This window comes from Hirundo rustica, chromosome 1, assembly GCF_015227805.2.
Source record: "Hirundo rustica isolate bHirRus1 chromosome 1, bHirRus1.pri.v3, whole genome shotgun sequence".
Lineage (NCBI taxonomy): Eukaryota > Metazoa > Chordata > Aves > Passeriformes > Hirundinidae > Hirundo > Hirundo rustica.
Window position 1 is genome coordinate 17594127 of NC_053450.1, and position 72089 is coordinate 17666215.

Below are 72089 nucleotides of genomic sequence, written 5' to 3' on the forward strand. Positions count from 1 at the left end.
CACACGCACACCATTGCCTCTGCAGAACCACGGCTTCTCTCATGCTGCTCCAACACTCCCATAAGAAGCAACAGAATAAGATGCCATTTTACCACTTAGAACATTTCAAATGCATTTATAATTATTACAAAGACAATTATATTTGCTAAGATTCAGAACCTGCAGAACGATGATTAAAAAAAAAAAAAAAAATCTGTCATTTGAAACACTAAAATTCCATGCAAACTTCCTAATTACTCTGAGGAGTAACATACCATTTAACTTCTTCACTCCACAGGATAGAATTCAGGTTTATTTAGTATTGCCATTATTTCAAATATTGAATGAGGTTGAACTCTTAATCTAAAAGCATTTTCTGAGTGGGAACAATTCCAATTATGACCTCATACTGTTTGCAGTTTTTCTAGTCCTATTTGGAACTAAATAGTGGCTTCTAACAAGAAGCTGGAGAAAATCCACAGTGTCTTCAATAAAAGCAGACATAAGTGATCATCACGAAAAATTAGAAAAGACATCCCTAAGAACTCTAAGAACTTTGGAAAAGCCAGGAGTATGAACAGTATTTGTGACATATTACTATACAAAACCAGTAAGAGATGTAATTACTCTCCCTGTGTCTACAGAATGTGAGATTCTAATTAAAGAAGGTAGAAGTAACACCACCTCTGCTGATGAATGTTATTAGTTGCCTGTCATTGAAAGAGGGCATCAGTGAATGTTTCCACCTTGCAAAGCACCAAAAAAAAAAAAAAAAAAAAAAAAAAATCTACTAACTTCTGAAATCCCTAAATATTCTTATCTTAGATTAAAAAAAAAAAAAACAAAACAAAACAAAACAAAACAAAAAAAAAAAAAAAAAAAAAAAAAAAAAAAAACACACCACTTCAGACTTCTGAATTTATATTTCTTACATATTGAAGTAGACAGAAGATGGAAGGAGAACTTGTACAGTTCTTGGAAGAAGAAGAATTAGGGGACCCAGAAAATGTACTGAATGATTTGTTGAAGGACACAAAAAATATAGCCAAATACAGCAATTTTGGTGAGATTAGACTCTGGAGGATTAGAAATATGTAGATAACTTTTGATTTGTGATAGACTGTGAAAAGGAAGTTTTCTGAGGTCCAAGGGGAAGGTGCCTTCCACTTCCAATACATATTTGGGGCAACAAATAAAGCAATATACAAACTTACGGAAAAATATAGATACAAAACCTAGAAATACCTGTATGTCTGTTGAATGCTAAGCCTATTTGTGAAGCTTCCCAGCTGGCAAAAACAAGGGATTCTTAAAAAAAAAAAAAAAAAAAAAAAAGTTGATCTCAGCTCTGAAATCAGAATTGTTGTCAGTGTGTTCCGGCAACCTCTAAAGATAAAATGCCCCCTCATTACGAAGCCCTGCATTCTACAGCCACATCCAGCTTCATCTGCTGCCGTGGAGAAGGGAGTTTGTCTGGAGGTCGAGGTCAGGTCACAGATACAGAATGTTTGCAAAAGCACTGGTGTATCTGATGAGAAATTGCATCAGGTCCCTAAGGTAGGAGCATGAGATCCCACCAATCAACAGCATGAAAAACTTGGTATGTTTGGGCAAGAGTACACCACAAGTTGTTGGGTTTGGCACAAGTCCCCCACCTGATGTTTTAAGTAGATATAACCTCACCACTTCAGTAGTGTCCACTGAAATCCATTTATAAACTCAAAAATGTTGTCGTGTACCAGGCACGTACTGAACACTAATCCCCTATTTGCTGCTTTGTTGCAAAGAGCAGATGTTACACCGTAACTTCTCACAGTCAAAAGCAAAAAAATTAGTCTGTATGTATATCAGATCAGAGAAGCCAACCTGTATTTAAACTGCAATGACGACTAAATTCTTTAATAACAACAGTGTTTCTAATATTCCTAAACGGTGTTAGAAAGCAGTTCTGATACTTGAATCCATTTCTTCCTTATTAAAAAACAAGTCTTTAAAACTCATTTCTGTATTGGATCTTTATATAAACAGTTTATGGTTTAATGGCCTTTTTTGACAGAGGATTGCTAGCCTTATTCATGGGTGTACCACTTAAAAACAGTGGTGACATGAATATGCAAGCCCTCTCTTTCTATTTGATATTACTTTTAATGTGAAACTAACAATTGTTTGGCACAGCTTGTGGAATTTGCTTACAGTAGGTTTCAGCAGGCTATATTTCATTTTGTCACAAGTTCTCTTGAGTCCAGGCTCAAAGTATGTTTCTTTTAACTCTACTGATACCATAAAAAGTACCACTGGGTGTTATTTAAATATTATTTATGTAGATTTTAAGTTCTCTTACAGCAGTGATGCAATTTTAATACTGATCTGGGAGCAGATCCTGCAGACTTGGCATGAGCAGAAGGGCAGTCCTTGCATCAAAGTCCTGCATTTGTGGCATTGTGAGGTGATGTGGCTTAAACATGCCTTCCATGAAAATTCAAGAATAAAGTTTTGAGTGGGTGCTCTTGACTGCTTAAACTTAATTCAAACCCACAGTAAACAGTCATGATAGTCTCTCATAATGACTTATAAAATACCCATATTAAAATTAAAATTACAAGAAAAAATAAGAGATATACGGAATAATAAAGGGAATCTACCATTTACCATACTTAAATACATTCTGCACACTTCTCAAAGGAAAAATTAACAGTTTTGAAAGTCTGAAGCTGCACTGGTTATGCCCCAAATAATTTAAAAGGCCCATTGACCACCTGACATCTAGATAAGGATAGCAAAGTACATGGAAAACAGGAAAACTAATGTGTAGAATAGGTGATTTTTAGTAATGTATGATTTTACTAACAAGGATTTTGAATCCTCTGAAATTCCTATCACCAGTGTGTGTGCAATACCTGTATTAATTCAAGTCCCTCTTAGTGTCTATAGCAATTCCTCAGTAGGTGATTTCAAAGCTTAGCCCTTACTTTTGGTAGGACCTACAGGGCAGAACATAACCTCCTAGCTGCGCTGGTAATTAGGAGTATACAGGGACTGTGGGTTTGAATCACATTTCAGAAATATTTGAGGCCAATTCCTTAGTCTTTCCTGAACTAAAGCTTGCCCAACACCATTTTGTGCTGCAGCAGGGAATGCTGAAATCCATCAGTGCCAGGTGGCACTGTACCCAGGGCAGCTCCCAGGGGGAATGGGATACGAAATCAGCTCTGACGGGATTCCTTCCTGTCCCTACACTTACACAGATGCCCCTGCACTCCAATTCTAGGAGGCATTTGTTGCAATTAGCAATTAAATTGAGCCGAGGGACTGGGTGTCAGACATGTGCAGCTGGGGATTACTGGCTGGGCGCCTCCAGCCGGTTTGGAACAACACAGAGAGAGCCAACACATATCTCAGCAGGAGCTCTGCCATCGCACCGACTACAGCCAAAGGGCCTCGCCCAAAGAGAAGGGCACTGCCTGCAAAACACAGCTCGGTCTCAATAAACAGTTAAGGGGGGCTGATGTAGTCTTGCACTCTTACCCATAATCCATGGCTCAAACTGCATTCAGCTCTTTCAGCTTAATAACCACGCTATAAATCAACAGTATATTTGACACAGTCAACAATTCACTATCAGTAGGAAATATTTTCATGTTTATCTTGTCTTCTTTTAGAGAAAAAATGAAATAAAATTACAAATTTAGAGTGTAAATAAAATTAGCAAAACAGATGCAAAATTAAGATTAAAATTCTCATTTCTTCTTGACATTTATAAACACTAAAAATCTTCAGCTGCCCTACAAATATACAAATTTTCTTTAAAGTGAGGCACTCTTATTTATGCCATTCATGTATTCAATATTCAGTCTCACTGTTTTTTATTGATAATTGTGGAAAATGTGATACTGCCATTGTCTAAAGTAGATGCCTAGATTTAAAAAAAAAAAAAAAAAAAAAAAAAAAGAGGCAGCATTTGCCTTTTAATTGTCCCAGATGGCACACTTATCTCATTGAAAGGGAATGAGAGGATGGTAACAACATACCTTATTCACATCCTATGTGGGTGGATGTTATCAAACAGAAATTACCTGTCAGGAACCATACACAGGTCAGTGTAACTTGTGAACTATAGACACACTGCTCCAAAACCCTTACCCCAATGATTTTGAATCCATTTAGTAATCATTCCATTTGATTATTTAAGAATTTGTAGCCCAACTGGCATCCCAATAATCTTTCTGATGTTGAAGTCATTAAGCTTAACCATTTACTCCTATTAATATTACTGTCTATTGTTCATATGAAGTAGCATTTCAGGGCCCTGTTCAAGATCACATTGAAATAGATACTGAAAAATAGTTAAAAAGACCTTGTCCCTGTCCACAATTCAACCTCCAGGCCTTCTCAGAGAGTGCCATGTGGGCAACACTGCTGGGTAAGTGTCTAGCCAAGAATGTCAGTAAAGACAGAAAGGAACAAGGGCAGGAGGAGAAGACTAACTGTGTTATGCTCCTTGGCTTATATACATCAATGCTATGAAGTTGATAGAAGCAAGACCAGGCTCTAGGAATAAGATCAAAATATAAATACTATAACATCAGTTGAATAAAAAACCCCTGTATTTCTGGTTCCTCTTCTGAGCTATTCAAGTTTTCATGAACTAGTTTACAGATGAATACAGATATATAAATTCCTACTTGTTCAATACTGAACCTCAGTACTGAAAAATTCACACATATCCCAAATCTTATTATTAAAGCAACCCCAGAAGGATTAATAGAGTGCTTAACAAGAAGATTAGGATAAAACACTTTACAAGATTCTTAGTTTTTAAAGTCTGCTTGGTGGTGGTGGGTGTTCATATTTTTGCAATTTAAAAGGACCACGATAAAAAAGCTTCTGCTTTGACCATTCTTCTGCTGTTACTTTTGAAATATAGTTAAATTTAATTTAGTTATCCTGAGTTCAAATTACAGTGTTCTGCTAATACAGTTTCTGCTCTTCCCTGAAGCTGGACAGCTATTGACATTGGCAATTATGTACAGTTTATACTGGTTTTCTTACTTCAGTTGCAATTGAAATGGATTCCCGCTTCATTTATGGAGAATGGGAAATGATATTATTATTTGACCAGCAGTGCCTCAGATCACGTGCACCCTTGACATCCTTTCCCCTTTGCCTTGTGTGTGCCTCCCAGGGACTTAGAACTGATTGTCACCTCCTGTATCACATCTCACTTGGCTGCAGCACGTGCAGTGTTTTCTGGCTCATACCGAGGAGCCTGTGGGGACATTCTAGATGCCACCTCCTTCTACACCATCAGGGTATCACATGTTGCCTTTCACTCCTGGGTGAGTTTTATAAACTGACAAAATTTGTACTGGTTCCAATCATTACATTTTGACAGAAGCATGTGGTAATTGGCAAGGCATTACTTTGATTCAAAGGAGAGAGCTCTTAAGAACCGTGTTAGACACCAGGTCAGTGAGAGTTCATACTTTTAAACATATTAAATTTCTTTGACTAATTTTGAGCTCACCTTAAGAGCTCTAAGAGTGTTCTTCAGTTCCTGGGACATTTCTGACATACATATTTCACTGCATCCTTTGCCTTTCCCACAGTGAAGAGGATTCAAAATCAGACTCTTCTCTATCTGCATGATAAGAACAGAAGGAAAGTAGATCAGAAATAATTTTTTTACTCAATGGAACATAGAAATCCAATTAGGTCTGGAAGTTAAATGGCATACACTTCTCAGACATCTGTTTTGGGGTCATAAAAATCCTTTTGCAAATGACATTTGTTTCCAGATAGAAATAAAAATATCCAAGTTGCACTTCAGATTCCAAATCAAATGAGAATCTTTTTCTGTCCACTCTGTGATGCAAGTGCTATATACTATAAGCCTCTCTATATCTCATAATTTCACACATAAGGTGCTGAGGAAAATAAAGCGAGATACTAAAATAATTTCCTTGATAACCCCAGGAGATGCAGCAGGGATAAATAATTAACTGCTGAATACCACCACTACTTACTTTCCCACTTATTCTGACTTAATATAAAAAATGTCTCTCAGATCCACCATGTCTGTATCCTCTAGCCTAAATAATGCTTGGCTGATACCACTGAGCCAAGATAAAAGTGAACACTTGCCCCAAAGCAAAAAAGCTTTCAAAATGAGGTAAGAGCCATTGTGTGTGTGTCTGTCTCTGACCAGTCTGTTTCCCCTGAATATTCAGGTTTCAGCAATATCATACCAAAACCTAAACCAGTTAAGGCTGAAGATTACACCAGGAGACATCTACCAGAAATAGCTGCACACCATCATCTTTCAGGACCTCACTGTAGCTGCATCCCAAGCTCTACTGCAAATCTCTATAGAATTTACATTATATTAAAAAAAGCCAAATGTTGCAGTAGAATACTACTATTGAGCTTAGATGGTTGGATTTCAGGAATCATAACAAAGCCACTCCTAATCTTTTACCCTGGACCATGCAGTAATCTTCTCAGAGATTATCAAAATACATGTCCTGCTATGTACAACCATTTCATGAATTAGAAAAATTGGACCTGTATAGCAATACCAGATTTTGTTCTGTTACAGCTCAGGCACAGCTGAAGTCTAAAACACAGAATATTTCTGCGCCACTTAGACCGCACATCTACAAACTAACAGACTTTGTTACTGTGACAATAAGTAATGGTAATCATTTCTAGATAGATTTTTAATGGGTTTACACTATTTCAAAAGCAGATCAAGTCTGCACTTTAATCCAAATTTCACATATTTACCAAACTGTTCGGATGCAGAGCTGAGTCATGAGTTTTGGCAGAGCTCTGGGACCCCTGGGGAGAGAAGCTTAAATAAGCTTAAATCCAGGCAGTTGCTGACCACAGATCCTTCCCTGCACCTCCATCTCCAGCGTGGGCACAGGCACAGATATGGCTGCTTGCCATGACTCTGCCACTCTGTATCCCATAATTTCACACAGTAACTTCACATGCCTGAAGTCATACAAGTCAGCCCAAGTCCCTTCTACATATATAGGCTGCTTCACAAACATCTGAGAGTGCACAGTGCCTTAGGTTGCTTTCTGGCTTGCATTTCACGGAGTAGTACTGACAGAGATCTGTCTAGTACAAACAGATCACACGACTCTTATCAGAAGTCAGATTAAATGAATGTCTTGCAGAAAGTAGTATATCCCTTGAACTCTTTCCCAATAGCACTGAACACACTGTTCCAGTAGACACTGTGTACACAGGCAAGATCCCTCCCCTATTTCAGCTAAATATTCCACTTCTTCTGCATTAGTTCTCTTAACCACAGGCTAAGAACTCATATTGAGATATTGGCTACTAAGGGCTCAAAGTATTTTTCTCAAATTTGCTTTCCAGAACAGTTTCCCCTCCTCTTGGCAGAGCTTTATTATTTGTCCCAGATGTTTTTTCTTTGAATTTGGCTGTAAGTTTTAAAATGTCACTATTCACTCCAAAGAGCCTTTCTTACAAGATTTTCCTATAAAGATGTCCTGATACCAATTATTTATATTTTTAACCTATGATTTGTGTTGTCAGAGTCCCAAATTAATTTTTTCTATTATTTTGCCCAAGATCAATGTGAAGCAATCCTTCCCTTTTCCTGTTTTCTCTGTCTTATAATGTTATTCATAGTCTTCTCATCTTTTTCTCATTTTCTAGTATTACTGAAAGAGAATGAGAGAATTTTTCCAGGTAATTCTCTGCTGACCTCTAATGTAAACTATTGCTATGAAAATGGTTAGCTCCAGCTGCTCTTTTTAGCATCTCTGAAGCGTTTAAGTGAGATCTGCTGATATTATACAACCCATCTGAATAGAAAAACAGGATCGACACATTTGATAAGCAAACTTGTCTCAGCTGGCAAAGTACAAACGCTTTCTAAGTCACCAACAGAAGCATTAGCAGCCATGTGCCTGCATTAATGAAATCATATAGTCTTGGGATTACAGGGCCCAGCTCTGCCCTCTGCCTCATTCATCATTGACCTCACAGGGTGATGTAATTCAAAACGAAAACATGGCCTATGGCCAGTACAGGTATTGCCTGCACTTTGTCAACCCGTGAAAGCCCAGTGCAAATCATAAAGAAAAACTCAGACCCATGAAATTGAATCTAGAGATTTAGGCACCAAAACTCTCCAGTTCAAAATATCTTTGGAAGAAAACCATCTCATTAATGAGCATAAGATCACAAAATGTGTCTTTGGTTTCCATCACAAAATGTGTCTTTGGTTTCCATCCCAAATGTCCACAGGTACTTTCAGTATTAAAAAATTTGAAACAGTCCCAGTCTGAGCAATGAGCCAGCCTGATTTCAGACCAGCATTCTTTGGGTGATAATCTAATCTTTGGGGGTGTGTGGAAGCTTTCACTTCTCCACAAAGTCAAATTTTGCAAGTATATGCAACTGCCAAATGATGACAGCCTGTAAATAGCAAAGGTGCATGAGGTGACTCTCGAGTAAGAATTCACATAAGGCAGGAATCCTCTTTCAGCCTTTTAATTATTTTAATTATTACACACACACCAAAAAAAACCCCAAACACACAACAACAAAAACAAAAACAAAACAAAACACACACACACACAACCCCCCCACACAAAAAAAAAAACACAAAAAAACACAAAAAAAAAAACCCCACACAAAAAACCAAACCAAAACAAAAAACCCACAACCAACAAAAAACCAAACACAAAAAACCCAAACCAACCAACCACCCAAAAAAAAAGTCCTGCTTGCTTCCATTTTGAAGGACTGGTCAAAACAAAAGCGAGGAGTTGAAACCTTCTTGCTGAAGCTGAGCTACTACACAGAAAATAAAAATTCATGGAAACAAAAAGAAACATTAAAGGCTATACCACAGAGAAGGTCACAGTTGAGACTTGGTCTCTGCGGGCAGCCTGAATAAACCACTTGTGTGGAACAGTGCAAGGATACTCTTGTACATACTGCTGAGCTCTAGGTGAGTCTCTCCTCAGTATGTCATGCTTTTGCTCATGGTTTGTCATGGTTTTGCTTATTCTTCTGAAGTGCCCAATTCTGCACTGAGGTATTTGGGTGCATGATTAAGATATTGAGGCTTTTACCGTACTGCTTTCCTGCTGTTTTTCTGGCAGCTCATGAGCAAAACTACTAAACTGCAAGAAAGCAAACTGGAAAACAGCATTTGTGGATGTCTCAAAACAATGTACCATCAGATGGAACAAATAAACTTAGAAAAACAAATTTCACAGAAAGCTTTGCAAAAACATCAGGTGAAGCTTTTCTCTCAGCAGTTCAGACGTGGAAGTGTTATGCAATGAGCTCCTTGTGACTGTGCTAATGGTTCCTTGTGGCAGGCAACTACTGGCCTGCAAGGCTCTGCTGAATTAAAATCCCACTCCCTCTCCCCCTGAGAAAATTCAGAGGCAGCAGCAAAACGTACTCTGTGATCCTCTGTATTTCACCACATCTTCTCTCTCCCACAACTTTCTTCTGGAAGAACACTCGACCAGAATGAAGAACTTGGTAGCAAAGCCTGGAATAAAAATTGCTGCATATACCTTGTTCCCCACTCAGGAAAGCCTAAGGTCTAACCTCAGGGCCTGGCAGAGTGCCCAGCTTCCCCTGGCAGCTCCTGGAGCCCAGGAGCTTCTGCTGAATCTGCAGCCCTCTGCAGATTCTTGTTATTTTTCAAGAGGGAGTAAAGCAAGGAAAGGCTAAGAAGAAACCGTGTTCTGTAGGTTTTCTGAGGCCCTTATGAATGCATAACATTTTTTTCTTTCCAGCAAACACAGATTTCTTCAGTTACTGGTAATAAAATTACTTTTATAGGTAGTGCAAAGATCCTGCTGGTTTGTAAATGACATAAGAGAGGAATAAGAGTGATATCACAGGTTTATATCAAATATGTAGTCCTCCCAGTACTGATGATTAACCAGTGCAAAGTAAAAATAATAAGTGACTTAAAAGTGAAATAATTCATCAATTACAGAAAAGTGACTTAATTCCTCAATATGTATAAGATATACATGACTGTAAGGGGGAAAATGTTCGCTTGAAAATTAGTGATTGTTTTATGATTTATGATAAGGCTATAAATCTCTATGCCAAGAGGAGAGAAGATCAAAGGGAATCGCATCCCATTATGAATCCTGAGGCAGCCTGAAGACTTGACTTCTCATATCTTGTTTCGTGGTAAGGCAAAAATTTGAGCTTGAAATGGAAAAAGATAAAACAGGCTCTGACAATTGAATCGGCAGCAGCGAGTTACTATGGCAATGGCAGTGCTGCTGCACAGCTTCTTCTAACTCTCACTATTGGTACAACAGCTTTGCAAATGTACGTGGGAAATATCCACCCCACACGTGCCACGGGCAGCTTGCAGGGGAAGCCCACGCTCTCTGGTGCCCTGATCTCTACTGAACAGAAGAGCAAGTCAGTGTGATTAAAATATGCTATTTGTAATTTTCCATGGGAACAGTCTTGGAGCAGTAGGGAAAGGTCCAGATTTCTCCCTGATATTTTGTGGCAGGAAGGTAGATGCCACTGCTCAGAGGATATTTTATAAGCACAGAATTTTGTTACAGGAAATTTAGGCTTTTTTTTTTTTTTTTTTTTTTTTTTCAGCTGTAACTATATCACGTCTCTGAATTATAGATGTCTTGTCACTGCCAGGGAAGGATGGTATCATCTTTTTGGCAGAGCACAGCTTGGAGCTCTACATAAGTAATGGATCTAATTCTGGTGCCAGGTTAATAAATTAGTAATTATGACTCTTTGGATGTACAAGAATCAGTGCGTCAATACTCACCAGTGTCCTCTTTCCTCTTCGAGGTCTGGATAAATGCATCACCTTTCCTGTTACTGATGCTATGCTCTCTGCGCTACACATTAAACGCACATTTGCCCTTAATTATTTTTGAGACAGTATTTAATATTTACGGTCTAATAGCAAACAGAAGTTCCCAACCAAAATTGGGGCCCTTTATAGGTGTCATGGGAAAATTAACTATATCCCAGCTGAAACCAGGACAGTAGGAAGCATAAATTTAAAGGGAATCTTTGCCCAAAAATATGGTTGCTGAAAGTACAACTTCTGCAAGCTCATTAAGTCCTATAAGCAGACATATATGCGGAACATCAAATGAGTTTCATATTGAGAATTTCATCATCCTTTTTGTGGAAAAGCAGTCCTTTTCACCCATTGTGCACATATGCTTATAGCCCAGATTGTAGTCCTGCTAATGCTTGTTTTTAAAATGGGCCCTCTCTAGGGAGCAGATGAACAAGGTTACCACATGTGCATTAATCAATAGGAGGGTCAACGACAATTACCACAATGAATGATAAGAGAGAAAAAACCACTATTAAATATACTATGCAATGTATCATCTGAGAATCGAGTACGTTTTTATGTCAGGATCAAGTAAGTTTTTGTCTCTCTACATGTTCCATAAGCACATTATTGAAAAATAACATGAAAAAAATCTTTACTTTAGGAAGAAATTCTTTACTGTGAGGGTGGTGAGACACTGGCAGAGGTTGCTCAGGGAGGTTGTGGATGCCCCAGCCGTGACAGTGCTCAAGACCAGTTTGGCTTGAGCAACCTGGTCCAGTGGGAAGTGTCCCTGCCCATCGCCGGGGAGGTTTGGGCTAGATAATTTTTAAGGTTCCTCCCAAACGTTTAACAGTCTATGATTCTGTGACTAAGAAGCAGAGAAATCTGACGGTGCATTTTACTAAACGTATGGCAATACGGCCACCCTATTTGTACTGGCATCATCCGCCCTCTGCCCGTTTGCCTGTGTCCACGGTCCTTTCCGCCTTTCGCGGCCGGGTCCGGCGAGCCCGGCGGATCAGCGGGGGCTGCGGCCGGGGCCGGGGCGGTGTGAAGGGGCTGCGGCCGGGGCCGGGGCGGTATGGAGGGGCTGTGGCCGGGGCGGTGTGAAGGGGCTGCGGCCGGGGCCGGGGCGGTATGGAGGGGCTGTGGCCGGGGCGGTGTGAAGGGCCAGGGCCGGGGCCGGGGCCGGGGCGGTATGGAGGGGCTGTGCCCGGGGCGGTATGGAGGGGCCGCGGCCCAGCCCCGCACCTGCCCGGCGCCGCGGGGGCGGGCGCGGCGCGGGCGCTGCGGCGGCACCACGTGTCGGGGCGGGGAGCGGCGGGGCCGGGCCGGGCAACGCCACCCCCAGCGCCGCAGCGACGGCGACAGCGGCAGCGCAGCCCCGCTCAGCGCATCCCTCTCGCCCATGCCAGGTGCCTGCTCCCGGCTGCGCCGCGATTGAGGAGCGATGGGGCCTCTGCGGGAGAGCAGCAAGGTGAGGAGCCGGGGATAGATGGGGCGGCGGCGAGCGAGAAGAAGCAGGGGCAGGGAAATCGCGTCCTGCCCCCGCCCTGGGCGGGGGGGGCGGAGGGGCCGGGATTTGCCTGCCCCTGCCTCGATGATGGAAAGAGGAGGGTACATCCGAGAGGTTCCTGACGGGGTGTCCCTTCCCGAGCAGGAGCAGAGGACGCAGCTGGAAAAGGAGGTGTCCCGCAGCCGCATCCCCCGCCTGGTCCTTCGGCCGCAGCAGAAGGTATCTCCCGCTTCCGAATCGCCCTTTTCGGAAGAGGAAAGCCGGGAATTCAACCCGCCCAGTTCCTCCGCGGGCTCCGGCAGGACTATCAGCAGCAACAGCTTCTGCTCAGGTACCGCAGTGAGATTCCCCCCAGCCTGGGGTCCCTGGGGAACACGGTGTGCCCCGCACGGCCGCCCCCGAGGCTTCGCTGTCATCCCAGCCGCAGCGTCCGTGTCGGGCTGCTATCGAGCCCGCAGGAGCAATCCGTTTTACCGATGAAGAAGGGCAACCATTGATTTTTCCAGGGAAATCTAGTATCTGTTCTTTTAATATGTGTCCGTAAGCGACACCAGATGTTTCCATTTCGAGTTCTGCTATCCACTGCTAAAAAAGTTGACGGTTTTATTGCGGCAGAAGCGTTGCTTTAAAGAGGAAGATTTGCCTTAGCAACTGCAGCGTGGTATTAAGGCATTTTGAAAATCCCTTAAATCAAAAGTCGGTAAAACAGGGGAGTTGCCATTAAGGGTATCAGACTGCAATTCCTTTTGGTTTTTTGACAGTGATCTCCATGAATTGGAACTGACTATGTAGGTGAAGTCTTCACTGTCATATTGAAATAAGTTTTGTTTATTTCAGAATTCAGGCTTCTGCTGGTGAGCATGTCGCCAGTCATGAGCTGGGCATGATGGCTTATTTACAGAGAGGGCAATGGATGGGTGATTGATCAGAAGCAAATTATTGCTCTCCAACTGTAGATTAAAAAATGTAATTTTCTCTTCAAAATATTACATGAGGGACAACTTGAACACAGATTTTTTAATCTGTTTTTAATGTTAAATATTTGCCCTGTGTAAAATTTAGCACCATTTGAATGCCTGGCAGTGAAAGACTCAGATGCCTACTAGTGGTGAGTAATTTTTTAATTCAGTGAAACTCTTTACTGTAAATGACATTAATTGAGGGTCACAAAATTGAGGGTCACGTTATGAACACCTTGGACTCTATATGCCTGTGGTAATTTAAAAAGCATTTTTGGTGTGGAGAAATTAATTTCCAATAGTCAGTTTTTTGGAAAACATAACATTTTCGGTGGTGGAATTGGAAGTTCTAGGTTACTGCTTGGACTCAGTGACTTTAGAGGTGTTTACAACCTAGATGTTTCTATGATTCTGTGATTGTCTATTTAAAAATCTGAATTATAAGAAGTTGTGGGGTTTTTTTTTTTCTTTTTCTTTTTTTGCAGTAGTTTGTATGAGAGCAACTTCCCAAGCTTCCTTTTTTTAGTTCATAAAGTATTTTCAATTACCAGAGGTGTTCCTGAGAATAGATGGGAACGCTTTTATTTATCTTGATCTTTACTACAGTGGATTAGATTACTGTTACTACTTTTTTATTTCCTTTCATGAAAAACAGTGTATTGAACACAGTGTACAAGTTTTCTTAGATGAGAAACATAATATCCATGTTTTGAGTCTAGCTTTGCCAGATTTTGAAATTCAGTCTCAGTGGAATGATCTATTTGGTTATTGTTTAATGAACAATGCAGAGCGTTAAAACAAACATCATAGGATTGTAAGAATGCTGGAGTCTTTTCCCCATGCCTTTTTAATCCCTCCTCCTTACCTGCTTGAGTTTGCGTGTTCCATAGAAAAAAAATTATTTGATGATTTCTAGAAATACGTTATTTTTATGATCACTCTCAAATGGCTGTTTTTCATCATGATTTTTTTTTTCACTTCCGTGTTAAGAAGCCTTTCATCTTGATCAGTGACATTTTTTTCATCTTTGGGGTTTGTACCCTGTTCTTCAGGTCTACTCAACAAGTAGCTGCCACTGTCATATACCCCACTGTCCCACTGCCCTGCACAGGTTCTTTTAGTCCCAGCAGCACGTTGCTTTTATTCTGGGTGTGTCTGATCTCATGGCTTGGCAGTTTTAAGGCACCTTTCACAGAGGTGCAGTGTTCAGTGCTGGTCTCTTAACCTGCGTCTTAAGCACAGCTGCTCATCTCTTTTATTTACTTTACTCATTTTTTTGTTTAATGGATGCTGCATTGATTTAGTTTGATTCTTTTTTTTATTTTCTCCGTGTGAGAGCTGTGTGTTTCTAAAGCTGCCTGCAGCCCCCATACAGGTACACACTATGTGGTTTGCTGCTCTGAGTCTTCATACCTTACACAGCCACGAATCAGCCAAGGCACTGTCCTCCATGCCAGACCCTGATTCAGTTGTTGCTAGGTTTGATGGATTTTTCACTGGGATGCAGGTATGACAACAGACACTGACTTGATTTCCTCGTTCTCTGACATCTCTTTCCTGTCTTTCACTTATGATCCTCCTCTATCATACTTTGTCTGATTTAGAGTGAAATCCCCCAGGGGCAGCAGGTGGCTGCTAATTCCTGTTTCTGGGGAGGAGCTGGTGAACAGATATGTGGAGAGGTGAGTGGAGGGGCCACAGCCCCTAACCTGCCTCTCCTGGTGCTTCCTCTTAATTGAGAAGTAACATGTGCAAAAAGGGTATTTAAAATTATCAAGTAGTACATTTGGAAGAAGAGAGCAGATGGGAACACTGATGTAGCAGTATGAGAAAGCTCATGAGCATTTGGATAGATGTCTCTTTTGTAATTTCTTTTGAGCATTAAACCCCAAAGTGTTCTTCATAAGCAGCAGATAGTATGAATTGACCTCTAGAATAATTCCTTTCCTCTTCACCCTTGTCTTGTCAAGTTTTTCTCTACCTTTCTTCCATTTTTATTGACACCAAGTATTTATGATCCATAGAGTTCTTTTTACTCCAATAGAAATTACTTTTTTTCCCCTCATCCATTAAATATGCATTTTTTTGCTTGAATCCCTAGAGCTTCTGTTGTCCATTTTTCCTGTGTGCTTACATTGGTCTCCAGTGCCTAAGTGAAGGCTTGGAATTCCTTCTCTCTAAATGAGAGTAGATCTTGTAGGTATTATTAATGTTGGTTTTGGGAACCATGGCAGTTCTGCAAGCATGGTGGTAACAGCAAAAAATATCTCTTGGCAACAGAAAAGAGACAGATTTTGTAATGCTCAGTTTGTTTTGAAGAATTTGTTAGTTCTGGCTGTGATAGGTTTAAATCTGCATGATCAGCTCCCTCTTTGTCTTCTGTGAGTGAATCAGAGCCTCACTTGATCATGTTGGTCAGTTACTTGCAGTGGACTTTATGTCAGTTTTGCTTTGTAACTCCTTATGAAACGCAGTGAGAGTGTTAGTCTTATCTGTGATACTCCTGATAAAATGTGTATTCAATATTCTTTGTTTCTGCGAATGTGGATGCTGTCCGGATGTTGTGTAGGTAAGCTGAGCTTTCTGTATCTGCATTCACCATGCACAAACCTTTCTTAAAACCTTAGAGCATCTGGGGTTCTGGTGGTCATTTGATATGGGAGCGCTTCTCTTCTTCAGCTTGGATGTTGGCCATAGAACTCATATGATGTCAAATGATGGAAAAACACCCTCCCAGCAGCTTTGTGTGGCTCAGCTGCTACTGAGCATTTGCCTATGTCATACATGTTTCTCTCCTAAGTTGCACTTGGCTTCCAAGTGGCTGCATGCACTTAACCTTGTCAGTTGGGCTGAGAGTGTGATCCAGAGCATCTCAAACAAGCCTCCTGCTGGCCATGGATCCATGGAGGAGCAGCTGCTAGGCCTTCGGTCATTCCAGTTAGTGTTTGCTTTGTAAGAAATATACTTTGGGCAGAGCACTATCCTTGATTTGGTGTGCATGTCCTTGGTTTGAAGTCAGCCTGTGCTAAGCTTAGTAAGTGTATTCAGCTTTTCTTTCAAAAAGGAATTTGGTCTGGGATATACTTCCTTTTCTATTTTTGATTTTTGAATAGCTTTGCTTTTAAATTTCTTTGTATGAAGATGACTTCTTACATGGTACCTTTACAACAATGCCCAAGCTCTCTTTCAGCCTTTTCTAGGACGCCAGCTGCCTGAGTTTCGGCAGGGAATGCAGTGAAGCTTTAGTAACCAAGATGAAGCGTTGCAGGAAGCACTTGTACATTTAATAATTAGTTCAGGAAAGGGATTTTTGAGCCAGAGGACTTGGTTTATACCCGTAGCAAACAGTTCCTCTTTTCTTGGGCTTACGTGTAGATCACCTTTTTAATTAGAGTGAATAGCCCTACAAGCTATTGAAAACCAGTAACAACTCTGTATATCAGTGACTGTGACTCACTCCAACGCAGTCTTCAAAAATAGGAGCTGAAGCTTCGTTTTTGCTTTTTTAAAAAAATTTCAAGATCTGGTTCAACGGTTATTCAAGTTCAATGCTTGTTTCATAACTTGTTCTTTTCTGGGGTAAAGATTTTATTTAAATCTTGTCCTTGCATGTGTGGCACAATAAATGTTTACGTGTACAGCGGCTGCACTGTAAGCCTGGGGTGTGGGTGCTGCAGCAGGAATCTCAGTGTTGCCATTCCTTGCTCACTTGCTCCTGTGCACACTCCCCTTGATCTCAGAGATTATTTGCCAATTGGCCTAAGTTTTGGTGGATGCTGGGGCTGAGTTCACAGCAGGTGTCCAAAAGAGCGTGTAGGCTTTAGGCAGTCTTATTAAGTCCATGTGAATGCACAACCCATTTTGCTTGCCACAGACAAGAGGTTGTACAACCATTACTGAAGAAAAAACCTGCACCTTCTTGCACTCCAGTACATAATTTTGCTATTAGAGCATGGAAACATGAGATTGTATTATAAAGCAGCTAGCCTTGGAGACTACACTAAATAAGTATGTGTACTGAAATACATATTCCTGAATAGAAATAGATACAGAAAACTAAATTTTTAGTATTTTAACAAGTCAACAGATTTCAACCAGACAGTTAGTTTAAATTACTGAAAGTAATTGCTCCTATTATTTGTTTGTATATATGTATGTTTTACTATGGAAACAGTGAGCTCTCTCATTCTTCTTGTATCTTGTTATAAGAAAAACTATTTTGTTCAAATAGTTCCTTGCTGGTTTATGTGTTTGATTTTTACTCTGAGTTACTGATTCAAAGAAACATGCTTAAAAGTTCTCAAGTATGTGATACTGAAAGTTAGATTCTCTTTCCTGCAGTCCTTTATGCTATGCTTTTCCACAGTCATTTTGCATTTTTTTTTCAGACTTCTGGAGGTCTTTTCTAGCACTTTCGTTTGCAGAACTTTGTAAGGCAGTTCAATGATGACTGTGATATTAATTTACAAAAACATTGAAACAAAATCTGCTTTCAAAAATAAACATATGGCTTTTTTTCATGAGGGTGACACTGATGACATGCTTCCTTTTCTCACTGCTGCTTCCCTAGAGAATTTCCTGCTGGACCAGCTTACATGCAATAATTTATTATTGCTTCATATTATGAGCCACCAGTTCTGTTTCTGTGGCACAGAGATCTGTTCCAAACCTGGAAATCAGAAAAGTGCTTAGGTACTAAAGAGCAAAGTCTGCTCATTCTCCAGTTTTTGCATTTCCCTGCTTCCCTCTCAACTTCAGTATTTATTCCCCCTGATTAAGTAACAATCCTATTGTTCCTCTTGCCACACAACAACATCTGGAAGCCAAAATATTTGACCTTTAGGATGTTTTTTATCACCTTTTTCTGTGTCTGTCAGTACTGTGAACCTTTAAAACTTGACCCGAAGCCTCCTGGGGTCAGCAGGACAGTTCCCATTCTCTCTGTAACATTTTGCATGGTGTCCTGAGAACAGTCATCCTTTCTACTACACCTCAAACTTTCTACTGCCCTTTTAATTGTAGTTTGTTGTGTGCTATGGGCTGAATTCTAAACAATATTTGTTATTTTCTTCACCACAAATGCACAATCCAATACTTTTTTTTTACAGTGTTTCATGCAACTTTCTATTGAGTTGAATATTGTTATGCACTCTGAAGAAAATCACAACTTGTAGCAGGAACTAAACTTTAATCAGAAATCTTAGATTTACTTTGTGTTTAAAAAGAATCTTGATGTTTTAAGAGAAATTTAACATGACATATTTTAGCCCCACAGCTATAGGATTAGTATATATCCATGAAATTTTTGAACAGTGTTTTGAAGTGTATGTGACTAGATTCTGTGGTGCTGCTAAGTGCCACTCTGGGCTTGAGGATAGTTAAAAGAAAAGAAAAATATGCATAAAACAACAATGGACAGAATATATGTTATTTCCTTCCATGAGAAGATAAGCAGGGCAATCTTCTGAGGTGATGTTGAAGCTGTGAGAGTCATAGTTATGTGCTGTTAGCCATGGAGGCAGAGCTATATGTGACCAAATGAATATAACATGTTGCACCATTTGAGGAATAGGTACAAATTTCTTTATGGTCTGTGGAAGGTTTTTATTTCCAAAAATGGTGCCTTCAAAACTGGAAAGAATATTTCTGATTTCATTCTTTGCTGCATAATGGAATAAATTACATAAAACACCACAGAAACCCATCTGTATATACACATATATTTCACTTAATGTTAATATTATATGCATAGTATTTCTTATACTGGATGTAGGCAATGCTTTCCCACCAGAGGTAGCAGCGATGTTTCCACTTCCAGCTGTTGTCCTCAGAGAAGAATAATGAGGTCTACTAAATTGCTTAAACCCATACCAAACAGAAAATACTCTGTCTTTTTTTTTTTTTTTGATTCTTTCCTGTCCTTGCATTTAGTTAATTTTTTTCTATAGATTTTCAAATAGATTTTTCAATCCTCTATCAGTTTAAACCCTTTGTCCAGATGTTTTCTGTGATGTGATAATGAAACTCTGGGAGCTGTGCTATTCCTGACCACAGCTCTCCTAGTAACAGCACTATTTTTATTGATATTTTTGCTAGTAAGCTCTTACGGTTCTCTTCAGTAATACACCGTTACTGGGGCTATAAATGTAATGACAAAGCCAGTAAGCCACAATTATACGGTCCTCTTTTTTTCATATGTTTTGACAAAGGTCATTTCAGTCCTGTTTGTTAGTGAAATGTTCAAGTAGATTTGCTGCCAAAATCAATTAAAATTAGCTACTTCAGTATGACTTAGCAATTGTACAGTCAGACATCAAGAGCAGATATCTTTAAAAACATGTTTATGTGAAATCCTGTATTGCAAAAGATGCCCAAGCTTAGGAGCAGGTCAGTCCATCTTTTTTCACCTTCCTGTCTCCTCTTTATATATATCTCATGTCAGCATTCCTGCCATGCTGTGACTGAGCAGAGAGGGCCTCTTACCGAAGTCAGTGAGCAGCTCTCATGCTAAATTTTCAGCAGTGTTCAGCCTGTGGGTGTGACAGAAGCCAGCTCAAAGGGGCTGGTGAGCAACACGTGTAAAAATTGCCTGTACATTGATAAACCTCAGCAACCAGTTGAAGATATTTAGTCTTGATTTTACTGGGTTAGATTTTGTGACTAGAACATTACAATCAAAAGTTCTAGCTTGAAAGATGGACTGTGAATAGCAGGGTGTTTTCCAGGTGTGGAATATCTGACAAAAAGAAGAGCATGTGTAGGTTGTAGGACCTGTGGAGTCCATTTCATCCAGCCTCCTTTTTGAAGCTGGACTGTTCCCAGGACATCCCAGCAGCCATGTGTTTGTCTCTTGGAGTCTAGAAACCCTTCAAGGACAAGATTTGAACAGCCTCTGTAGGTGACCTCAGGGAGTGGTGGAGCTGCTAGCCAGCCTTTGTTCACAGGCAAAATGGAGCATAGTTAATTCAAGTTCTGCCTGCAGAGACACGAGATTAAATGTGGAAATTATTTGCATGGCAGGATTTTGCATAAGTAGGCCTCCTTTTTTTTCCTGACACTGCTGTAGTTTTCCTTGTGCTTCAGCTCTCCTTTACTATATTTGACTTCTGGTAAGAGACTTGCCTCACAAGTATGTCATATTCTGAGAAATCAAATACCAAGCCAAACAGGTCTTCAAAATAGCTAAGAAATTACTTTTAAACTGATCAGAATGACCAAAACTAGTATTATTTTTAGGACTGTGCCTTTAGTAAAGTTAATAAATATTGTTTTCTACAGTCTGTGTGATTTTGTAAGCGACAGATTGTTACTAGCAAATTATTACACTTACAGAGTACACACAATCACATACTGGAATGGCCTCAGTAAAAATGAAAGGGTTTAGTACAATCAGAAGATGATGAGAATATTCCCACTTCTTACCTTAGGCTGTGCTCCTTCAGTGGTTGCTGGAAAGGTGAGAGTGCCTCCAGAGGTAGAGGTAGGATTTATGCCTGTTGAGACCCTCATGGTGTGAATGCAAATATGCTCCTACCTCTGCCTTTCTATGTGTACTACTAATTTTATGCTATTGGGGTTCATCTGCTGCTTTTACTGTTTCCCAGTTGTTCCAGAGTGACACTGTGGATCTCCCATTAGCAGTTTTCTCTGCCTAGGCAATGAGCCCTTACACTCACTGGTTCAGCTGCCCAGGTCAGAGCAGTGGTCGTGTTAGTCCTTGGAGAGAGCTGAGACCCTTCAGGCGGTGACTGAGAGTCCTGGGATGACTTAGCCTGAATGGGCTGTCATTCTGACTCACCCTCCTGAAAGCCTCTTTCTCTCCTTTTAATACAGAGAGAGACTGCCAGGTGGAAGGTAGGTGCTGTATTCCCTTTTGGTGTCTGTCAGCAACTTTCATAATGGCATAAACACCCCTGTGCTGCTAGGCTAGCCATGAAGAGAAGACCAAAACAGTTCAAAAATTGTGGGTCAACAAAGGTGAGGCAGACAAGCAGACTGGTAGATTACCCTGCAAAATGACCATTTGTGGTACCCTCACTGCCAGTAGGCAGCTTGCAGTGCACCTCCCTAGCAGAGCTGTGGCTACCCAGACTAACAGATCCTGGGATGAATGGAAATGTAACCATCAAGTAAAAGCCAGGAAATTGTTTTTGTCTTAGTACACTGAACATATAAAGTTTTGTTAGAGCCACGTGTTTAATTCTGGAATCCACATTTCCTGGTGGAAATACAGATTATTTACCACCTGAAGACTGGTCAAGGGACCCTTAGGAGGAGACAAATGTTGGACAGTGAAATAGGGATCAGGCAGGAACTGAAGCATTCAGTGTCACAGGAGTGCCTAACCCGATCTGGCACCTAGGAGTGAAAGTGAAAAGCAGTCAGTGCTTCCTCAGCAAAAGCATCATTAATTATTCAGATGTGTTATATAAGGAGGTTGTATATTCAAAGTTTCTTAAAGCCTTTAGGAAAAAGCAGTATTTTTTAAAAGAATGTTCTAAGGCATATTCTCGTGAGCCTTCTAAGATATCTGTGCTGAGAAAATCATCACATCTCAACATATAGCTTAAAAGTCTACAAGAACAGTATTTTTGTCAATTGTTCAGAGTATTATTATCTTTAATACTGTTGTTTATATTTTGACTTTATTATTTAAACGTTAGTCAGGGCATGCAAATGTCAGAGTGCTCTGAGAAACTTTCCTGATGGTTTGTTTGAGGAGACACTATCCCATGCTTGGCTTTGAAACTTGGCAGGCATGTCTGATCTGGGAGAGGGCTTGGACATAGAGTATCAAGTGATGAAATCCAGCTGATGTTCAAAGGAAAAGTTTACACCCAGAATGCTCCTAGGAGGCCCCTGGGAATAAAAAAGACACTATGAAAGAAAGCAATGGATGTTGTGTGTTATAAATTCATGTGATTTTACCTCTTGTGCAAGTAAATTCAGGCAAGATTAGAAATACAGGCTTTTACAGCACTATTTACCAGCTTTCTCTTTTTTGTCTTCCTGATGCTGATGTGCCTGAGAAGATCAATCAGGTCTGCCTCTGTTTCTGAGATGTCTAGGTCAGAAGTCCTTACTGGGGTAAAACTGCTGTTGAGTTACAGGATTGAATCCTTAACTGACCTTGCTGGAAACTATATGCACACCATATCAGAAAGTGAATCCCATTGTGGGCTCATCTGCTCCCGTTACCCGCTTTTTTGAGAGAGATTCCTTATCTTGGCCCATTTCTGGGCAGGTGGAGGTCTTCACTTCCTTCCATCAGAGTTTCCAGCAGGCGGATCCTGCGTGTCTGGAGAAGTACTGACCGCACCGTGCCGCAGTCACATTCTGCTTGCAGGTGAGGAGCAGAGGGGTCGCTGCAGCGGTGAGCAGAGAGGGTGGTCAGGCTGTCTGGAGATTGAGGGGGAATCAGCTGCATGTCAGCTTCCACAGGGAAGTCTGCTGCTCTCCTGTGGGGAGTTTCATTTGTATTAAATACAAATAAATAGCCTGCTAAGGTTTCAGTAGCAGGAAGGATGAAGTTAGGTGCAGGCAATTTGGCTGGCACCAGGCAGCTAGAGAATGTCTCACTCTTCACCAGTTTTCCCTGTGCCGGGAGGGTAAGTTGTGTGTCGGGAGGATCCCCCAGTGTACAGCAGAGCTTCATCGGGGTTTTATAGGCAGCTCTTCCATTCTGTGGTTTTGATTATTCAAAAGGCTAACACAGAAAAATATTTCTCTCCATCTTGCCTGAGTTCTGAAAAATGTATAATTTTTTCATGTTTCTGGATAATCATAGTAGGATTAGAAATTGTAAATTACATAAAAAATAAACTATTAGAGAAGAGGGAATACAATAAATCCATTTATTTAGTACAGCTGGAGTGGGAGTGCTCACCTGGTTACTAGTATATCTAAAGGCTACCAGGGATATGAGTAGAGAAGAGCTATTCTTTGTGCCAGGCTCATTTGTTCTTTTTAAAAATATCCTGTTGCACTGAAAGCTGAAGTTCTTAATAGTAAAACAAGGATATGTAGATATGACATAATCTGATGGTATAGTGTCGTCAGTGTGATATCACAGGCAGTGTTGGGGTGTCGTAAATAAAACATTTTTAATGCTATTTTAATATGTATGCTTTAGCTATCTTTTTCCTAATTGTAGTTAGTTTTGCACATTTGGGGGTTTTTATGCCCCCATTTTTAACACTGTAGTTTAGGCCTTTCATTGTGTAAAGTTTTGTGAGCTCCTGTGGTTCTTCCAGGCTGCTTCTCTGTATCTTTGGGAGTTTACTTGTACATAAATTCTCCCATATAAAACAGACCTGTGAGGTCTGCAGAACCTGTGCAGGAATTGCAGTAACTATTGGTGGACAGACAAGGTAAATAAGTTTCTTGTGGGTTGGGTGGGAGGTTTTGGGAGGGGGACTTAGTTTGGGTTTGGGTTTTTTTTGTTTTGAGGTGGGGGGGTGGTTTGTGTGGGGATTTTTTTGTTGGTTTTTTTCTAACATAAAATTTGGAAACTAATGCCACATACAGAAACATCTAAGTGGAAAAGAAATAATTAAAAACAAACCGTGCAAGCTGTCACTTATTTCTCAATATATTTGATTGTAAATGTTTGTGTGCTTCTAAAGAGAGGATGCTTTGGACACGGCTAAAGCAGCTGCTTAAGTGCAATTCAGGAGCCCACTCAGTGGTGCTAATCCACTGTCCTGCAGGTAACATTGACTCAGCCTGCAGAAAAGACTCCAAATGTTGGAGAAAGGGAAACAGATGCTGATCCGGGAGGAAACTCTCTTCTTTGTGTTGAATTATATTGTGATGTTGATGGGAATGGAAAGGATAAAAACCAAACTAAAGACATGGGCAGTGATCCTGCCTTAGTCAGGGTGAATGTAGGGATAGGCTGAAAAGCTTATTAGCAGTTTTTTCTGTTATTTTACTAGGAACTAATTCTGAGTTGCAGAAGGCAGCAGCAAGATGGCGAAAAGAGATGCTTTTTGGCTTAATTGGGATGATTTGAAAGAACTAAATATGACTAAGCTGGATTAGGTGCTTTGCACTGTTACTGCCCTTTGTGCCCTGGGAGGTGTTTCTGGCAGTAGGCTGGGTTGCCCCTTGGCTTGGCATCATGCCTGGCACTTGGCAGAGGCCTGGGATGCAACACCTCAGGCTGCTGGCTGCTCCTGCAGCCTAATGCATGCAGTTTGCTCTGGACAGTCAGCACCTGTGGGTACCTTGCTCGGTCTGATGACAGGACATGGAGAAATGAGTCGCAGAATATTGGAACATATGAGCAAGGGTAGAACAGCTGCTCAGGCATGAAGGAAAACTGGATCACATGGAAAAATGAAGTTTTTCTACTGTATTGAGGGAGCCATAGCTAACAAAAGCAAAAGCTGTTCTTTCCTGTGGGGAGGAGGTGGGCAGAAAGGTGTTAGATCGATATGGAGTCCTTCTTCCTCATAAACGCACAGTCAGGCACTGACTTTTAAATCAATATGCCCATGCAAAGCTCAGTGCGAAAAGAGCCTTGACCTACATTATGAACAGGGTGCAAGAGGTAAGTGCAAAACCGTCATGCAAATTATTTGGCTCAGCTGCAGGTACTTCTTTAGGTTTCATGTTAGCTAAAGATAATTCATCGGAAGAGTGCAATTGCATCATTTAGATGGCAGCTTTCATTTTGTCCTGGGAAAGAACAATTAGATTTCTCCAGAAGAGTCAGAGTAGCGTGTTTGGTTTTGTTGTGTATTGATTAAACCACCATGACTTTTAGGGGAGCTGCAATTACTCCAGATTTCATGGAATGTGATTAGGTGAAGTTGGGATTTGATAAGTGGATTTCATTCAAAATCAGTCTGCTTACTTGCAGGCAGTTGTTAAGAGCTGGAGTGTTTGTATCCCCTGGAGGTCAGGTACCTGGGTCTGTTCCCAGGGTGGCTGTTGATGCCCTGGAGTGCCCTCAGAGGAATTTGGCTTTAAACAAATCTATCTGTGTATAACCCACTGTCTTCAAAACCAGGTACCTCACAGCCACTTGTCAAGAATTGAAGAGTTGAGGCGTCACTATGGTTGCTTTTAAAGGAAAGACAATTTTGAGGAACCTGTGTTAATTCCAGTTACATGAAATTCCTGACATTGTGCATGTGGGCTATAAGTTGCTGTCTCATTCAGATATGGGAACATTTCTTGAAGGAGAGCATGTGACCCAGGCCAATGTGCACTACACAACATTTGTGTCACATGTGCATCTTCATGTTGCAGTATTCCCTAACCTTGTTAAAGGACTTAATCTTAGATAGGAACGTTCATTCGTTTGATGTGTAGCCCCTGATTTTGTCAGACTGAGTAAAACTCAGTCTGTAAAACAGTAAAACTGACTGTATTTTGTCAGACTGAGTAAAACAAGTACTTGCCTTTTTAGTTTGCCATAAGGTATTCAAGATTTCTTCACAAAATGGATGAAACAAATAGCTTCTCACCAGGTTTCAGCGCCAAAGTTATATATACCACTTACTGTAAAGAGTTGTAGTTCAAACACTCTTTTATTCTGCTAACTTTCATATACTTATTAGTTAGAAATGTTGATGTTTTCCCTTTTCTCTGCAGATGACACTGGCTGTCCTAGTAGCCAGTCAGTATCTCCAGTTAAGACTCCTTCTGATGCTGGAAACAGTCCAATCAGTTTTTGCACTGGTAGCGATGGAGACTTCTCCAGGAAGAAGTTCAGTCCAGGGTCAGTGAGTGAAGGGAATACGCAGCTGGCTCGATATAAGAAGGAGACGAAGACAAGCCTTGTAAAGCCCGGTGAGTATAATTCCTGTCATTTCCTTAATTGACTGGTATATTTACAGGTGTCTACATACATACTGTATTGTGCCACCTGTGATGCCACTAATGCTGATAGTAAATAAAATAGTTGGCTTCTTTCTGTGGAGCCACCTGAAAGATACGAAAACAGTATTGTTATTGTCTTTTTCATGGAAATACAATCAACTGACATCTTCACTTCCTTTTATGAGGCTCGATGGTGATGTCAAATAGCTGAAATAGGTTTTATTCTGTTTCATGGTAATTACACACATATTTCAGTGCCCAAAGATAAATGACTCTTAATATAAGAAAAAAATCTTGTGATGTCCTTAAATTTATTGTTGGATCCTGCCTAAACTTTGTGCTGCCAGGCTCTAATAGCTCTGGGGATACAAGATGTCAAACCAAGGCAAGACAGCAGGCAGCCTGTGTGTGGGAGTTGGGCAGATCTGGACCTGTACTGCAGTGGCTGAATCAAGAGTGTATCTCCCAGTGCCTTGGGCTAATGGGCCACCTCTGACCACCAGCTAAATAAGCGCCTGTCACACATCCAAGACTAAATACCCAGATGTGCCATTGGTTCCTGTAATTTTAGTGAGGAAGAAGAAGTTATATAATTTGATTCATGCACAGGCACCTCTTGATTACAATGGTCACGATATTCGTGCTGCTATTTAATTAAATCGTGGAGCCAGAGTTGGCACTGTACATAGCCAGTTGCAGAACTGACATGGTTTAGGAGCTCAGGTACCTCCTGGCTATTTTGTTTCCAGAGTAATTTTACCTCTGGAAGCAATTTTGATACTTCCATGAAAAGCCAGCTCAGATTTGCCTGCACCATGCTTACTCCAGAAAGAGTGGAAAAATGTGTTACGAAATCTCTTCACTGGCTTGGTCATTGGAAGGGTTGATTAAATCTGACTTAGAGCTATCCCTGCAAGTTCTTTGGCTCATTTCATAGCACCATGTTACTCGAGTGTTTCCAGTCTCCCACTGCTGTGCATAATGGGTGATTGGGAATATTTTTTACAAGGTTTGCAGTGAATGTGGTATGTGACAGTCAAATCCGCAGCTGTGGCTACCACAACCATTTTGTTTGTGAATATGAACGTCACTTAGAAAAACGTGAATAATGAATGCAAAAGTTTTTTTTATAATGAAGAGTTCTATACACATGGAGAAGAGTTATGCACCTTTTTCAATAAATTAATTCACTGTTTTCAGTTTTACACTTTAATTGCCTTACAATGTCATTAGCCTTTCGAGCAACCGGGTCTGTTTTATGGAGTACTTCTAAGTTCTTCCTGCCAAATATCTCACACTTTTTCGTGAAAAGCTGTTCAGAATCATGTCATAGTGTGAGAACTGATACGAGTGAGGGACATGTCAGACATGGACACCAGGGGACAGCTGAGGTCCATTTCCTCAGTGTTGGCCGCAGGGGTTAATGCGATTTTCTTCCATTGCTATCTCCTCCATGGCTTCAGGTGGACCCAGTCTCTTCCCCAAGACCTACTTCCACGTGATTTTCTGGTGACTCATTTGACAAGATGTAGCCATTGTGCAAAGAGGAGGCATCACCGAGTAGAAAAACACACAGAGTAACAAGGGATCAGTAGAAGAGAAGTGGGATATGGAAGATAATAACAGCAACATGTCCTTGTCATATATAAGAGATATTGTGTGTAATTTTCTCTTTACCAAAATCCTTTCTTGATTTATAGAGATTATATCTACTTCATATTAATCTGAAATGGCTTGTGACAATGACCACATAGCAGGAGTCAGATATATGAGACAAAAATCCAGCCTACCACTATTTTTTACCGTGTCCTGCACTACATTTTTTACACAAGTACATCCATCACTGTGCACCTTCAAAATTCCTGTCATTTTGCTGAAATCTGTCTGTTTCCAGTATTGTTTTCTGGGAACATACTGAATCTCAAAAGAAACACTTACACAAATATTTAGATAATTCAGGAAGTGTCAGAAAGGGATAGCACTGAAAATGAACCCTGGGATGGTTTTGGGCTGTTCCCAAGCTCTGATACTCTTCTGCTTATCTAGCAATGTCATTCCATCTTTTTTTTTCTGTACTTCAAAATACACATAGCCTTTTTTTTCTCTCAAACAGCCTAAGGCCTATACGAGTCTAAGCCATCTTCACCTCTTGAAGTATTAACAAAATAGATTTGGCTATCATTCATATTTTATGTAGTTTGCATAGAGAACCATACATAATCCTGGAATGCTTTTGCTAAACCTATAAAATATTTATAGTCATGGAGAAATTATTCATCTGAGAGAGATGAAAATGGTTTTTATTGTGCATTAAATCCAAATTGCTTCTACAGCAGTGTAGAAGTGAATTTGTCTTAAAACCTGTGCCTGCTTTCAGGATGGAGAGATGGGAAGGATGGAGAGAACAGGAAGATAATGGAACACCCACTCTCAGAGATAGCTATAAGCCTTTTAATTTCTGGATTTTAGAAGCTGGTCCTTCTTTTCGATGTGATTGATTTATATAATATTAAAAGCAAAACAAAATGTGTTGCAGAGGATGCCCTCACAAAAATGCACAGAAAGACTTAATTAATACTGGTCTTAGTTTTGTATCAGGATGCTGTGCTGAATCCTACAGTTTTTGTAATTGAATAACCAGCACTTCTGCATGCTCACATTCTTGTGAAATCCTCCTAGAAAGATCCCTCCTGAATTCCTGTAGTTCATGTCCACATCCTGTTGAGAACTGTGGGAATTGTTTTGTGTCCTTTTACAATCTTTCTCATCTTCTTTTTTGACTTCCATTAGAATGCTTAGTGAAAGGATTCAAAATCTGCCTCTTTCAAAAACATGGATAAAGAAGAAAATCTTCAGCAGAAGTTGTGTCAATAACTTTTAGAAGTCTTGCATGTTTAAACTAGCTCAGACATGTATTTAAATCTCTGTGAGCATCAGAATTTGAGAATGGCATCTGCTCAACTGTGTTCAGCATTTCTGTGAAGTTCTGGTCTTCTTGCTTTTGGTGTTACCGGTACACTTGGGACAGTTCACTGAATGTTTGCAGTTGGAGCTGTTTCTTAGAGCCCATGGAACTGCTGAAGTTTCACATGAAATTAAGACCTAAGAAAAAAACATTAAGGCGGTCCCAGACCTTTTAGCACCTTCAGCATCCTGCAGAGTAGAGGTATAAACACTGTTGCACAAAAGGAGCCCCAGGTGAGCCCCATTTAGGGTCAGCTCCCAAACCTTGTAAGGACTGGCTGTCTGTCATTCACCTCTTGGTACAATAATAAACATTCCAAGTACCAGAGGGCTATGAAAAAAGGGTTTGGTTTTTTTCACTGCTCATAAAACATTGGCCATTTTTTACTGAATCTGGCTAAAATAGCAATATTTTGGATTTCAGTGTCATTGAACTGCTATGGATTATGTTTCAAGAACGATCATCACTGAGAGTTTGGATATTAAAACTTTTTTCTGTTCAGATTAATGGGAAAATCTTAGAAGCTTCCACCACACAGAGCACCTGCATTTGCTGGACAATAGGCAATGAGCACAAAGTAAAAAAACATGAAATTCCATCTGGACACAATAAAAATGGGGGGTTTTTTGTCCATGGTCAGACGTTGCCTGGAGAAGCTGCGGAATCTCCATCCATGGATATAGTCAAAACTCAACTGGATATGGTCCTGGACAGCCTGTTCCAGCTAGACTTGCCTGAGTCAGGAATTGGACTGGGTGGCTTCAGAAGGTCACATTTACCTCCCAGTAATTCTGTAATCCTGTGTTGCTGGACTTTTTTTTTGTCCTTTAAATAGTGCATCAGCCAGATCTGTAGTTAAGTAGTTGCAAGGCACTCCACAATTTGTGTTTTTCCCGCCTTTTCTTGGTCACCTAAATTCATAAATATGAAGGTATATTGGGAAAAAAATAGAGTTATCTTTTAACAATCACTATTCAACTAAAAATGTTATTTAACAAATAGTAAGTACAAGGCAAAATAAGTTGTCTTGTACTCAACATGTGTTTCCTACTTTTTCCCAGTGAATTTATGAAGTCACCATAAATGAGCCTTGGGATAGGGTGCTCCAGTCTGAACAGATTTATCTTTGGGGGCTTTAGGACTATTAGAAGTTTTAGGAGAGACAGGTGGAGAAGAATGTATTGTCCTTACTTGGTTGTGAGTATTCAATAGGTGCAGGTGCTTTTTTTGTCAGTGTTGGAGCTGATAGTGATCAAAAAGGAGGCAAGGAAAATTATCCTGACAACTGCAAATATTAAGACTAGCACTTAAATAAGCCAAATAGATCAGAGAAGAAATGGAAAGTGTTAGCTGCAAAATATGCTTTGTCTGTTAACAATGTCTAGCTATTAAAACAACACTTTTCCTGAAGTTTGCGGGTTTTTTATTATTTTTTTAGTTGTCTGGTGTTTGAGGATTAGATTCCTAGGACACTAAATGTCCAAGAACTTATTTCTGGGAGTCCCCTGTGGAAGCAAGGAGTAGTGACTAGTTAATACATTAGTGTAAAATTAGCAGATAAATTAATCCATATTGCTAATTTACTTCCATATCTGTCTGTATTCTAAAGGCAGTTGGATTGGTTATTTTAAAAACAAAACATAAAGGTTTTGATTTAGGTTATATTCCTGACATCTGTCTTCTGTCAACTCATTCCCTCATTTTAGTCTGACAGTGTGGGAATAGCAGTGTATGACTCTGATGTGTGTGTGTGTATGTGCTTCACTTGAAAAACATGAGTTGGTGTGTAAGTTCTGTGAGAGGTAATTAACAGGTAATTCTGGAAATTTATTTCACTGTCAAGAACTTCCTTCTGATTACATAATTTTTCATTTATAGGACTTTGTTTTATCTTAGAAAGTTTGATAAAACACTAAAAAGACAAGTTTTACCAGCACATTTATCCAAGAACATTGTATCTGGTATTTGCATGACTTTTCTTTATTCTCTTTACCAAATTTCTGCAAGCAGTTGGAAAATAATAGCTCTGTTGTCCCTGTTGTTCAGGAGCAGCAGTACAGAATACAAAAACCAAGTTACGGAATGTGCTAACTTGAACAATTCCTATGGCACATAAAGGAATTCATCAATCTTTTTAACTACTGGCTAGGACATCTACTTATTATGTTGAAACACTTCTTAAAATGCTGATGGTGTACTGTGTATTCTAACACAAAGTCACACTGTATGGTTGTTTGAAAAAAACCCCAAACCAAAATGAATGGAAAACCTGTATTTGGAGACAGCAAAGTACCTTGATTGATCTTTAAAATAAATTGCCATTCTTCATTCCATCCCACAAAGGTAAGAACAATGAGAAGGCTGGTGTCTGTCTTTTTGCTGTAACTTATTTAACAGCATCTCATAAACCACATTCCAAGACTGCCTCTTTTCTTGGGGGAGGGATAGTTTAGAACAAGGGTATGTCAAAGAACATAGTTCATTTCTAACCCAGTTAGAAATGCAGTATTTAATCAGTGAACCCCATGTTCCCATCCTGCAACCAATGATAGCCATACTTGAGTGGTGAAATTGAAAAATTCATGCTTCCATTCCTAGGAATATTCAGTTATTTAGATATGTGGCTGGTGTCCCATGTGTAAGAATGCTGAAATTAGGAAATGAGCTATACCAGGTTCAGTGTACTTTAAATAGTTGTTCATAGAACAAAAAACAGTTCTGAAGATTGACCAAGTGAACGGAGTTGATACCGAACAATGGAACATCTTGCCTATGACTGACCCTTAGTTCTTCCCTTAAATTACTTGAATTAATAACAAGGAATCTCTTGATCTGACAGTGTTTATTGATGAGTGTAGAGGATAGTTTCTCTGACAGGTACAGATGAGGCTGCAAGTGAAAAGAAGAAGAGCAAAAGCCCATGTTCCCTGAGTAACTTAAACCAGATGAGGAGGGCTTTAAGTTGAGCATTCTATCTTTAAGCCACTTGATATTTGGTGAAGAGCAGAGACACAGTGGTCAATTGCTTGTGCTTCTGGAAGGCTTTGATCTGTTTTTTTAAAACATCACCTTGGCAATAAAAAGGGAGGAGGCATCTTTCTCAGATATAAGCACATGGTTTGAATGCTTCACTTCTGTCCCACATCTGATAGCAGCCATTATGACCATCCTGACATTCAGATCCAACCATATGCAGCATTTGTTTCCTGTACAGTTTCAGTCACACTCTTTTCCCTTTCTAATATGTGTATTTCATAATTTCATTTGTGACATTGAAGTTTCTGAGACCTTTTCTAATACAGGATCTAACAAACACAGTTGTGGCAATTTTTGACCCTATTCGTTTTCCTCAGTTACTTTTGCTTTTCTTCTTTCTCTTCACCTTTCCTTTTGCCCTCTCACAAAATAGCCACTACTGATTTTCTAAATTAAAAAAAATGTTTCTGGATAATAATTCTGTATGTGCTGAGTCCTCCTGCATATTTTACTGCTTTAATTCCGTCTGTTGCTATGGAGCTGTGCAGATTTGCTTGCCTCACCTGCCAGCACAGGGAGTTAAGGCCTCAGTTCCACAGGTCCCAGAGGAGCAGGCTGTGCTTTGGCGGGGATGCACATGTACATCTCACCCTCCAGGAGTGAGGGCACCATGTCTGGGTTCCAGCCCAAGCCATCCTCAGAGCTTGTGTTCTGGAGCCCAGAGGGACATCACTCTGCAGAGGTTTGGTGGTTGTAGCAGTCAGTGAGGTCTGGAAGGTGGCCAGCCTGTGAGGTTTGGGGGATGGTGGTGGGGGAGATACTGCTGAGGGTCTGGGATTTGCAAAGTCCAGCCTGCCCCGCATTCTCCAGGATATCTGGATTCTTACGACCCCTTTGAATATTTCCTTCTAATTCTAGACCCAGCACAGCCAGTTGATGCTGTTGGTTGGAGCTCCTCTGTCTGGCATAAATCCCTCACCTTTTGTGATTCAGACGAAATGAAATTTGAATCGAATTGTCTCCTTAGACAACCTTCTGTAGCAGATGGGGTCTGACTCTCTTTCTCTGGTCCAAGTGACTGGTTCCATTGCTCAAGGGACACGAAACCGCTTTAACAGGTGAACCTGCCATTTTCCTTCTAGGGGTTACAGGAACTATTTTGGAGGTGAGGGATATATGAATTCATGGTCCTCATCCAAGATAAACAGAGCAGAGATGGCCCCCAATTTATCTGACCTCAATTCCCAATTTGTAGTGTAAGGATTGATTATCTTTGCCTGCATGAGTGCACTAAGGTCCTGTTTTGTTTTAAAGGAGGTAGAATGAATGAACCCACTGTATCTGATGTGTGATTTTTCTGACATTTTCTGATATTAAAGCATTTACTTTAGGATTCACTTTAGGATTCACATTCAGGGTCTGTTGACTGAGAATGGGACCAAGGTTAGCTCAGACATGGGAGACTTCCATGTTTTGTCAGTGAATCCTACCTGTATTTCTTATGTCCTCATCAGGCCTCTGACGCCTCTGCTGTTGGCTCTTATTGAAGTCAACCACAGTCTCTGTGGATCTTCTTTTTTTGGCTTCTTTCTTTTTTTAATGGAAAGGGAAGTTCTTAGATATTCAGTTGTAGAAGAAATTTTGTGCTTGAAGAGCACACATGGATCTTCAAGTAGGTCTAATTAGATGCTTTTTCCTCTTCTGTTCCTCCCTGATAACCTTAGGCACTCTCCGTTTGTTCACTTTGTGAGGATTGCTGCCCAAGCTGCCTAGCATTGCAAAGGGAGATTCTGAATCCCATTTTGCACTATGGATTCACAGAAATTAAATATTTTTAGGACTAACTAAAGTCCTAAAGCTAACTAAATCACACTGAAGTGAAATAAGTGCTCTGTAACTTCTGAAAAATAATACTGGAATATAACCAGAATATAAATATTATAAGCAAAAGATGCTTAGATAGGTAGGTAATAGTTATTAGCACAGCAGTAGATTTTTAGTTTAGATTTATATGTGTTTTAGATTTAAACTTTTAAACAAATTTGCTTGAATTGATGTGGAAAAACATGTTCAAATACCCAAATATTTCTTATAAACTTGAATAAGCAAAATAGAAGCTACAAGTAGTGAATCAACTTTGGAGCGTTTCATAGTATTTAACACAAATCTACAAATTCCTGTTAAAATGACATAGAAAAACCATCTTTTAATTCTGTGTCACAAATTTTATAATCCAACCCCTTCTAAAAAATTATTTTAGATGTTGCTTAGTCAAGACATAGGCAATTAGTGGGTAGGCTGTAGCCTCTCAGGACATACTCTTCTTAGTTCAGAAGACTCTTAGGCTGCAAGAATGTCACAGCAAAAACAGAGGATTCAAAAAAGAAGCCAGCAAGTTGTAAAGGAGAAATTAGCAAGTAAAAGCTGAAGCCTGCGTCCCACCTGTTCTACACAGTGACCCGTCCAGCTCTGGGCTGGTGGCACAGGTCGCCTGCGATTCAGGGCCTTGGGCAAGAATCCGCGGTTACATGCCTCCTTCCTTACAAAAAGATAAATAAATAAAAGGATGTCCTTGTTGCTTAGGTCAGTAAATGGAAAAGAAACTTAGATTTAGATCGCTTTGTGTGTCTTTTGGGGGATGGACTTAAACACGAAGGAGAGGAGTGCCCTGATGAGGAGCCGCCGGGCCGGCTGAGGGGGTGCAGGGTGTCTGCTCCCAGGGAAGCTGTTCCACTTTAACTTAGTTCCTCTTTTACCGAGGGCTGGGAGCTGAGTTCCCAGCAGGCACGTTCCTTTGTCTCTCTCTCCCTGGCCCTGTGCTGCTGCTGCTCCAGACTCACGGAAAGTGGGACAGACACCGTTCCGGGGAGGTCGTGGCCCGCAGCCTCGAGCTTACCCTCGGGCTCGTCCCACAAGAGATCCAGTGCTGACTGCAGATCAGAGTGGGGAGGGGACAGGGTCGGGGGCTTCTGCAGGCACTGCCCGGTGTGCTGCACAGCATGAGACCCCTGCCACACGAGACATCCTCTAGACACAAATGCCTTTTGATAGAAATGAGGGTCTCCTGGTGGGGACGTGCTCCTGCATCGGGAAAAGACAGCTGAGGGCCTGGCATAACAAAGGCCCTGAGGTTTAGAGGTAGGTATTGAAGATGGCAATAGCTGTGATCTTCAGTAAAAACAATAAAATTAATTTTGTATATTCTAGCAGGTTTGTTTGGGTTTTTTTTTTCTCCTCTGCTAATCCAGAGTGGAATTTGAGCCAAAAAGGAGAAACCAATGCTAAACACACTGCATGTTCTTAAGTATTTGTTTTAAAATGTGCATGAGATCAACCTAGAACGTGCCTTGAAATTTGTGTTTTTACTGCAGTGAGTTTTCTATGCCTTGTGGTTACTTTCTGTGGGTTTCAGCCCACTTCACAGAATGGAATACTGTGCATACGAAAGAGTCCATTATGAATCTTCCCTTAGGAATTTTTTTTTTGTCCTCTGCTTTTAAATTACAATCTGTATTATTTATGCCAATGTTTAAAATAGCTTCCTGACTTTCCCTGGTTAAAGTATTCTGAACCTACTCTAGATACATTTTACTGAGTACAACTCCGACTCACCGTGAGTTTTTATTTCAAGTAATTCTACATGAAATAACATGCATCACAGCCAGAACCCTGCATTGCTGGTACATAGTTTTCTTTACAGTTTTCCAGCTGTGTTCCTCCTCCTTTGATAAACTGTGTTGTCAGTATGCATTTTTATCTTAGAATAAACAAATTGCATTCCCTTAATCTCCCTTCATAAACAGTGCCCTGTAATGCTGTTATCATTATTGTTGACCTTTTTTGGAATTTCTCCAGGTTATTAATGCCTTTTTAATGAGAATCATGGGATTTAAAGTGTTTTCTGAGCAGTGTTTATTCAGGAATTGATAGATTATTTCCTTTTCTATTTTTCTTCTCATCCCCTATTGCTTTTTTGTCTGTCATCTTACTATGTTCAAAGCAGAGCTGTGCAAACAATTGATTTGGGGATTGCAGCCAAACCAAAACATTAAAGAAAATCTTTGTTTCAAACTGAACAGAGGCCGTATTCAATCTAAAATATTTTGAATTTTGGGGGATTTGTTTTTATTTTTTACCCCATTTTTAAAAGAAGAAAGGCATTTGTTAGTTTTCATAATTAAAGTATCATTTCAAACAGAAAGTAGAAAAATCTGATTTTCCATTTTTTCTGGCTATGTTTGACTTCAAATCATCAATATTTTCAGTGTTCTCTGATCTGGTATTTTTGGTGACCAAATTACTACCTAAAAGATTTGTTTCCCTCGTAGTCATTCCTTCAAATACTTTTGAGCAGTATTGCGTGGATAAGCCTATATATTCCTTGTGTTTATATATCTGTATTTATTCATAGGAATGGAAAGCTAAGGGAATGTCTTTATTTTAGTCATGCAAATCTCACTTATTTGATTTCACTCTCAAATAAAGACACTACTGAGTGGGTGGTGACTGGGCTCAGAAGTGGAAGGTCAAGCATAAACAACTTATGGATCTTTGCAGATAGTGGCCTCATTTTAAACATTTGGCCTATTTAAGCAGTGGTATTTTACTTGCTTTTATGTACCTAGATATCTAAATCCTGATGAAGTTGTGCTTTAGATGTCTTCACTCTATTTTGGTTCTCCCTTGAAGTGGAGAATTCTGAGCTTGGGAAGAGCCTAGGATGAAGGAAAAATGCATGTCCAGTCCCTGTTTCAGTAAAGAAACCAGAATACTCATAAAATAAAACCCAGCAACCAGAACAACTAGATAGAAGTTGCCCGACTTTGCTAAAACTTTAGATTGCAGAGAATAGCTTCCTCAGCTGTGTTGTGTGCAGGGTGGAGTCTCCTGATGGAGGTGGGAGCTGTGGGAAATTAAGACCTGTATGGATTTCACTAATGTAGCAGCAGTTAATGAAGCTAGGCATTCCAAGCTACGTGGTTTTATGGAGGAGCTGGAGAAGGGCATGACAAGCTGCAAGGATAGGACCTCATCTCCAAGTTTTTATTGCTGGATGCTGTGTTCCTGGGAGTGTGATGGGGAGATCACATGCAGCATCCTCCCAGTTCAAAGCTTAGCCTGGCCCCAAGAATCCCAGGTGGAGTCTTTTGTTTCCCCAGTAAAGCAGACAGCATAAAAGAGCTGTCATTGATCTTGTTTTGTGTGGATCCTGATTTATGTGGTTATGGTGTGAAACACTCACCCAGGTCTTTCGAAAGTGGCACCAAACTGTTCATCACTTTTTAAGGTGACCTGATTCCAAGCATGCACAGAAACAAGAGTTTGGCAGAGCTGAGAAGCTTTGCTGAGTGAGAGTGGTGGGAGGTGGTTCCCAGTTAAGATGGCAGTTAGGGAGAGAATAGCACCAGTTCCAAATTCCCATAACTCCCCCAGGAGCTGGAGACCTGGCCTCCTTTTGTACATTCAGTCTCCAGCCACTGCAAGGTGGACATAGCTTCCCCAAGGAATCTGAAACGTACTGCCTTTAATGTGGCATAAAAAAAATGGCAAACCTGCTTTATAATAGTGTACTTTATATACGCTGTTACATAAAATGTATTTAAAAGAAATTAAAATTCTGCCAGGTTTGTTTCATATTTTATTAGTATTACATTGTCTTACTTCTGTGCTGAGGCACTTCATTATAGGTCGGTGTTCCACCTTTTTTAGATTGTCTAAGTAACAGGAAGATGTTCACTTTTGAAATCTGGGCAAGCTGTGTCTGCTAGAGCTGGTGGAATACAACTTGACCACAAACCTGCAAGGATTAATAAGCTGAAAAACACAGGCTTCTTGTCTGTCATTTTTGCTTCTTGGCAATAAGAGTGAAAAAAGCAGCAAACGATGGCAGGCATAATTTGAAATGCATTGGCCTCAGAGCTACCTTGGATTTGTTGCTGTAAAAAATATAGTTTATGCAACCAACCGGGTAAGGTTTTGATGTTTTCAATAGATGGCACTTGAACTTCATTAGGTTTTTTGTAATAATTTCAACATGTGTGTTACAGTAAATATTTGGTTAGCTTACAACAATTTTTGCTTTTCATCGTGGGATTGCAGGGTTGTTTAATCAGTTACCTCCCAGATATGTTTCTCCTTCCAGTATTTTTCCCTTGCCTGTTGAAAACATGTCAAACTGATTTAAAATGTTTTATGCACGTTATAATGAAAACCATATGTCTTCTATTAAGGGTGACTATGCAAAACCTGAATTAGGTTTTGCATGAAATTTCACGCACTTGCAGATACACGGTGCCCATGGGCCTGTGCAGCTCGTTGCTGTGCCCCAGACAGCTTCTCTCCTCCTTGCACACTGGAAACAGATTTAGATGTGTTGAAGGGGCCTCTGAAAGCCCTTTATTAAACTTCTGCCACCAACGTGACAGGAGGGCTGGGATCTTTTCCCAGTCTGTGATGAAGTTTGCTGCCTCTCTGTGTACTGCTGAGTTATCCCTGCCAAAGATGACATTTTCCAGTTCCTAAAAATATTTCTGACCAGCCTATCCATTTCCCTTCAAACAGACGAAATAGTACTGCCTGGTACATAAAAAAGTCCCCTGAGGTGATACTGCATGGTTGCTTATAAAAAATATTTGCTCATAGGTGGATTAAAGATAAAATTTATAAAACTTTATAAAATTTATAAAATAAAATGCAAGTTAGCATTATGTTCTGCAACTCTCAGTGTATTTTTTGAACCTCCAGTCTCAATGTTTGTATTGAGGTTGGTGTAGGAAAGCAGCATCCTTCCATCTCTCATAACAAAGAGCCTTTTTGTTTGAACATGAAGATAAGTTCCCCAGACTGTTCCCTTCTGCTCCATGAGCATATATTCCCCCTGACAAAGGTCACTTCAGGCTGAGAAGAATGAAATTATGGGAGTCATTTTTAAGGTGTTGTTAGAAAGGTGTAAGCTCCATACAGAAGCACAAAAAAAAAAAAAAAAAAAAAAAAAAAAAAAAAAAAAAAAAAAAAAAAACACCAAAAACAGGTCAGGCTGACTTCTGTGTGACAAATATCCTTAAAAATACATAAAGCAGAAAGAAATGCCAACTTGTAATGCTCTTTGTCTATTCCAGCATCTGCTTTTGGCTTCTCTACAAATCAGTGAATTAGAAACAATTAAGAAAAACACAAGCCCAGATCATAGTGATATGCAGAATATGCATGATGGCTCTCAGCCAATGTTAGTAATTATTTTGTAGTGACTGTGTTTTGAGAGAAGGGCTTGATTGATTGTGGTTTCACAGAATACATAAGTCACATTATGTATTCATGTTGAGATCTGCAATGCTTATAATTTGCATTAGTGTGGTACTAAAACTACAGTACTTAGATCAGAAAACTGCTTAATGAGATTAATTATTTGATAACAATCCTTCTTTCAAAGTAAAAAGAATAAGCAAGAAAAATGAGCAAAAATCAAGATAAATAATCATTTGTAAAATTGTGATTAGATCCAAACACAGGGAAGCAGGATCTGTGTCACAGTCCTTCCCCAAAGTCTATCTGGTTTTGAACTCAAAGTCTTCTTGCCCAACACATGTGAACGATTTATGGAGACCCACACCCAAAGTTTTGCTCCATATCCCCTCTGACTGTGTCTCTGCCAGCTGCCCCAGTTCCCAGCTGTTACTTGGCCAAGCACTCAGCTGAAATGTGACCACAGACCTGTCTGCTGAGGGAGCACTGTCGAGCAGTTGGGTGGATGTCCACCCGAGATGTCTTCATTGATTGGCCAGTGCAGTGGGATAGGGAAGGGATGCCTGTTGGTACTCTGAGGATTGAGGATGCCAGACACTGCTCTTCCAGTTTCTTGCCATTATTCGTGGAGCACAATTCACAAATGTGAGTTTGATGACTAAACCTCATATAAAACCAGAGGGGTGATTAGGTACTAAAATCCAAGATTCACAGCAGAGAGCATGCCAGACATGCCCACAGGAGATGCCAGAGAGAAGTGCCCATCTCCCAGATTTAGTCACCTGTCTGTAGTCCTGGGTGTGTCCACGTGCATGCCTTGGATTCACTGTGAACCTCCATACCAGAAGCAGACCGTCTCCGTGAGTGCAGGCACACAGCAGGTTTCATTCCTCTGAAATATGGGCAATGCTGGTGCTACCAGTCTGTGCTGGGTCACACCTGAGTAGAGCTTGAGGAAAAGGTCTGAATACAGTGTCTTCTTTAGACCAAAGGAGCCCATATCTACACTTCTCCTAAGAGTTCCTGAACCAATGCAACCTACTGGGCATCGTCAGCTTCCTCCCCTGATCTTAGATCTTATTATAGTGGAGAGAGTGACACAGGCAGAGCATATGGGAGCAGCTTCTGTCACCCAAAGATTACACCAGTCCACATGGAGGAGAGCTGTGACCTGTTCTTTGCTCTCAAGGTTATATCTGCTTTTACCTAGTTACTGTTCAGTGTGAAATGTAATAGTTAAGTGCAAAATAAGAGTCAGCCGTACAATAGTCCTAAGTCAAGTATATAAAGTCAAAGGCCAAGGACTGGAGCCAAAACCCACTGTCATCTATGGTCTTCACACTGAATTCAGCACATTTCCCACAAGGAGACTTTGCCTTCAAAATGGGTCATTTTTAGGAGTGGTACCTGAAGAAAATCCTGAAATGTTAAAGCAAGATTTCATTGCTCTTTGCAGCCTTTTTTTTTTTTTTTTTTTTTTTTTTTCCAGTGCATGTGAGCAGTGTGGTTTTCTTTCCTAGGTTGTTTGTGGTGTACAAAATCTATCTTGCAGGAACAACCTCATGTTAAATAGAAACATGAAAGCAGCATTAGTGCTTCCTGGAAATATATTGCTTATGCTGGTTAATACTGGGACTAGAGAGATGTAGCTGTGACATAAAGCTCTCAAGATAATTGAACCAAATCTCTAAAAATACAGGTCCTTTTCATTAGTGGGTATTACAACTGAATTCTCTCTACCTTTCCAGCTGTTTCTCATGACTTTGCTGGATATTTTTTCACACAGTCAGGCCCAAGCTCTACTCCTGGGGTCCCCTAAATCAAGCTATCTAGAGAGACAGCACACCACTTACTCTTCAAGTAGCTGCACCAAAGTGGTTAATATGTATGCATATTTTCAACACTTTGCTGTATAACAGAGTGCTTTTGAAGGCAAGAAAGCTCAGCAAATTTAAGTGCGTTACATTTTGAGGACAAGCTGTTTCTGTCAGCAATGTTTTATTTACAGTTCTCTTTCACTGGCCATATGCAAAACCTGCTTCGAGACTGATACACATACAAAGAGGTCATGTTTATGGAGTCAAAAGACAGCTAAGCTCTGTCGTTTATGTACCTGGTAGCCCCAATGCACCTGATCTGTTCTGCCTGTAAGAGATGTGAGTGCAGTGTGCGTGATGCAGTGCTGCTGTTGGCCTGGCAGAGTGGCTGGGGCAGTGCACAGGGCAGAGTTAAAGGTGAGGCTTCTCCACAGCAGAATGTGGGCAGTGCACAGGGCAGAGTTAAAGGTGAGACTTGTCCATAGCAGAATGTGGGCAGTGCACAGGGCAGAGTTAAAGGTGAGACTTGTCCACAGCAGAATGTGGGCAGGGCACAGGGCAGAGTTAAAGGTGAGGCTTGTCCATAGCAGAATGTGGGCAGTGCACAGGGCAGAGTTAAAGGTGAGACTTGTCCACAGCAGAATGTGGGCAGGGCACAGGGCAGAGTTAAAGGTGAGACTTGTCCACAGCAGAATGTGGGCAGTGCACAGGGCAGAGTTAAAGGTGAGACTTGTCCACAGCAGAATGTGGGCAGTGCACAGGGCAGAGTTAAAGGTGAGACTTGTCCACAGCAGAATGTGGGCAGTGCACAGGGCAGAGTTAAAGGTGAGACTTGTCCACAGCAGAATGTGGGCAGTGCACAGGGCAGAGTTAAAGGTGAGACTTGTCCATAGCAGAATGTGGGCAGTGCACAGGGCAGAGTTAAAGGTGAGACTTGTCCATAGCAGAATGTGGGCAGGGCACAGGGCAGAGTTAGAGATGAAGCTTCTCCGCAGCAGAACGTGGGCGCGGTGCCTGCCCTGCGCCGCTGGGATAAACACGCGCTGGTGCCAGCTGGAGGCGAACCGGCCCTCGCACAGGCGGCTCCTTCTCCCGCTCCTCAATCCCGCCCCCAAATCCGCAACTGCATCATATGCAGGATGGGAAACCTGCCCCTGAGACATTGGTAAGAGTCTCCCAGTTGATTCCCGTGGTGCGACAGGCGAGTGTGAGCTCCCCGAGCGGTGGTGGCAGATGCCGGACCGTGGTCACCCTGTGTGCCTCTGCCCGGGTTGCGCTGCCCGCACGGCTCGTCGCAGGCAGCACAGCAGCTGGCACGGGCTCCCCTCTCCTCCCTCGGTGTCAGCCGAGCCGGTGACTGTCGCGATGCTGTCAGGGCGGCAAGGAGGCGAAAAGGCGGCGCAGAGCGCGATGCTGCTTGCGGAGCGCTCTCAGCTCGGCGCCGCGGCCCACCGAGCGGTGAAATGCAGGGACTGCACTGGGCTCTGCAGGATTTCACTCTTGCTTCTCAGATACCCATTCCCGGCGAAGAGCAACCCTGGAAAATGTGATAGTACTTCCTTGGCCGTCCTTGTGCTGTTCCTCCCATTGCACAGCAGTGCAGAGCTGTGCTCCCATGGGCGTGCTGCTCGGGGCCCGCTGCCGGGCGGGGAGGCCGGAGGACGGGCTCCCCAGCATGGACCAGGCTGGCTCCAGGGGCTGCCACACTGACGGCTGCAGCGCGGAAGAATATGAAAGGGTGAACTCCAGATGACATACTGCTGAAGCTGGTGACTCAACGTGTAGCATCTTTTCCAGCAAGGGGTTAGTAAGACAGTCCTTTTAGGAGGAAAGTCTCTGATTGGAACTAAACAAGTGTTACAGCCAGTTAGGACAAAGGAATGCGAGGTTGAGAAATGTCGGTCTCTTTCATCGTTAACACGAAATTAATGGGCTGTTCTCGGGCTTACATGCGTGAGCTTTTGTCATTACATAGTCACAGCGACAAAAATAGTCAACAGACATCCTTAAGAAGCTGTCAGCCTGGAGAACGGCCCTAAGAGAATGAGAAGCTGTGTTTAGCTCCTGCCTGCACTGCTGCTAGACAAGGAGTTTCATGTTTTGTTAAGATATTTGTAAGACAGAAGTCACGCCTACCCAGGAGAATATGTTGCAATGGATATTTTATGGATAGATGCAGTGTTATTTTGCTCAGAAATGTCTACCAAATGAGAGAAGATGTTTTTAAAGTCTCCTAATAACATTGTTGTCAAGCTCTGCTACACACAAAACTAGCTTGAACATCATTTATGCACTTGGAACCATTACTAGCAGTGACCCCTTTAACTTATAAAATGTTCTCAAAGATCCTATAAATAGCGGCATGCCTAATTTTAAACATAAGTAGTCTCCTGTGCTAAGTGTTAAGCTTGTGTGTAGCTGTTATTAGAACTGGGGCCAGAAAGGTTAGTTCATGATTTGCAGACACAGTTCCTGGTCTCAGATGCAGTTCAGTCTTTCAGAAAGCTCTGCTGATGGTGTGGTTGTGTTTTCAGGCTCTGCTGGCCCTTACCAGCAGTGCCCAGCCCTGGAGCTCTGGGTGCTCCAAGCCAGGCAGGTCAGGGAGAGGCAGTTGTTAAGCCTTGCTACTCGGCAATGCTTTCGATAGCGAGATCTGATTATGATGCGATCTCCTTACCCAGAGATGAACCTTGGCTAGGGCTCCTGCTCTCTGTGCCACAGCCAGGACTTGCCTTGGGAAAGCTGCTGGTGTCTTGCAAGCGCAGGAATGTTTTGGGAACCCGAACACCAGAGGTATGACATCTGTGTGATGTGTTTACCTGTTTGGGTCTTGTTCAGGAAAGCAGTTTTGGGTGTAGTGTGATAGCAAGAGATTATTTTGAGTGTATGTTAGTCTTGTAGATGGGGATATTTTGTTTGTCAGGAAAACTGTTGCATGTCATATCCCATGAGCATTTTGCTTCCCCAAGGAGAGGGTCACTCACATTTACATCTGTAAACGTGATATAAATACTCCGTGAAACCAAGTGGCTTTGTTACTTTCCTTCCCTCCCCTTGCAAATTTGCACAGAGCTCTGATCTGGTTATGGCTGTGGTGGCTTGGGTCTGATTCTCAGGGCTGTTGTACTGTGTATGGAGCTGGTTAGAGGTGCTAGAGCTGGGTCCCTGGGATCCCCTTTTGAAGAGCTAAGCTTTGTATCTGAGCACTTTGAAATTGGGCTGAGGAATGTCCTGCACTGGGCTGATGCAGAGGCACAGAGAAATGGAGGCTGGTCCCAGATGTCAGGAGGTAGGGAAAGTATTGGGTTAAATCAAATCACACCTTATCCTAAAGCCAGTTGCTAAGTGTTGCCAGATGATAAGAATGGTTGCTGGCTATCTCAGCCTCTTTAAGGCTGTGAAGCCAGGCTCTGACAAAGACTTTTCCCAGTCTCAGGTGTTCAGGGTGAAAGAGGTGCCCTTCAACATCAGCTCTGTGAAGAATTTAAGAGATAATGAGGACTAGAAGATCTAGCTGCAACGGGGTGATGCTGGTGGCTGCAGCTGCATCTCCCCTGCGTGGAAAAGATAGCAAAAATGGCAAGTTTGCAGCTGCTGGCTTGGGGATGTCTATCCATGGGATGACACCCAGAAATTCTCAGGTGAGAAATGCTCCCCTTGGTCAGCTGCTTAAAGGATGTTGGAGAGTTATTTCCATCCCCTCATCTGAAGTCACCATTCGTTATTGTGGCTCTACGGCATGAGACTGAGTACGGCATAGATCCTTTGCTGTTGGACTGACAGAATGGAAAAAAAAATTACAGCTTTGGTGTGTTTTTTTCCCAGAGGATAAGACTTTCTTAGTGCATCTATCTACTACTGACCGTAGCAAAATGAGAGCAGTTTTCCTTGTATATGCCAGAGCTTGTGAAATAAAAGCTGTGATCCATAGAAAATCAGTAATCAGATAGATGACTTGGTACCTGAGATGCACTTGAGACCTACATGTGATTATTGGATTATTTTAAGGTTATTAGAACTGCCTCACTATGCTTCTGTGCCACATGAAAACCTACATATGCATGTAGATAAATATATAGATATACCGTTAGCCTGTACATGTTTATACCTATATATGTATATATGTACATTTATGTTATCTCAGAAAACAAACCAGAAGTGGCCAGCAGTGTTTCTGTGTGGTTTAAACCATGAGAAATTTCCAGTGGTGTGTTCCTAATCACTGTGCTTCTTAAGGAGCCATGTGAGCAGCCTCATTCATCTGTTGATAGCTGTGAGAGCAAACAGGTTGTCACAACAAGTGCTTCTGTCTGAGACCTAAAATGGCTTCTGTAGTGTGAAGGTTTTGTGTCCAAATGTTTTTTCTGCTCCTTTTGAAGTGCCAGTTCTAAAGAAATGTTGAAAATCTGGAACAAACCCAGCTCTTGTCCTCAGGGATGTTTGAAAATCCATGCAAATTCTGAAATTCACCCAGAACAGACAAAGGAAGGATGCTTGTGATTCACTGTTATTTTGAAAACAATCTTTGAGTTATAATTTCCATCATGTTTTCACTCCTTCCTTTTCCTTTCCAGGCAGTGAAGCCGATTTTAGCTCTTCAAGCAGCACGGGCAGTATTTCAGCACCTGAAGTCCGTATGTCGGCTGCTGGAAGCAAGAGATCTTCTTTTTCTCGCAAGTAAGCAAAGCAATTTTTCCTGAATATTGCTAGTGCAAAGATAGACTACTGTGTAAGGTCTTGCATTTTAAAACAATCTGGTTAACACAAGGCTCTTGGGTAGCACAGTGGTGAGAGCTGCAATATAAGAAAGAAAAAAAATGCTGTAATCAGTGCACAAAAATTGTCAGTATGCCAGAGCAGCCAGCTGTTGGGGGGTTTTTTTGTTTATTCTTGGCAAGTATGGGAAATACAATCCAGGCATTGGCTGGAGTGGAGAGAAAGCTGGGTATGTTAATTAACAGCAATATTTCTAACCAGTTAACCTAAACCTTTTGGTCCTAACACTTTGTTTTATGAAATTGGCAGCTCAGCTTGCACCTTTCCAGATCATGATTTTTTTTTTTTTTTTTTTTTTTTTTCCTGTGAGAAGTAGACAGTATTGCCTTTGATGTTGGATTTTTTTTTTTTTTTCCTGAAATACCCTTGCCCAACCTATAGGCAATTTTTTTTATTTTTAAAAACCCATATCATAGTTATCTGCCTAAATGAACCTTTCATGAAAGATTTCTGTGAGACTTCTCCCTGTCATGTGTGAACTGCACATTCAGACAGCTTGAGAACACAGGGGCATTGGGATGGAGCAGTGCACGTTGTGTTCTGCCCACGCAATCCCTGCTGGTTACATTTTGTGGAGCAGGAGGAAGGAGTTCAGACTGACAGGACTGGTTTCCTGCCCCTCGTGGAAGAGCTGGCAGGCAGGCTGGGACCGGAGCAGGATACCCGTGTGCTTCAGTCACACGGGCGTCTTGAAGGTGGCCATGTGCCCCGGCACACAGGGGTCACCAGAATGGGGCTTTGAGAGAGCTTTCCTATCTGTATCATGAGACTGTTAGGAAAATAAACACTACTTAAATTCCCTCTAGATTACATCTAATAAGTAAAGTTACTGGCTGTGGGAAAAAAAATGGTACTAAGTATTATACAAAGCCCTAAAATCACCTTAATTTCAGTAAGATTCTGTATCATTTCATATACTACTGTGCATTTTAATATAACTTTAAGCTAGAGCATATTGACATCCTGCACTGGAAGTCCTCTGTAATAAGGCTCCTTCAGATGTGCTGCTGTGTTAAGCACAGTGTCTGCAAATTCTGCCACACAGCAGAGTTGATGATACACTGTATAAAGTGGAAAGAGATATCTCCTTTGCAATATGTTCTTTTTTAACTGTTTGACTTTACTTGCTTTGAAACACTTCAGTGTTGTCACAAACCACAGTCCTGTACTTCATTGTAAAATAATTACAAAATCACCCAAACCGCAGCAGTGTGATGAAGGTTCACAGCAGCCACTCAGCCATCTGTTCCTTATAAACTGTTCCATTTGCAGAGAAGGAAAAAAACCAAGCAAAACAATTTAAAGAAGAGATGTTGCTTCATAGTTCTGTGGTATTTGATTTTTATATTCAAGCCTTCTCTTTTGCTGGCTGAGTTTGCCTTTTTCTGTTATTTTTTGTTTGGTTTTTTTATTTTATATTTTTAAAACCTGCCCTTTCATTATCATTTAGGAGAACAACTTTGCTGGGTGAGTGAAGTGTAGTAGTGTAGGATGACAAACCAAGTGAGCAGGAGAGGGACACATCCCGGGAAGCTGGCCTCAGAGCACACCAGCCCTTGGGCAGCTGTCAGGCAGGAGGGTACCGATTGCTTTTGAGCAGTTGACAGATTCTTTAAAAAAGAAGGGGAAAAGAAAGGTAAATATGAATGAGAAAAAAAGGGAGAAAAAAAGGAAAAGACTGTGGTTTCCTTTTTCTCTTGTAATACTATTTCAGCCTGCTCTCCATGGGGTTCAAACTATATCGAGGTGAATGAATAGCTGACCATGACAGATGAAGCACCCAGTTTGCCAAATAACAGAGAGGAACAGTGGCCCAAACAAAATCTGTTTTCAGTGCACACTGTGATCCCTCAGGCTGCTTGCTGAGGAGCATGAAAGCAGTCTTAGAACAGCCCTTCTTGCACAGGCACCACTCTGCAGGCCTGGCCAGGGAAAGCTGGAGTGTGGTTCTTTTGACATTCGTCCAGACCACAGGCCTCTCCTTACTTAACAGAGTCAAAGATTCAGGGAACGTGGATGATCTGATGGAGTCACTTGGAACTGTGCTGTCCACAGAGAGATGTAAAATGGCTGAGATTTCCTTAGAACACATAATGCAGACTGAGAGCCCCCTGCCAGTGAAAGAACATGCAGTGGCTGATCATGTCACAACTTGATTTCTTTCCAGCCACTCACAGTTATCTCTCTGGTTTATTGTTTAGAGAACTTTGTGCATCAAATAATGCACATAATGGGTTGTGTGATGAAAATAATGCTGTCACTACTTTGGTTCTTCTCCAGTCGTGGTCCTTATGGTCGGAATAATGGATCCTTATCCTACAAGTCTGGAGCCAGTCCCCCTGCTTCACATGGAAAGGATGCTTCATCAACACTGTGCAAAAACCATCTGAGTCCTGCTAACATCCATCAGAGTTACAGGGCTTCTTCAGCCAGCAGCAGCAACTCGGGCTCATACAAAGGGAGTGACAGCAGTCCAGTGATGAGGCAAGTCTGTGTTTCAGCCTCCTGGTGTGGGGTACATTGACACCTGCTCTGCACTGTAGTGTGGGATCAGCTGTAGGAGTTGCTGTCCAAGTCATCTTGCTCCTCACCGTAGTTGTGATGCCTTGTATAGGTGACTTAACAGTCAGCAAGGTTCTCGATACCATGTAAAACTTTATTGTTTCAGCACTGTAAAATTCAAGTTTACTTTAAGTCAAAGTCCTTTGCAGTTGGTTTTCACTCCAAGGCAGGATATTTCCTGTATTTTCATGCCATCAGTTGTCATGAGGATGCACTGGTTCTTTTGTTGTAGGGTTCTTTTTACTTTGAAGAGAGTTGGGTGGGGTAGTGTAGGAAACATGATACCCTTGGGTGAAAATTCACCCCACCTAGCCTTAGGCACCTCCCTGAGGAGAGCATTTTCCTGTACAGGAAAGAACAGATACCTGCTAGAGCATGTGACACATGTTGCAGAGAAGCGGCCACCATGCTGCTGCTGCTGCCCTCTCTCCCAGACAACTTAGCAGCCCAGCATTTAAGATAGACACCCAGAGCTAGACAGGATGAGTGTAGATTTCAGTGTGCTCAGCTTCATAACTGCTGTGTGGAGCTGAACTCACTCCCTGGGCTGCCTGGCCTGGCTGTGTGTAGATGATGGCCTTGCCCTGCCTGCTCTTGGGCACACCACCCATTTGGGGTGAGGGGATGGCCAGGTATTTTAAAGTTAAAAGCCTCATTTGATGTAATGACACTGAAGCCAAGTACAATAAATAGTAAATTTTGCACTGTAGCTATAAATCAGCTGTTTCCTCAAGTACTTTGATTTGCAAGGTGAAGTAACTTGTGTGGACACTGAGGAGCCCCAGAGGAATCAAGCATTTACCAGTCAATGGGATGTTTTTCATTCTGTCAGGACTTAAGAACTCTAAGAATGATGTTACGTGATGGTTTGTTTTGGGTTTTTTCAGGCGATCAGGAAGATACAATTCTTGTGGTGACAATCACAGCATTAAGCCACAAAATCCAGAGCAGTATTTGACTCCTCTGCAGCAGAAAGAAGTGGCAGTACGGCATTTGAAAACCAAGCTGAAGGAATCTGAAAGCAAACTTAAAGAAAGGTAAACCCCACTTCAGAAATCAGTCAGAAAGATTTATTTGGGAACATTTAGGGGTGGGAATCCTGAGTGATTTTGCTCATTTCTTGATCAATAAAGTTTCCATTAAGAAATTTGAAATATGATTAGTCAGATTAGGTTGTTTTCAGTATTTCAGGTTTCAGAGTGTACTAAGAGGATGCAAAACAATGAGTTTATTTATAAATATAGCTGTCGGTTTTTTTGTTTTTTGTTTTTTTTTTTTCTTTTTTGGCATTTTCACAATAGAATACTTTAAAAGGACAACCTTTTACAAATCTCATTTAGATTGAGAACTTTTTTACATAGAATAGTTTCTACCTGCCTTACTTTAGTGTCCTGTTTTACTTCTCTCAGTGAAGTAGGACTGCAAATGTCCCCCTTCTCCCCAGTGAAAGAAAAGTTCATACCCACACCACTGTCCCCATTTGTGTTTTTGTCACATATACTGAATTTTTCACAATAGCTCTTTGTATGGATGCTGAGCAAAGAGGGGACAACGTGCATTAGGCAGCAACAATGTTTCTTTTATCAAAACGGCACTCTGAGACCTGGCTCTCCAGCACGGCCAACCCAAGGGGGCACAAAGGGCTGTTTGAATGGAGCCCAGGACAGAGTTCCAGGGATCCTGTGCTCTTTCTCTGCATCTGCAAGGCCTGGAACTGACATAGGAGTCCCCTCTCCCCCACTTGCTCCCCACATGCTTGCAGCAGCCTGTCTCCCTGCTGGGGAAAGGCAGCTGTGTGCTGCAGCGCTGAGCTCCCTGGCTGCCTGAGGCCAGCTTCGGCTCTGGTGGTACGTGACAAGCTGCTGGCAGGCACTGGGGATGCATCCAGGCAGCTGCTTCCCACTTCCTCCAGGACGAGGCAGTAGGGGAGATTTTAAGCACTGCACTGCTTAGACCTGACCTAGAGGTCACCACTTGTGCCTCAAATTGTCTAGGATCATCACAGCCCACAAGGCTGCTGGTTTTGTGGGGAGATCAGTGACTCCCGTTAGCAGTCAGCTGGCATATCTTGGCTCTCTCAGAGATGGCCACAAATGGCACATGGAGAAATTTGCTTCCTTCTTGGAGCATCTCAGCAGCAGAGCCATCACTGTGTGGTGGGGCCTCATGTTGACTTTAATTGAGCAGTCAGCAGAAGCGTTAAATAATTTTTATTTTGCTACAGGGAAACAGAAATAGAAGAACTTAAAGCTCAGCTGGGACGGATGAGGGAAGACTGGATTGAAGAAGAGTGCAATCGTGTAGAGGCAGAGCTGGCCTTAAAGGAAGCAAGAAGTGAAATTAAACAACTTAAGCAGGTTATTGAAAGCATGAAAAACAGCTTGGCTGAGAAAGACAAAAAAATTCAGAAATACTTCACAGACATAAACATTCAAAACAAGAAACTGGAATCTTTGCTGCAGAGCATGGAGATAGCTCAGAACCACTCTGTGAGGGATGAGCAGTGCCTGGAATACACGAGCGACTCAGAGGGGAAGCTGTTAGCGTTGTGTGCCACCCTGCCAGACAGCCCCATCACAGAGGACCAAGGTCTGGAGGAGGTGGCAGACAGAGATCTGCTTCTTAGTGAGAACAGAGGTAATGGGATTGACGCATCTGGAGAGAGTTTGACCACCACAACCTCTGAGTTGAGTGATCCAGCTCCCTTCAGTGCTGCTATAAATAAAGAGATGCTTGAAATCATTCTGGATGGAAAACTAACTTATTGCCAGGCGGAAGAAAAAAGCAATATGGTGGAACAGGCCATCCAGACCGACGTGGTGCCATATAGCTTAGATGTGGAGCAGCTCATTCAAAACATCTTCAGGGCTCAAGACACCTGTCCTCTAAGCCCACCTTCTTCACTGAAGGAATTGGGTGAATTTTCTCTTGGAAGCTTCAGTGATTCTGGTATTATAGTGGACTTAACTCCAAGTGATCCCAATTCTGCCATCCTTTTGTCTCCTATGGAGTCTCCATGCAGGAAGGTGGAGCACAGAGTTAATGAAAACCGTTTCATGAAGGAACTTGATTTTACAGAAACTCATGATGATGAAGCCTTTGAGTATGTTAATACAGGAATAAAGAGGAGATACTGGAGCAGCAGTCTCCTCGGGGATCTTCTGGCTGTAGCAGCCCCTGTTGTACCAACCATTGTGTGGGCTTTGAGTACTCAGAGAGGAGGAACAGATCCTATTTACAATATTGGAGCGTTGCTTCGTGGTTGCTGCCTGGTGGCCCTGCACTCTTTACGCCGAACACCCTTCAATATCAAAACCTAAAGTCTGCTCTGTCCCTGGGCACCAACTGGTTGAGGCAGAGAGGAAGAGGGATGAGATAGAACATAAAAGGTTACTGTATATTCTGGCAGAGTCCATAATTTGCTTTTGACTATTTGATTTGCACTATAAATCAGTTCAAAAACATGTTCCTTGTTTCAAAATAAAATAAAAAAAAATATATAAGCTGAACTTCGTACTTCTACAAGATGTTTTTAACAGTACTACTGCTTACAGAAATAGTCCTCCTGCTTGCAGGCACCATGTCCCTCCCCTTTGCTGGTGACTTTCTGGTGCCAGCACATCTGCACAGTGAACATAACCAGGCAAATCAGGAATTCGAGCCCAGTGCTCTTTCATGTTCCACTGCTGAGCAAGGATTTAGCTCAGTCACTCTCCCTGGATGGTTCACTGAGCAAATGTACAAGCACTTTGCACTGGCTCAAGGGTAGTGTGAGATGCTCGAGGGAACAAATGGCTGGAGAAAGGTGGGGTATTTCTCTAGACAGCACTGATCTTCCCTTAGGGTATCACACCTGTGCTCCAGAAAGCATGCTAGCACTTTCCATTTGTTGTCTCAAGTGTCAATTCAATTTAGAGGTAAAACCCGTATTCCCCAGGCAGCTTCCAGCACATTGTTTGTGCCTGTCTCATGTAGTGCTCTTCTCAATTGTGCAATTGCTTGAGCATTTCACTGGTCTTGTGCGTATACAAGGACTGTAACCAAAAATGTACATTGTTGGGAGTCTTAACACTTGTTACAATGGTAAGTATAGGCGTGGATACACTTTGACTCTTAATGTTGTTTTAAAGTCTTTATGTATTGGAACTGATAGTCTTTTGAGCCCTTTGAAATACTATGTATAAATGTATTGTGTTTTAACTTATTGTTTATTTAATTGCTTTATTGTAAATTACCTTTATAATCACAAGTTCAGTAAAGCATGATAGAAATGTCAAACGTGTGAGTGTTTTACTGTAGAAAAGTATAAAAAATACCCCATTCAGCTGAGCTGTCAGGTATAGGCCAAGCTACGGGAGGTACTGTGTGGGATACTGTTCCAGGAGAACAGAATTAGACTGAGAAAACCTGAGTACAGTTCCAAGTGTAAGCACTCACCAGGCTGATTAAAGGCTCCAGCTGGGCTGCAGCTGCACACAACCTACTTTGCTGCCTCACACTGCATTCACAAATGCAAGTGACCTAATCTTTAGTCCAATGCAATAATCTGGAAACCTCTAACTCCTCAGCACTGCAATCCCGGGACAGTATCAGACTTTCTGGCATTTAACTCATCTCACAGCCATGGTCTCAGTGTGCAGGCACACTGTGACTATCAAAACACAAGTTCCCCATGTCCAAAACCTAAGATCTGTGGATAGATCAGAGGACAGCAATGCTACCCAACAGGCAAAACAGTGGGGTTTGTCTGGCTCCATCCCCCCAAGCTTTCACCACCACCTCTGGCCATTTAAACCTCACTGGCCTCCTGTTTTCTCCTTCAGCAAAACAAGTGTGGCATTCCTTGCGTGACCCAGAGAAGAAGGGATCCAGGGAAGCCTGACAGTGCCATATACTGCTCTGCAGCTTTTGGGAAGGAAGTTATGAGTAATCCACAAAGGAGTATAACTGGCCATGTGTGGGGAGCATTTGCAACATTCAAGAGGGTGACACCGATGCATGCAGAGGTGACTCGCACACCTTTTATCTCCCTGTGACGCTTGGGTGGTGGATTATTTTGTGCTTGCAGTAGAGATTTCAGAGGCTTCATTAAGCATAGCATTTAGGAAGAGAACCCTTAACAGATAATTTAAAGTAATATAATCCCCATCTAACAGAGGTGGACATGAGAGCATCTTGCCTGTGCTGCCATAACTTTTTCTTTCATGCTCTCCCACCTTCTTGGGTGCCTGCAGCCATCTGGCTTGCCTTGTTGACACTGCTGCAATGTGTATTGCTCAAATGCCACTTTCAAAAGCTTTTAAATTATAGGGACACTAGGGCCAAAATTACCAATTGGAGGTATTATTAATGTAAATTTTACACAACCATGGAATTTCATAATTCCTGAATATCTCTTCTTTGGACTGAAACACGTTACACAAAATTGTATTTCTACATCAAAATATGTCTGTGCAGGGCTGAGAGCGGTATTTTATACCTGATGTTACCAACTTCATTACAATGTTAGATTTTTCTTTCACAGCCATTATTGTTGAAGTGATCTTTGCTTTGAGTGACAGTGAAATGTACCATAATTCAGAAGAAAAAGCCATCTTCAGTTCTAGATGCACTCAGAGGTGACTATGCGGGTTTTTTTGCAGCAAGAGGCAACAATGCGGCAGAAACCTACATTTAATATGCCAATAGGCCGACCTCATAACCAAAACAATGTCAAAGCTTCTTTCTGCCCTTAAGATTCTTCAGTCAGTTCAACCCTCAAAAGGCATTTAACTACTAAGCTCAGCAGGAGGTGACAGCATTCCGATCACATTCCTGATAAAAGCCTTTGGTCTGATCTCTATCCAAAATTCAGATTGCTTCTAAGCCTCCACCTTTCTTCCTCCATACTGCAAGGACATAAGAGAGCTCAAGGTGCCCTTTGTTAGAACACACCTGAATTACCATAATGCACCAGCCCCAGACGTTGGTCTTTGTTCCACAATCCATAGAGGATATGCCAGTTGTTACTACAAACCCAGCAATTTAGCTTTTTTCCCCTCTAACATTACACCTAAGTTTTAGTGACATCTCACCTCAATCTCGCTGGTGCTGTACACAGCTAGGGAAGGACCATCAGCCTCCAAACAGTTCAATAAAAACTCCCATCCTTTTTTTCTGAGTTTCGAAAATGCTCACACCCACACCCATACCCCACTGGAGAAGTCTTGCCTCAAAACATGCAGTGACGAGGACATGCAGATCATACTCTATGGGAAAAATTGTGGATGCTTGAATTCAGACTTACAGCATAGGAACCAAGTCAGCTCCTTCCTGGGCTGAAGGGATGCATGTTCATAATCCCATCATACATTTTCTTTCTAATCCAGGAACAAAAAAAGCCTTTCTTTCGTAATCAGTTTAAGAGCATCCACATGCCCTGCTGCTGAAAATGCTGAGGCTCAGGCATTTGACTGCCTTCTCACCAGATTCATCTCCTATGCACAGAACCACAGAATGCATCAGGTTGGAAGGGAGCACAGGGGGTCATCTGGTCCAACCTCCCTGCTCTGGCGGGGTCATCCCAGAGCACATGGCACAGGACTGCATCCAGGCAGTTCTTTAATATCTTTAGGGAAGGAGACTGCAACCTCTCTGGGTTATCTGTTCCAGTGCACATTCAACTGCACAGTAAAGAAGTTCTTCCTCATGTTGAGCTGGAACTTCCTGTGCATCAATTTCTGCCCATTGCCTCTTTTCACCCTTGCTTATGTCCTTTTCACAGGGCTGTTGCTAACTTCTTCTTACTTTCCCTGCAAATCAATTCTCTCTTAATCCCAAACTGCAGAAACGTATTTAGCACTGTTTTACATATGCCTTATATAAGAAGTGAGCATTTTGCTCCAAATCCCTTCAGACAAAACACAGGACCTGGCAAGCATGAACAACTACAGCACAGTTGAGGAAAGGAAGATTTTTCAGTCATCCTGGCAGGTCAGTCTTCCACAGTCAAGAGTATCAGTGAAAGCAGTCAAGTCCAGCTTTCAGCCAAGAAAGAAAACAAAAAAGCACATGGCCAACCAAAATATGAAAGAGAAAAGGAGCATAAGGCAGGAGGAAGGAAAAACAAGTGTACATCGGGGTGTACAGAATCCTCAAGAAACTCAAACTAATGGAAAAGATAATATCAGAGCAGCAGCCTCAGTAAGTTCAGCAAAAGTATTTTCGTATTTATCAAAGATAAAAATCAAGATATAGGAAGAAGGAAAGAGAGCGAGCACAGCAAAAAGATTAACCCAATAATAATGCATGCGTTACCACCATTCAAGAGACTTCCTCCAAAAGCAGAGTCCTGCCCATGGCAGCAGGCCTACACAGGGCAGAGATGGGAGGAATCCCTAGAGCAGCTGTGCTCAAGTCTGGCAGGTAGGTGGGAGGAACAGCAGGAGGGAAAAGCACTGCAGGAGGACTCCCAAACAGAAGGTGGCAGAACTCATGGGCTTTTAAAATGGCTGAAGGCTCAAAGATCAAATGCGCTTTCATGATGTATTCAGGAGCTTTGTTTGCAACTTAGTAACTGGCTCACCTGTTATTATTTTTAATAAATAGTATTGATTTACATCTATTTTATATTATGTCAAAAATAGCAACGGTAATCACTAATTTTCTTAAAAATGAGACAGAGCTTCCAACAGATTTCACTTTACACAGGCTGAAGATAGCCAGTTTCCTTGCCCTGTGTCAGCAACAGAGTGAAAGAATTGTGACTGGTACCTCCTTGCTTCTTGAGTGCTGTTAAAAGGACAAACAGAGATTGTTATTAAAGCTTATTCATAAACTTTCTCATCTCCCAGCCCTTGTCAGATACTTTGCAGGTATGTAGTAGGAGCAGATTTGCTTGCCATACTGTTGTCAGACAGAGTGTCTGCACTTGAAGTAATCTGTTCTTCTCCAGCCAGAACACTTGTGTGAAAACATGCATGGCAGTGTTGGCTTCAAAATATATTTTAAAATTTAACATCTGAAAATTGCCGTCAAATCAGTTGACTTGTGGAGGATTTGAACCTATATGACAAGTACACTTAAGATTTTTAAAAACTTTTCTCTGTGACTAAAGCCATTAAAATTAAATCTTACTGTCTTGTTTTCTCGGTTACTTATACTCTAAGCAAAACTTGTGCCAGAATCTACTAGAACTTAATTAAAAATTCTATTTTTGTAGGCAGGAAAGATCTAGTCACACCCCCCCCCTCTTCCCCTTCCCATTCTCTTACAGCTGACACTTCCTGTTCTGTCCCCTGGATGAACAGGAAACACGTCTCATGCGCAAAATGCGCTGACACCACTCATTTGCCATAAGGTAAGAAATCCATAAAAGCCATCAGGCAGGGATAATAGCACCCACACAACAGAACCTGGAAAAAGCATTCTCTGAAGCACTGGGCTGGACATAGGAAGCACACAGACTCCTCCCTCCTCCCATCACCTCTTTCCAGCAGACACTGAACTTCTTCATTAAAGCAGTGTTGCCTTCTACTGCACATTCACCATTCACACTTCACCATGGGAATTACAGAGTAAACACATACAATAAGTGTGCAAAAAATGGAGTTTGAAAAGTGCTTGTAACTGAACTGAGAATTTTTACACTAGTTTTATTAGCAGGAAGACAAATTTTTTTCTTAATTACACTAACTATGCAATGACTGTAAGGTGTGAGGATTCCTATCTGTAGGAAGTATAAGAACTAGAAATACAAATTTTCCAATACAAGTAAGTGATTAAAATGCTCCCTTACATTCACATAAGCCTTTGTAGAAAAGATGCACCACTTCTGTGTAGTGATGCCACTGCTGGTAGTCCTTGCAGTATGTAAATGCAAATGGGAACACAGGAAGCTGCAAGTGACAAAGTAACAAGAAACTCACTTTCAGTGCTCAGCAGCATAACCCACCAGGAGCACATTTTGAGCTGCAGGTCATTCACAGTAATTTACTGTTTTCTACACATGTCAGTGTGATCTCCCATGGAAACTTTCAAGTATTTACAAATACTTTGATAAAAGAGCAAATGCAGAGGTTTTTATCAGGCAGGAAGCAAAGGGTTCTTTAAAACTGTTTAATTACATGTTTCAGGTAAGCACAGACAATACAGGTAGATTTCCCACCACTCAATATTTACATTCTTTTCTCTAGGCTTGAGCTGTTCATTAAGAGTGTTTTTCAATCAACACCCTTGTCAATCACTTTTGCCGCAAAGAAGGGTGCTGGAAAAGAACTATTGCAGGAAACATTCCATCAAGGCATGATTTTCTGTGGGGCTTTTCTCCTTTAAGAACTACGTACCAGTAGTTCAAGATATTTTGGGAAAATCCTGGCTTCCAAGATGACCTGAAGAATGCACTGAAACCAAGCAGTGTGTTGAAGTCCTACAAATAGTTAAATCAATACCAATACGTATGTTGTGGAGCTGAAATTCTTTCTTCACTGGCACTGCCATTGCTGCATGGTTTCTGTTATGACAGTTTTACACCAATTTTGTTTTGTTCCTTTTTCATTAGCCTTTGTGCCTCTTTCTCCATTTTCTTTCGCTGCTGTTCTGCTGCTCTTTTTTCCCTTTCTGCTATCTTCTGTTGTCTGTAATTAAAGAAAACATGAACTGCTAAATAGCACACACTCAATTTTCAGCATGGTCATACCTTAAGTTCCTCTCAATACATAGGTTATTACAACTAATAAAAACAGAACTTCAGTCTATCTTCCTTAGGCTCAGAGCAGTCATTCTTTTACTGTGCTGAAGTAATTTTTTCAGATTAATCTAGAATTGTAGAATATTCTGATCTGGAACCTACAAGCATCATCAAAGTCCAACTCCTGGCCTGCACAGGACCATCCTGATAAATCACTCCATATGCCTGAGAGGGCTGTTCAAACAGTTCTGGCAAGGTTGGTGCTGGGATCACTTCCTTGGTGAAACTGTTCCAGTGATCACCCTCTAGGTGAAGAACCTTTTCATAACATCCAACCCAATCCAATCTAGTTTTAGGCAGTAATATTTGTTCAATTATTCTGCAATTTAAAAGCTACTAGCTTCTCGAAGATTCAGAGTAAGTGAATCAGTGAGAGTACAGGACAGTAGTAAAGCCTAGAGCAACAACTAAAAATCTATCTAATGCTTTCAGCAGCAGCTCAGAAGTTTTGAGGTTTTGCTGGTTTGGGTTTTTTTGAGATTGTCACACATTACTGTACATTCCAGCTGACAGAGCTGTCAGTCTAGCAATACGCAGCGTAACAGTATTTGCCACATTACAAGAGCAGATTTTTATATTTCCCACATATCTGAACTGATGCAGAAGGGAAGAAGTGCTGTGCACACCAGCCAATGTATAGAGACAGTAAAGTTCCAAAAAGCCGCGTGGTGTTAATTCTGCTGTTCACGTGCAGTTCTGAAGGGCGGGATTGCGGCAGCTCCTGTTTCTTTCCCCGGGATGACCCACAGGACACAGAGCTCCAGTGCAGAGCAGCAGCCCCGCGCCCTCTACAGCCTGGGAACCTGCATTCAGTTCCACCCAGAGAGAGACCTTCACCTCGCCTCTGACACAGCAACAGGCCGACATAAATACAAACAAGCAGCTGCTATCAACTAAAAATGTGTGAGCTTAACTGCTTCCACTGGGATAAAACACTTTGTTGGTAATATAAAGTCTGAAGCTGCAGATAGGTATCTAAAATTTGCAGAAGAAGCTACGTTCCAACCAACTCAAGTTAACTGAAAATGCAGTTTATAATCTGCTACACCAATTCATCACTGACTGGAAAATTTCAGTGCATCCCAGCCCAGAACCTGCTGGAAAACGGGGAAAAAGAGACTACAGGAACTTCTCAGGCTCTGATAACCTACTCTTCAGCACTGTCTTCCTGCATGCCTTTATTCCAAAGAGCATTCAATTTACTGTATGTGCTCATTTCAACTGTTATGCATAAATTCACCAGAAAGGCCACAGCATGATCCACTACTAATTAGCAGGACACAGCCCATTTCTGCATGACTGATCACCACTCCATTACTATACAAAAATTATTCTGGTCTTACTGAGCACCAACAGGTACCAGAGACAGCACGCTAAGGTAGACCCTTTTTCTGCATTCAGTCCATTCTCAAAAAGCACCACTGAGTATAGTCAGCATGAACACTCTGGAACATTAGGGGGACTCTGTCCTCTATTTGGCAGTCTGAAATACTATACAAGCTTCTTTCAAATGTTACACTTATGCATTAACCCACCAGAGTGGCCACATGATCTTCAGATCATTTTGCAGATCAAGATGCAGACTTCTAGCATTAAAAGACTCCATAGCACTTCCTTACTACACTCTGTTGAAAACAGAGCCAGGCCTGTCCAGTACTATTCTTCAGTTTTATGTTAAATGTTAAACACAGTGATGTCTACTCAAAAAGGATATTCTATCAATCTTGCTAAAAATCAGCCAGGACTTTACTCATTTACAGATAAACATTATTTTGTGTCATGAATAAAACAGAGGTTTTACTTCACCCAGCCGGCATATAACTTACATAATGACCAGCTGTATTGAGGTAGCCAGCCACAGCTGGTCAAGTGGTAAACCATAGACAGCTGGAGTTCTGATCATGTTCTATCTACTGGAAATAGTTAGGCACACATCCCTTCTTTAACAACTGCAGTTTGATACTTTTTAGTGAGGCCAAAAAGAAATCCTATGAAAAGTAACCATCTGAGTTGAACCCCTTCAACAGTAAAGATGATAGGCTGAAATCTTTAGGATAGGTTCAATCAAATAACACGACACTTGGAAAAATTAAAGCTTTTGGGAAACCCCGCTGCTGTCACCATGTAAGAGAGTTCTCTTCGTAAGTATTCTAGAGTATAAACCTGCCAGTTGGCAAACAATATAACTTTGACCATCCTGGAAATACTCACTGCACAAATTTAACATTCCAAGAATAAACTGGCATATACATTCATCAGATAATTTTTAATAGCTAATTCATATACAACAAAACCCTGCTTCAGAAAGTTTGAGAATTACTTTTGATAGTCCTAACACTATCTGTAATGGAACATGGCAAGGGTTAAGTAAATACAATGCAGCCTCTGCAGCTAACAAAAGTAGCTGTTTCATTTCTCAGTTAAAAAAAAAAAAAAAATAAATTCATTGTCTTTCATTTAAGTCTCAGCAGCCTGCACTCTAGCTATTAAAGATCTTACTGAGTCTATTGGTATTCTTTACAGAAAAAAGTACTATCCATGGAACAAAAACAGCTCAAAAGCACATCTTCATATCACAAAGCTTGGGTACAAGACCTGAAACAGTAATGAAGTTTAAAATAAAAAAACAAACAAAAAATCAGGGCATTGACCAGAATGTACACATAGTTACCAGATAACATTTACAAAAATATTTACATTACAACCCTATTTTCACATGTTAAGCTGCTGAAGAGCAAGACTGACAGCGATAATAAATTGAATCAATTCTAATTATGATTAGCACATTGAAAATGAGCCTGTAACTTTCCTCTTGTCTTATTCCACAGACGGAAAAAGTAAATTTTGAATCTTGATCAGAATCCTTTTTTCTCCGCCCCCCGCAACCTATTTTCCTTAGAAGGACCTTTTAATATATCATGTCTTTATTTCATATTATCATTAGTGGACCATGGAAGCCATGTACCTGTGATTTAGTGAGTAGAATTACAGCAGCCTAGGAAGCTAAAGCTATCTAAGGCTGGTTACCTGATGATGTAGCGAATAATAAAAGTTTGATACAACTGTAAGTCACTACCAGGTCAAATCATTGTATATGATTAACTTAAATTTAATTTGCATCCCTTTACCCTCCCTACCCCTAAAAGGAAAGAAAAAAAAGAACACAAACTGAACAGTTGGAGAATTCACACTAAGCACAACTCTGACTTTACATCAGCCTTATCAGCTAGTTTATTTAAATTAGAAAAGCCTAGCTCCTAGAGGAATTCCAAGTATATCTATCACTGCACCTTCTACCCTGAACTATTTTTACCTTAAGCACATAGTGATGATACTTTTTATAAGGACATCAAGTGGTATTTTACTGAATCAAGTAATGTGATCTGAACATAATAAATTGTTGGGATTGGTGGGGCATTGTCAGGGTGGGGTTTTTTTTAACGCCTGCATGTACATGTGCTGTTCAGTGATTTTCAGATTTCCCCTACTATCTCATTTGCTAAATCATTTAGATCCAAAATGTCTTCTGGTGAGTACCAGTTACCCAGAGATTAGATACATAAAAATAATCTGTCTTAAGAGGCATTTAACAAATCTTGGCACCTAACAGAAAAGTGTCAGATAAACAAATGTGATCCTTTTACATGTAAAACCTTTACATAGTGTTATATTAATTTCAATTACCTAAGGACTTCTTCTGCCTGCCAAGCAGCATCTTCCTCTTCTTCCCAGGCATTTGTATTTTCCTGCCAAGTATCCAGGTCTCCCAGTTCAGGCTGAAACAAAAGAGAAGTTCTAAGCACATATAAAAATTAGATAAAACACTGGTAAGTGACTGCCAGACGACAGTGTGGACCACAGCAAAGTTTGCTTAACATTTATTTTTAAGCTTTTTATTTTTAACCTGAATGCTTCAGACTTACAGAAATATTGAGGTATGGTAGTGTTTCTCATCTTATTGTCCATGCCTTTTTCCCAGCTATAATACTAAGTTTTTTCAGTTGTCAAAGGACTTTTTGGACAGAGGAAGGAAGGAAGTAGTGGAGTGCATTTTTAGCAAGAGGAAGATAAATTGAGCAGATTATACGAGTAGATAGTGTAAAAGATTTCTGGAGGTTGCATGGACAAACCAACACGTACATCCACGTGTTTTTATGTCCAGCATCAGTTGAGTGACACTTTTACTCACTGGAAGTCCTTTCCTGAACTACTTTCATAAAGGACAGTGCAAGGAGGTGGTATGACCATTCTGTATTGCTTCGTGCCTGTAGCCGTCTGTGCACAATGTTAGTCAAAGGAGAAGCACTGTTAAAAAAGGCAAAGGGCAAGGGAGGGAGAGCATCTCCTGCTAACTGGCCATGCTGTTAGGCAATTGGACAATTTTTTCAAAGGCTAAGGAGCAAAAATTAGGAGACTGCTACATTACAATCCCTACAGAGAGGAAGGGAAAAGCGGAAGGTTAAAAAATTGGTCCAAGATAATAAAGCAAAGATAACTCAGAGGCTTTCAAAAAAGCCTTCTACTCTTTTGTTAGTAATTTACAGTGTAAAATCCAAAATTAATATTTCATTGCTTTAGCAGATTTGCAAGCATATAAGTATATGGAAGCTTCTTACTTTTTTATCTCTGACCTGTCAAGTTTCTCAGCAGAACATATTGGACTACTTCATTCCTCACTCAATTTTAAAACAATTTACAATATTCCCCAACTATTCCATTTACTCCCCACAATGCACACCTTAGGCAGACTATTGCTTCCCCTACAGAACATCATTTAAGTGACAAATAGAAGATCAATACTTAGAGCATACTTACAGATTGGTGAATAAAAGGAATATCTTGCGTAGCTGCTAATCTGCTAGAAAATCCTGTGTTTCCCTCTGGAATCCCAAAATTTAAAGGCTCCCGTTTTTTAATCACTATCTGAAAATATTCAAAAAAAGAAACAAAAAAGTGGTAGATCAAAGCCCTGCACAGATTCTTTGGTGGTCATATAACTCTGTGCACATGAAGGGTCAGCTACACAACACCTCACTGTGTCTTAAACCTGATCAGGTTCTGAAAGCTGCACAGCCAAATGAACTTGTAAGTGAAAGATGTTAACTGCAAAAGACAAGACCTCCTCCTCCCCCCACTAGCTTTTTCTTTAGCCACAAAGAAACCTGCGACTGTATCAAGACAGAGAATGGGCACAAAGAATCACAGATAAAATAGCCACATCTCCCAGTTCTCATAAAAGCTACCAATTATGAGATATATTGCTTGGACAAATCCTGCTTCTGTGACAGGTCACTTTAAGGTACTACTTTTGAGGACAGTGCTATCTGCACAGCTGTACTGCACTGTAATGTGAGCTCTCTCAACTACTCCAATAGAGTATCTGTGCAGTTCCAATAGCTGCAAAATCTCTGAACATAGTAAAGCTCTGTACTGGTTTGGCTGAAAAACAGTGCTTTTCCCAAAACAGTCGCCAAGATCACCTATCCCTCTCACTTGTCTTGACCTCAAGTCACAAACTTTGTTCAGCCTACTTTGAGTCTCTGCTGCTTCCCAACAAGGCAGATCCACAGTTCCACTGCCTGTATGCTACTATCAGTCCAGGAAAGGACACAGGACTAGACAATGTACTGAGCAATGACAAACTGTTGTTTGACTAAAGTTCTATTTCCAAATAGTTGAGTATAGATGAGTGACAACATGAGTAGGCTATACCTCAAATCTCAGGGTTTATACTGAGACATTCAGTGGAACTAAACACAAATTCATACCGAATAGTTTTAACTTAACAGTTAACGGGGATGTTAAGTGTTAAGTTAAAACCATTAAGTTTACAGAGATGTTAACAGGGATGTTCTTTACAGTGCCTGCAGTCATCCCTAGAGATACATTTAAACTAAACCCAGTGTACAGTACTCAAAACAGCATGGACTCTTCCCCAGTTTTGTTATGAACCTGAAGTTCTTTCTATTAGGCAAAAACTGTCAGTAGATATAAAGGAGAAATCTACCTCTCCCTAGTCCTCTTCTACTCCTTAGATTTTGGCATATCAAAATCCTTAGAAGAATTTAGTCCACAGGATACTGCAGATCCTGCATGTACAGAAAACTGACACCAGTATCACCGCTAGTTCACAGAACCACAGGAAGATTCAGGGAAGAAGGGACCTCAGGAGGTTTGTAATCCAACCTCCTCCTCAAACCACCGTCACCCTAAGGCTGATCAAAGTACTTAGGGCTTATCCACCTGGGGCTTAAAAACTTCAGAGATGGAGGCTGCAAAACTTTTTTTGTAACCTATTTCGGTACTTGTGAGGCTTTTCCAATCGACTCAAAGACCTGTAAGTACCCAGCTGAAAGATTTGCACATAGAAACAAAATCTGCAATTACCAAATTTTAATAAGCATTTATTTATAACTTTAATGCTCCTGTAGAGATGCCCTCCTGTCTTGTCTCCATAGTAAAAATTGGTACTTGAAGAACAAGCTATTTTGAAATATCAGTTCCCTAATTCCAGGTTCACCAATATAACTTGGTGAAACAAATAACCATTGTTTTCTGAAACAGCAGGGCTGCTCCCTCAGACTTCAGCAGAGCAAGACATCGAAGGTCTTTGTTCAAACAAGGATATGAGCACAAGTGACTAGAGGGTTCTCACATTATACTTCCCAGAACTTTCAGAGTATGAAACTACTCGTAAGTTTCCAATAACATGAAGACTAAAGATGTAAATATGTGATAGCATCACATTTGTTAAGATCTCAAAGATCTTAACATTGAACATGATAAACTATGCACCAGCATCTATTCTCATTTACCAACAGTACCTTCTATAAGTTGCCAACTTACTTGCTTTTATTTTAAAGCAAGGAAAACCCTCCGTAAGTATAGCTGAAAGTATAATACTTACTTTTTGAGTTTTTCTTATAGTTGGTGTCATATCTTTGAAATAATCAGGTTCCACTTGTTCCAGAGAATTTTGCTGAGTAGCCACATTACCATTGCCGCCTTCAATCTTCACGCTTGTAGGTGCATCTTCATCCCATGAAGACCAGTCTTCTACTTCAGGCTGAATATAAGAGTATGGTACAAGTTAATATTATCTGCAGCGATCTACAAGTTAATATTGTCCTTTTATATCTTGCTAAGATATATACTTAATACTATATTGCATGTATCATAGTATTATATATTTCTTGGATATATACCAATCCAATATTGTAGGACTTGTATAACCACCTTGTTAAGGGATTAAATCACCTACCACTTCAACAATTACCTGCTTAGGAACAGATGAATAATCCACTGTGGTTGGCAAAGTTATTTGGTCTCCACTTAACTTTCGCCCTCTTCCAGACCTGAAAAAAAAATGTAGGATTCCTCCAAGCTCTGAAAACATGAGCACTAAGTTTAAAAAAAACAAAAAAGGAAGTCTGAGAACAGCACTACTGAAAATAGTCATGGCTAAAAAAAACATTTACTGCCTCAATTACTTTTGTATTAACTACTGTCAGTATAAAACTACTGTCAGCTAAGCAAAGGAATTTCATCATGAACTGAAAGTTGTGTTCACACGAATATCAAAAGTGCAATTTACTTTTCTAACTGCAGTAAAATAGAGGAGAAATACTTCCAAGAAATATGGAAGTGGACTAACTCATCTGCATAATTCAGTCAGAACTTTTAGACTGTCAGTGCTTATGAAGCAAGCGCTAACAATCTACATTTGCCAAAGAACCATTTCTACTGTAAAATGAGATTTTTTTCTATTTGTCTTAAATTTTAAGCTGTGTCTAACAAATACCTTTCTGAGCTGCTTGACTTAAAAGCCCCTCTAAAGCTCTTCAAAATCTAAACAGCGTTAGTACAAGATTATGCAAGTCAACAGCTTTAATTTAATTCATGCTGCTACTTAAATACTCTTTCAATGCATTTCAGCATGAATATAAATAAACCATATAAAATAATTTTAATTGAAAAACAAAACACTAATGCATTGCAAATAGAGACATTTCATGACAATGTTCAAAGATCAAAATAATAACTGAAATATTCTTAGCTGACATTTACTGTATTTTAACACCTTACAATACAACAGAATGCAATTCAGGCTCACAAAGAATGTAAGCTCCTACAGCAGTCATGTAATTGACCTTATGTAGCTTGGAAAATTTAATGTTATTTTCTTACTACTGATGAGAATAACCTGAGATGAGAATAATGAGAAAATCCAATTTCTAGTTTCTATCCATAAGTCTTAGTGTTAGAGAACATACTATCAACTGACTAGCTGAATTGCTTGTAATATCACCTCTACTACATGCTGATGAGCGACTAGATATATTATTTTCTACTCTAGACCAAACATTCCTCCTTAGGAAAGGTCATGTGCTATCAACAAACAAATTTTCAAGTTTTATATAATTAACTTTACTCCCTTTACAAACTGTTCCTTTAAGTTAAAAAGCAACAGAGGTTAGGGGTAAAGGAAGGTGAAAACACTGTTCCCTCAAACACATTAGAGACTTCTGGTTGACAAGATTTACTTGACATCTCTATAGGAAACCCAAACATCCTCCTTCAGACCTCTACAACATATATATCCCTAATACTATTTACATTTACATACTTAATATACTTAATACTATTTACATACTATTATAAGCCATCACTTCTGCACTGACTTTCTCTGTACGATCTAGAAGTGGCTTGTAACAAACACTAATCAAGTCAAAATGGTTACAGTAAGAAGACTGAAGGCAGGAGGAAAGAGCCTTTGTCACACAACATTGGAGAGAATATGGTACACAGAGCAGCACCAAGAAATGCTACAGATCTCCACTTCTTCTAGGAAGGGAACAAGATGCTCACAGAAACAGCTGCTCCACAGCCACCATTAGATACTGATCACTGCTCTGAAGGCCAGGTGCCTCAAGAATTATTGGATTTGTTTCTCCTTACTAATAAGCAGCATCCAGATTTCTCAGTTGGAGATTTTAAATAGAAGGAAGTTTCATCTCTTTTTATACTTACGTGTTTTATTTCCTGAAAACTGGATTAAGGCAGAGAAGATTTAACTAAAGAAAGGATTAGTACTATATGTAAGCTCTATGCTGCCTAGAAAGTTGCACAATCTCTACAGGCACTTGTTCAAATGAAAACCTAATGCAATCTAAGTACTAGCTCATATCCACTGAATTAAAATGCACGCTTATTAAATCACATTTGCTGGTTATTTGACATAGTTATATGGAGGGGTGCATTACAGGAAAACAAAATTTATCAAACTACACTTTCCAGCCGAAAGTTAAGAGAAGAAACATCTGTAGTTAGTGGTCCGAATTACTGTGATCCAGTGACTTGCTTATGTGAAAGAAGTTGGAAAAAAGGATGAAAATACTGTCATTACACTTAGAAAACAATTATCTGCTTATAAAAATATCTTTACACTTAGAGAAATTAAGGATCCACATAATATAGAAGTTATGATCAACTCGTGTTTTGACATCTTTCAGAACTTGAAGAGCAAGTATTCTTAATTTAATTTGGAATTCATATCACAGAACTAAGGTTGACATCTATATAATTGTATGCACCATTAAAGTGTATCATTTATGCTGCACTAGATGCTTCACTAGATCTGTAGTGAATTTACCAACAAGTCAAGAGCTTCCTCTTGTTCTTGGATGAAGTAAAGATGAAAAGGAAATAAACAATTATTTTATGTCTACCACATATTCTGCATATGCTTTAATCCTCGCTGAGAAAACAGTCGTCATCATACACAAAAAGAGAATACATTTCTCTAGATTGGTATTTGTTTATGTAAACAACATGCTGTGAAAGTGGCACAAAGTACAGTAGTTCATATGACAGCACAGTGCCAAGAATTGCCTCAGGTACTCCTCTACTGTATTACTGAACTCTACTACTCCACATTAACACTTGACTGTTTTTAGACTGCTTGTAAGTACTACAGTGCAGCATTTATGAGTCTACAACTCAAAAGAATCCCACATATGACTTAAAAGAGTGTAAAAAATAAACCATTCTTCATCATTAAAAATAAAAATGCAGTTCCCTTGAACTTCAATCACTGTCCTCCAAACTTCTGAAAGAATCTTCAATAGGCAGAAGAATAAGTCTCAGGTAACTGTTTTTTGTCAAACGGGATGAGAATTGCTTACATTTGTAATGACAGCCCACTGAGTGATGACAGAGTGGGTGCTCCCATTAACTGAATCTCTTAAAACACAAAGTATTACTTGCTAAGTACTTTTTGCAAATGCACACGACAGTTTTTCTTCAAGTTTTACAAGGAATATTTTTAAAAGCCATTTAAAAACCCTTGTTCAGCCACCATACAACAAAATACACCCACAAATACTCTACACAGACCTCTGGAACTCTGAACAAAAACGTAAATTAAAGAATTAATTTGATTTCATTTTCAGCTATGTTGATTGTTTTGCAATTAGTAAAATCAGAACTAGTAAAAGTGGTGACTGGCTGTCGGGGAAGGACAGAATTGCAAGAACCTGTAATTGAAAAATTGAAAAAGGAAAGGAAACCAAATTAAATAAGACTTGTTTACCTGCATATTAACTTTTTAATGAAAGAAAGCACTGCTGCCAGGCAAGTACAGACTTTAAAGAGTCGAAACTGTGTTATGGCCATGGTAAGAAACCCTTCCTGCAAAAGAAAAAAAGTTAGATGCAGAGGATTATACATCTTTATACCGTACTTAAAGCCAATTACCTTAGTTGCTACTAAGCTAGGAGCTGAAACTGTGAATATGAAACTGTATTAATGCAAGGAAAAAGACCAGGTACCTGGAGCAAAGATGCTACCTGCCTACTATCAGGACATTTCACTGATGTAAATAATACAAGTATCTAATGTATATGGCCTTTAAAGAAACAGCACAAAATCACAGGTTAAGTCATAGTTAAAGACACCCTTAAAGAGGAAGCATAGGCAACCATTTGCAGTGCCTGTGAAGCTGATCTATTTCAGACACTATCAGTGGCACTGAGCACTGGCAGAGCAAAACAGAATAATCATCAGAGAGAAGCTCTTGTTTGCTTGAGCATGTCTTGCATATACAAATTACAGATTTAGTCATTAAGTGAAACCCCAAAATTAGCTGTTTAAATATATCTTCCATTTTGATGGAAATGTATAATGAGAACAAACATTGCTTATTTTAGAACTAGTCTCACTGAAAAATCATGATAAAAGAAAGAGTGTTCATCCTGTGTGAACTACTGCACCAGCTAACCCACAGAGCTATTGATATTTCTATGCCTGACTGGATCATGATAGCAAATACAGAAAAAAAATGCACCTTTGGCTGAAGCCACTTCTGTTTGTAGCTATTTTCTCAGTGACAATTTGATTATCTAGAGAATTTATACTCATCATATCACATCATCCAACATACCACCTCAAATAGCTACAGACTGACTCAGAAAAAAGCTGCTGGAATTCAAGGATCCCTTTTCTCTTCTACAGTTGTACATTTCAGAGTAAAGAATAAGAGGTTAGGCTTCTCAAATAGCTTTTCATTATATACATCCACACTTGTAACAACATTTTCTGTTGCAAGTTTAACATACCTCCTGGTGAGAAGAGAAGGCAGCCCTGTGGCATTTTCCTCAGGCCAGGAGTACTCCATGGAAGGACAGCTTGATTTCAAATATGCTATGGCATTTAAATCACTTTTTATATTCCAGGCTTTAAGTTAGGAAGAGTCAGGAAGGTGGATCATTAGGTAGGCTGCTCCAATACTGTCCTGAGGATTTTATTAAAAAGGTACATAATGGGATTTGTGAGCTTCATGGAGCACAGATTTATTTTTATTGGTGCTCATTTGCTAGATAACGTAACTACTATTAAACACTGTAGTAATATAATACTGGAAATATTGCTTTACATATTGTCCAGAATAGGATTTTCTGCTATTGAAAAATCATACAGGGGCTATTACACAAACAGGCCCTTCTACTGCAAAATAGAAGGTTTAAGTCAGTAGTAACCACCAAATTACAGATTGCACTACAGACCTGCAGCTCAGGAGAAAGGCTTCATAGGACACGTATCACCTCTACCTCAACATTTGTGTTATCATATTTCATTTCATGGGAGACTTAAAAATGTAGAGGACTTTATACATGGTTGGATTGGCTCTTCATCTAACAGAATTAGAAAGCATTCAGTTCCCACAAAGAAGCAAGAACAGACATTGTTCGACATATTCAGCCTTTTGTTTAAAAGACTGTACCATCATTTCATATTATGCTCAAGCACTTCCTTACCTTTCAGAATGAGAAATGTTGACAATATATAGATGACAGAAGAATGCATCAGTCAAGAATTTGAATGATTAGGAGATAATGGAAATTAGTGAAAGAAGAGTGAACAGTAATAAAGTTCTCTATCCTAAAGGGAAAAATTATTGCAAACGAACACTGAATTAGTGAAATAAAATGTTATTTTTAGGAGAGGCAGCATGAAGAGCACGTGACCTGCTGAAATGATTATAAAGGTACCTCTTTTCTGAAAGGAAGCTTGTTTAGGAGCTCACTCCACTCTACCAGAATTTACTCTTTTATCAGCTTGGGGGCAGGAGGGAAGGAGCAGAACAGTACTCAATATTAAGAAGAGTAAAGCTCTTTTCCCTTGTTCAGGCTATCTAACCACTACACTGGACAGTACAGACAGACCCTAAATTTAAAAAACTTGTAATTTATTTACTGAGAAGGTGGTTTTATGAAGCCACCAAAAACCTTTGCAGACTCATTATTTATGCCTAAAATCAAGGCACTAGTACTAAGTGCAAAACTAAAACCCAAACAACATCCAACTGTGTCAGTTAGCAATATATATATTTATATGTGTATATATAAATGAGCCCAGTTTTCAACTCCTCTCCAATTTTTCATATATCAAATTGTATACTGTATTAAGTTCTCAATATAAACAACTGATAAAAACAAAACCCAAAGGAACTCTGGCTTGCAGAGTCAGTGGACTTGTGAAGTCCACTGTTGACAAGAACTAATCACCAAAAGTTACTCCATTTCCCAGGTCATTCCCATATAAGAGCGACTACACTTCTATTATCACCAATGTGCCCATCTGGCAGAGTTCAATAGCTATCATTATTGCCCGTGACAAACTTGCACGTCTTCACTTTACATGTGTCAGGCAGAGATTTCAGAGTTACAGTGAGACATATGGCCAGTTAACATATTTGTGACAGAGCTGCATTTCATTTCAGCTGAGCTAGAATTAGGCCCTTCAAAGGCTGGACTTGATTGTGGAGCTCTTTTCCAGCCTCAGTGACTCTATGATTTAAGACAGTAAGTACTGTTTTTCCCATCTCTTTTCTGAGCACTGATTGCAGTCTTCCCAGTTAAGCTCTGTACACTATGAACTGTCAAATGCACAACTAGAGTTTTGTCAACAATATGCTTTCAGCCAGCCATAGTAATGTTAGCAATCATTTACCTTGAAAAAGAACTTTCCCCAGTTTCCCTTGGTTTTATACTGTTATTTATGACATGAAGCAGTATATATGTAGTAATTTAATTAATATTATTTTTCATAAATTGAAAACAAAATCTTGAACTAATTATTGTCTCAAGCTAAGGACAAGTCAAGCATTTTCCCCTTTGCCTGAAACAGCACTTGAAATGTGCATTGTTGCTCTAAGAACAGCCCTACCTGAAAAGTTAAAGGTTTGCTAAAGGTTTTGAGTTTTGCTGGTGCCTTTTGGGGTTGGGTACTTTTGTGATTGGGAGTTTTTTTATAGTAATTAAATTTCTCAAAATAAATCATTTTATATTCGGAAGTAGTTGTATGAATACAGATGCCCACAGAACCCTA

The 72089-nt window shown here is 40.6% G+C and overlaps 2 protein-coding genes across 3 annotated transcripts in view; one reads left to right on the plus strand and one right to left on the minus strand.

Annotated features, from left to right (window-relative positions):
* Positions 1-12172: 12172 nt before the first annotated feature.
* Positions 12173-52753, plus strand: SYBU (syntabulin). The gene is made up of 7 exons (XM_040082728.2): positions 12173-12308; positions 12492-12678; positions 25910-26107; positions 45712-45814; positions 48194-48397; positions 49363-49512; positions 50700-52753. The coding sequence occupies exons 1-7, from the start codon at positions 12282-12284 to the stop codon at positions 51793-51795; spliced, it is 1965 nt and encodes a 654-aa protein (XP_039938662.1). The 5' UTR covers positions 12173-12281; the 3' UTR covers positions 51796-52753.
* A 4804-nt stretch (positions 52754-57557) lies between these two features.
* EBAG9 (estrogen receptor binding site associated antigen 9) overlaps positions 57558-72089 on the minus strand; it is an 18213-nt gene continuing 3681 nt past the window's right edge. The window contains exons 2-8 of one of the 2 annotated variants that reach the window (XM_040074161.2): positions 69818-69993; positions 68794-68891; positions 65479-65557; positions 65110-65268; positions 63018-63125; positions 61887-61978; positions 57558-58089 (exon numbers count right to left, since the gene is read on the minus strand). In XM_040074161.2, coding sequence (XP_039930095.1) covers positions 57969-58089; positions 61887-61978; positions 63018-63125; positions 65110-65268; positions 65479-65557; positions 68794-68876 — 642 coding nt within the window. In that variant the 5' untranslated portion in view covers positions 68877-68891; positions 69818-69993 and the 3' untranslated portion in view covers positions 57558-57968. The remainder of the gene's footprint in view (positions 58090-61886; positions 61979-63017; positions 63126-65109; positions 65269-65478; positions 65558-68793; positions 68892-69817; positions 69994-72089) is intronic. The other variant, XM_040074169.2, reaches the window with a different exon arrangement.

Coding starts and splice junctions, on each gene's coding strand:
- SYBU (XM_040082728.2), top strand. CDS start 12,282: ATGGGGCCTCTGCGGGAGAGCAGCAAG. Junction 12,679..25,909: donor CAGCAACAGCTTCTGCTCAG/GTACCGCAGTGA, acceptor TTTTCTCTGCAG/ATGACACTGGCTGTCCTAGT. Junction 48,398..49,362: donor GACAGCAGTCCAGTGATGAG/GCAAGTCTGTGT, acceptor GGGTTTTTTCAG/GCGATCAGGAAGATACAATT.